Here is a 72,089-nt window from a genome sequence, read left to right as displayed (position 1 = left end):
TACATCTCTGAAAAGTGGCCGGTGCGCCACATAACCCAAACGAAACTCTGCGAAAAGCAAACGTGCCAAATGGACAAGTGAAGGTAGTCTTTTCTTGATCCTCTGGTGCAATACAAATCTGATTATACCCTGAGTAGCCATCCAAAAGACAATAATACTCATGACCAGCCAACCTGTCAAACATCTGATCAATAAATGGAAGAGGGAAGTGATCCTTCCTCGTGGCTTTGTTCAACTTTCGGTAATCCATGCATACTCTCCATCCTGTAACTGTTCGAGTGGGGATGAGCTCATTCTTCTCATTTTCTACCACAGTGATACCTCCTTTCTTAGGCACACATTGTACGGGGCTCACCCAAAAACTGTCAGAAATAGGATAAATGATGCCTGCATCCAGCCATTTCAGAATTTCTTTCTTCACCACCTCCTTCATGATAGGATTAAGTCTGCGCTGCTGCTCAAGAGTTGGCTTACTACCCTCCTCTAGCAGAATCTTATGCATATAATATGAAGGGTTGATCCCTTTGATGTCTGCTATGGTCCATCCAATAGCTGATTTGAATTCTCTCAAAATCCTTAAGAGCTTGTCTTCCTCACTATCTGAAAGGTCAGATGCAATAATAACAGGTAAAGTAGATGCATCACCTAAAAAAGCATACCTCAAGTGTTCAGGTAATGGCTTGAGCTCCAAGGTAGGTGCTTCCTCAATTGATGGTTTGAGCTTTCCTTCAGCATTCTTGAGGTCAGAAGTACCAAGAGATTCAAACGGCATGTCCAGCTTTCGCCTCCAGGGAGAAGCATTCAGATATTGTAATTGCTCGTTGGCATCTTCATCATCACTGTCAAAATCCCCCACTAAGGCCTTTTCTAATGCATCAGATATTAGCATATGATCGAGTTCTGAAGTAACCGCAGAATCAATCACATCCACTTTTAAGCACTCTTCATCTTCTGTAGGGAATTTCATTGCTTTGAATACATTGAAGGTCACATCCTGATCATGCACCCGCATAGTAAGTTCACCTTTCTGCACATCTATCAAGGTACGACCAGTAGCTAAGAAAGGTCTTCCCAAGATTATGGGAATCTTCTTATCTTCCTCAAAATCCAGAATAACAAAGTCTGTAGGAAAGAAGAGCTTATCCACCTTGACTAGCACATCCTCCATTATGCCCCTTGGGTAAGTAATAGAATGATCAGCCAATTGTAGAGACATGTAGGTGGGTTTTGGATCAGGCAAATCCAACTTTTTAAAGATCGACAACGGCATCAGATTGATGCTTGCTCCCAAATCACAAAGGCACTTGTCAAACGACAACTTGCCAATGGTGCAAGGAATGGTGAAGCTACCTGGATCTTTAAGCTTTGGAGGTAACTTTTGCTGCAGCACAGCGCTGCATTCTTCCATTAGAGCAACGGTCTCAAGGTCATCCAGTTTCACCTTCCTTGAAAGAATACTCTTCATAAACTTCGCATAACTAGGCATTTGCTCCAGAGCCTCAGCGAAAGGTATATTGATGTGAAGTTTCTTGAACACCTCTAGAAACTTACCGAACTGCTTATCCAGCTTTTGTTGTTGCAATCTCTTAGGGAAAGGTGGTGGAGGATAGAGCTGTTTCTCCCCTGTATTACCCTCAGGTAGAGTGTGCTCAACAGTAGTCTTCCTTGGTTCCGCCGCTTTCTCCTTTTGCTTAGCTTCTTCATCTCTAATTTCAGCTTCTCCTTCTTTTGCCTTTTGAGCATCAGCAACTTTCCCAGACCTTAAGGTAATAGCATTGACTTGCTCTTTAGCTTCCTTCCTGCCTGGTACTTCCGTGTCACTGGGAAGTGTTCCAGGTTGACGATTGAGCACTGCATTGGCTATTTGACCGATTTGATTTTCCAAGGTCTTGATAGAAACCGCCTGACTCTTGCATAACAGCTTAAGTTCCTCAAAATCAGCACTAGTAGGTGCAACTGCACTTCCCTGTTGAGGATATGATTGCCTTTAAGCATATTGTTGCGGTTGCTGGAATCCACGTGGATTGAACTATTTACTCACACCTTGCTGATATGGTGGCTGAATAGCATTCTGATTATTACCCCAGCTGAAATTTGGATGAAATCTGTTGTTAGGATGATTAGTAGCTGGCACAGGCTGTTGTTGTCGCTGATAATTGTTCACATACTGAACAGATTCGTTGACAAGAGAACACTGATCCGTAACATGAGAACCTGTACAAAACTCACTAACCATAGCTATTTGATTAACTCCATATGTAGCTAGAGAATCGACCTTCATAGACAGCGCTTGGAGCTGCGCTGCAATAGCAGTGGCTGCATCGACTTCTAGAATACCTGCTACTTTCCTAAGCATCATCTTCTGAGTTGGGTTTTGATGCTCATTTGCAGCCATAGTCTCGATAAGATTATAAGCCTCAGTATAGCTTTTGGCCCACAAGGCGCCTCCAGCTGCTGTATCGAGCATGGGCCGAGATTGGACCCCCAAACCATTATAGAAACCAATGATCACCATCCAATCGGGCATTCCATGATGTGGACACTTTCTCAATATTTCCTTATAGCGTTCCCAAGCTTCGCACATAGATTCTGTAGGTTGTTGCGCAAACTGAGTAAGAGCACTCTGCATAGTAGCAGTCTTTGCCATCGGATAAAACTTCACCAGAAACTTTTGCGCAAGATCTTGACAAGTAGTGATGGACCCAGCTGGTTCAGAATGTAACCAGTCCTTAGCTTTGTCCCTCAGTGAGAATGGGAAAAACCTCAGCTTGATAGCCTCATAAGTCACGCCATTATACTTGAAAGTACTGCAGATCTCGACAAAATTCCTTATGTGCATGTTGGGGTCTTCAGTCGCAGTTCCTCCAAAAGAAACAGAATTCTGCACCATCTGAATAGTGCCCGGCTTGATTTCAAAGGTGTTAGCTTGAATAGCCGGATGAAGAATGCTTGACGGAATCAATACGATCACCCATGATTACTGGTTCTTTCTGCTCACTTCCTGAATTCGAATCTTCAAAATCTATCTTCTCCGGAATATCAATAACTTCGTCTGTCTCTTCAGCTGTATCTAAAGTTTTCTTGCGAGTACGAGAACGAGTTTGCATAAACGCTCGCTAAAGTACCTGAAACACAACCAGAAACAATAAGTAACAAATACGTCTTAATCACAGAGTCCTAACGACCAATGATGGTAAGTACATAAACTAAACAAATACGCTGAGTCCCCGGCAGCGGCGCCAAAAACTTGTTAGGGCGAAAACACGCGTTAATAATACACGCAAGTATACGCGTTCGCAAGTAGTATAAGATATAAATCAAATTCGTTCCCACGGAGACTGGTTTAGGTTATGTTCAATTTATGCACCTATGCAACAATGTATGGTTATCGCTCAATGCTAAGACAAATAACAAATTAGGTTTTTATTAAACTAAGAGATTATACTAAATAACATTAACTAAGAGAATTGAGGTTGAATTACTATATATAACAAACATGGGATCCTAACTTCATTACTACTTCATTCAATAGCCTTTTCATTCTTAACCTTAACATGTGATGGTGATGACACTAATCAGATAACACGAAACTGATAAACGCCAACTTTCGTCGCACGATTACCATTCTACCAGACATCCACAAAAGAGATAGAAGCTGAATAGGCACCAATTATATTGAGACCCTATATGTCTATAGAATTTGACAACATAATGGTTTAAGCATAAGTTATCTATCTTGATTACATAGGGCAAGTAAAATGGTTAGAGTTACCTACGAATCATGCATACACATACATGAACCTATGCTAGCATGGCAAGTTCTAAACCTCTATATTCACTGTCGCTTCAATAGAGATTAACACACTATCTTATATGTTAGCTACGCACATAAGACGAATAAGCACAACCAATACTAGGATATCAATCAATCACCACACACCAAGATATCGAAACAAATTAATTATTGAAATTCATAAGTAAATCCGCTAGAACCCCATGACATCGATTAGCCCATAATCGAACTCATCGTCACCATGAGTTCCAATGAAAACATGATAAACAAACACAAGAGAATAATAACTAAACTAATTATATTAAACCAGAGTACGTCAAAAGAGTAAATAGGTTCAAAGCAAAGAAAACTAGCATCCACCGTTACAATGAAATAAAGAATCACAAGAAAATATGTTTCCTCTTCGTTGCGGTGTGCTAAAACGGTCTTCTTCCTTGTCTCCTTCTCTCCTTGCTTAATACAACGATCCAACCTTGTGAAAACGTCTCTAAATCTACTTATATAATAGTCCCATAAAACTCAGATTACATAGAAGTTGGAAGCCAAACAGAAGTAGAAGTCTTAAAATAATTTATCTCTTTTCCCGACCCTGCTGCTGAGCGGGCGCTCAACTTTCTGCGCGGCCGCTCAGCATAGCTGAGCGGGCGCTCAGGACCCTACTGGAAAATTTCTGAGTTTGCTCCGTTTCTTCGCTGTAATATGCCCCTTTCTTTCCTCTCGCAATGTTGAACACATGCCAAGGCTTATTCTTGATGATTACTCCTCTGAAATGCAACTATTACCCTGAAATGCACAAACACTATAAAAACGCATCAAATACACAAAATACTTGATTTCAAGACACCAATTTAAGCTATTTTAAGACGTTCTAAGTGGTATAAAGTGCCACTTATCAGTAAGTTCTGATGCAAAGTCTGATACTGTAAAGTCTGATAAACAACATGTTAGCATAAACTCTAAAATTAAATCTGCTGCAAATGCTAACAAACTTAATAAGGCCAAAGGATCAAAGCAAGTATGGGTCCTTAAAACTAACCATTAGTGGTCTTTGTGATTGCAGGGCAACTGGAAAAACATCCTAGTTCTTGACAGTGGATGTTCAGGATATATGACTGGAAATAAAGCCCTGCTATCAAACTTTTTGGAGAAAGCTGGCCCAGGAGTTTCTTATGGAGATGGCAACATGGGAAAAACTCTGGGATATGGCAAGATCAATCTTGGGAATGTCATTATTGAATCAGTAGCTCTTGTCTCAGGACTTAAACACAATCTGCTAAGTGTGAGTCAAATTTGTGATAGAGGTTATCATGTGGATTTCTTTGAAGAACACTGTGAAGTTGTAAGTAAATCTACAGGCAAAATGGTTCTGAAAGGTTACAGGCATGGTAACATTTATGAAGCCAGACTTTCAACAAACTCTGATGGTTCTGCAATTTGTCTGTTGAGTAGAGCATCAATTGAAGAAAGCTGGAATTGTCACAAGAAACTATCTCATTTAAATTTCAATAACATAAATGAACTTGTAAAGAAAGATCTTGTGAGAGGACTGCCAAAGTCAGTATTTGCTCCTGATGGCCTTTGTGATTCATGTTAAAAGGAAAAACAAAGAAAATCCTCATTCAAGAGCAAAACTGAATCCTCAATTCTTGAGCCTTGTCACCTACTGCATGTTGATCTATTTGGTCCAGTCAATGTCATGTCTATTACAAAGAAGAAATATGTTATGCTTATAGTGGATGAGTTCACAAGATACACTTGGGTGTATTACTTGCACAAGAAGACTGAAACTACATCTACTCTAACTGATCATGTCAAACAGCTGGATAAATTGGTCAAAGATTCTATTAAAATCATAAGGAGTGATAATGGCACTGAGTTCAAGAATTCAATCATGGAAGAGTTCTGCAAAGAGCATGGAATCAAACAGGAATTTTCTGCACCTGGAACTCCACAGCAAAATAGAGTCATAGAAAGAAAGAACATGACTCTCATTGAAGCTGCACGAACTATGCTTGATGAAGCAAAGCTGCCAACCTACTTTTGGGCTGAAGCTGTGCAGACTGCTTGTTTTACACAGAATGCTACATTGATCAACAAGCATGGAAAAACACCATATGAGATGGTGAAGAAAAAGAAGCCAAATCTGAAATATTTTCATGTATTTGGATGCAAGTATTTTGTTCTGAAGAATCAACCTGAACAGCTGTCAAAATTTGATCTAAAAGCTGATAAAGGAATTTTTGTTGGATATCCACTTTCCACAAAAGCCTTCAGGGTCTACAATTTAAGAACAAGGGTTATCATGGAATCTATTGATGTATCTTTTGATGATAAGAAGATTACTGGACTTGAAGATTTCAATGATCATGATCAGCTGAGATTTGAAAATGAAGACTTAAATCCTGATCCTGTAAGTTCTGACGGGTTAAATTCTGATGTCATTGAAACTATGGTAATAACTCCAAAGGTAATTGCACCTGTCCATGGGGAGCAAGCTGAAGATCCTACCACAACTCAAGACTCTCAAGAAGCATCAGAACCTGTCACTGGCTCTTCAAGTTCTGATGAACCAAATTCTGATAATTCTGAAAACTCTGATTCTTCAAATTCTGATGGATCCAACTCAAATTATTAAGTCTCAGAGAGCATAACTACAAAGGGAGCATCAGAAAATGTTGATGGAGACAGCATGGATCATGGGGGAGGATCCAGTTCTAGAGAACAACTTCCATCTGCAAGGAAATGGACTAAGGCACATACACCTGACTTAATAATTGAAGATCCCGAAGCAGGTGTCAGAACTAGAACTGCAACATCAAATGAATGTCTATATCATTCCTTTATATCTCAGTCTGAACCAAAGAAAGTGGATGAAGTTCTTCAAGATGTTGATTGGGTGCAAGCAATGCAGGAAGAGTTAAATGAATTTGAAAGAAATAAAGTCTGGACCTTAGTGCCAAGACCAAAGAACAGATCTATTGTTGGTACTAAATGGGTGTTCAGAAATAAAACTGACAATGATGGCATAACTACAAGGAATAAAGCAAGGTTGGTTGCTAAAGGTTACTCTCAACAGGAGGGTATTGATTATGATGAAACATTTGCACCAGTTGCTATATTAGAAGCCATAAGAATCTTTTTGGCTTATGCTTCTCACAAAAAGTTCAAAGTCTTTCAAATGGATGTGAAAAATGTTTTTCTCAATGGAGAATTGGAGGAAGAGGTATATGTTGAACAACCTCCAGGCTTTGTAGATCCTAAATTTCCAATCATGTCTACAGGCTTGACAAAGCACTTTATGGCCTTAAGCAAGCTCCAAGAGCATGGTATGAGACTTTAGCTCAATTTCTTCTAGAAAGTGGATTTAACAGAGGCACAATTGACAAGACTTTATTCTATCTCAACCATGGAAAGGACTTACTTCTGGTACATATATATGTTGATGATATTATTTTTGGCTCTACAAATACAAAGCTTTGTGATAGATTTTCCAAGCTAATGCAATCAAGATATCAAATGAGTATGATGGGAGAGTTGAGTTATTTTATGGGACTTCAAGTCAAACAAACTGAAGATGGTACTTTCATCAGTCAATCCAAGTACACCGGAAATCTACTCAATAAATTTGAAATGCAAGACGGTTCTACTGCTTCAACTCCCATGACCACTGCAACCAAGTTAGATAAAGATACCGGTTCATCAGTAGATATTACTAACTATAGAGATTTTGCAGGATGCAAAATAGACAGGAAAAGCACTAGTGGAAGCTGCCAATTTCTTGGAGGCAGATTGGTTTCTTGGTTTAGCAAGAAACAGAAATCAATTTCCACATCAACTGCAGAAGCATAATATATTGCTACAGGAAGCTGTTGTGCACAGATTCTTTGGATGAAGAATCAATTACTGGACTATGGGTTAGAATTTTTTAAAATACCCATTTACTGTGATAATCAAAGTGCTATTGGTATGACAGGTATTCAACACTCAATGACAAAGCACATCAGCATTAGGTACCATTTCATAAGGGAACATGTAATGGAAGGTACATTGGAATTACATTTTGTTCCAACAGATGAACAACTAGCAGATATCTTCACAAAACAACTCTGTGAAGCTACTTTTACAAGACTGGTAAATGAACTTGGAATGGTTTCAGGTTCTTTTTCTAAATCTGCTTAGTTTTTGTTCTCATGCATCAGACTTTATGATCAGTGTTTACAGATTGTCTTATCTCTATGTATTATGTGCTTAAATTGTAATATATTAAATGCTGATTGTTATCTGATGTGATTCTATATACTCTGACAGTGATTTGAATGTTTAGTGACTATTCAATCTAATGAGGATACATGTGCTAGATGCTGACCTAGTAGTATTTAACATACTAGAAATCCCATGTTTGAATTAGTTGTTTATGTGGAAACTCATTAACACAAGCAAATTCTGATTTAGAGCTTAGTCAAATTTACTTTGTGTATCTTATTACTAAGTCACAAACTAGATTCTTGCTTCTCATCTGTCAAATTCTGATGTCATTAAATCTTAAGGATGAACCACATGCTTGATTAGTCTCACTTATCTGAAGAAAAGAAAAGAAAAGAAAATTGAAGTCAGGTACTCCTTTGAGATCTAGAGTAAATATGTGGAAGGGAAGACCCAAGTGCATTGCTGGTATTAAGTGATATGCATTAGAAAAGCAAATAAATTTTTCTTGGTGACTTTTCACATTTTCTGATTACTAGAGAAATACTCTGATAAAAGCATAAATTCTGATAACAGTCGTGACTCACTTACACTGAGAAGCCACTGTAAAAAAAATGTTAAAAGATGCATAAAATGAGCACTAACAGCTGAGGTGGATTCTTGCATAAATTTATTCTATAGTAGACTTCATTATTAATGACAAATTTTAAGCACCTTTCTTAGTTATGCCTTATTTCTAAGATGTACTGAAGTTTATCAGACTTTAATCTTTATATGATATTTTGCTAAATGCACACACTCTCACTCCATATGAATGATGAAAATTACAGTGGTGATTAAGTTGTTTTAGATAAACAGTTAAGTGCCATTTGCATAAATTCCGAGGACAAGTTCTGATGGAAGTTCTGATGATTAAACTCTGAAGAAAACAAGTCAGTATTTGTATGAAGAATCATAGATACAAACATTCACTTTTTGAGTAAAGAAACCATGTTCTGATGACTGTTAAGATATGATAATAGTCAAGTTCTGATATTAAATCCTGATGGAAACTCTGATGCTTATGTGGCATTATTTGTTATTTGACTTATTTGTGATAAATACTGAAACAGTCATATTTAATCAGAATATATTTAGGTGAGATAAAACAGTCATAATCATTTGGGTTAGTGGTAAACGTGTTTCTCTTGTAAAACTGCATGTGCACAGTATTTATTACTTATTTCCCGTGCCCATTAACTCCTGCTTTAACTATTGACTGTTCGCATATTGCCTAAGTCATTACACATCGGTCTAGGGAGACGCTCATTAAGTTAACTCTACACTTAATCATTAATCAGTCTCTAGTCCCTTGATATTCCATTGGCTATATAACCAACATTTCATCTCAGACATATCATCTTCTATTCTCACACAAAATCATTCTCTCTCTCTTAATTCTCACCATTTTCCTTCTTCATAAAAATGGTTCTTGTAAACATGTTTATGAATTATGAAAACTTCAACGTCGAGTTCAGTTGTGGTGACTGGGAACAGGAATGGCACGTCACTGCCATTCCTGAAGAGATCTGGAACTTGGTTCCACAAGAGGTTCGGACAAATCTCTTATTCTTTGAGATGGACTATCAACTCCATCTTGATCACTTGGAAGAAGAACGGAGAGGGGCTCTTCTTCAGCAAGAACGAATCATCCGTCTTGTAGTGTTATTTGTCAGCAGCAGGAGGAACTAATTGATAGCTTTCCTTCTGAGACCAAGGTTGTTGATGTTCACTATCTTATACTAGGATTATCTTGTAATCTTTTGCATGTAATCTACAAATTTCATATAATGTACTCTTTTGATATTTTAATGAAATTTCTGTTGATTGTAAGATTTATTCTTTGTTTATCTAGTGTTATGTGCTTGTGAATGTTATCATTATAACCTGTTAATCTTTACTTCATCTACTTGAACTGTATTTCTTGATGAATTTTTTGATTAAAATTGTGGTTACTAATAATTTGTGATGATTTGACAAGCAAATGTTAAATTTGAATTGACATATCCTGAGCTATTTCTGAGAAAGTAGAAGCAATTGAAAAAGCTCAAGAGAAGCAACAGACCCAAATTTCGGAGGTCCTACAAAATCAAGCTTCTCAGTAAACTCAGTTGAATGAAATTCAATCTTCAGTAGAACTTCTTCGCTCACTCCTACTACCTGATGATGCCAAAAAGAGGGAGAAGATAGTTAAGTCCAAATGCTCAAATGATCAAATACTGAAGAAGAAAGATGATGAATCTGATGACCAGGGAAACCCTAACAAGGGTAGAGGTCAAGTTCAAAGTAAAGGGCTAAGCAGCAAGGTTTCTTCTTGGAAACTAATCTCTGATGCAAGCAAATCTTCTATTCAAAAGAAGACAAGTTCTGAAGCTGCTCAAACTCAAAATCTGATAGCAAGTACTGAAACTCAAAATCTGATATCAAGTTCTGATGAGCAAAGTCTGACAAAGCCTGATGTTCTGGTACAAGGTGGAAGTCAAGATTCTCAAAAGTTCATGCAAACTCTGAAGCTCAAAGGGAAGCAGACTACAGTCTACTACAAAGACCCCAAGATTCAGACACTTGATGAGAAAATTGCTAGAAGATTATTTCTGAAGCATAATCCAGGAATGGATTTGGATAATCCCAAGGAGGAAGAAGCTAGATTTAAAGCTGAAAAGACAAGTCTAAAGTCAAAAGCTTCTGTTGCAAAGAAACCTCCAAGGCCTAAGGAGAAAGGCATTGTGATTAAAGAAATTGAAAGGCATATGTCATTGCCTATTTTTTTATTTGAGGATTTAACTCAACTCAAATAAGAATGTAACAAGTAAATAGTGGATCTACCGTCAACGAGATCTCACAAAGTAACATTTGTCAAAGGATTCAGAAACAATGTTCATCTGTAGACTCGAGGAATTACTTCACTGGAGGAAGTTCGAGAAATTGATCAAGCCTCAGTGATATAAATCAAGATTGTGGATTTAATCAAGTGACAGAGATCTTGTCAGGGTATCAAATAATTACAAGGATTTAATCTGAAGAAAATCAAGTTATCAAAGTCAAGACACGAAGAAACGTCACGGAAGTTAGTCACTCATGAACCAGACAGTACATCGAGTGTCAATATTGAAATGGTGGAATTGATTCATAATTTTCAGTGATGTTCATAAGATTTTCAGAAGAATGATTGATGTTCAAGAGTAGTATTAATTCTCTATTAATTAATTAAGTCATATAATTTAATTAAGAAAATAAATTATATCTGCAAAGATTAATTTATTGATTAATTGAATTAATTGATTAATTAATTCTGAATTAATATTATAAATTTTCAGAATTGATTTTAAATTTATCTTCAATATTAATTCAGTATGACAATCAATTTTCTTGTTAGTTCAAGTGATTGTCTCACCGATTGTCTTGCTAGTTCAAGAAATTGTCATACCGATTGTCTTGCTAGTTCAAGTGATTGTCTCACCGAAAGTCATACTAGTTCACTCAGATTGTCTTGCCAATTCAATTCAGTTCTGTTGATTAAATTATAAAAGAAAGAAGCAGCATATCATTCAATACATTTCAACCAACTCAAGAACAAAAGAAGCAGCAGTCGCAAAAATATTTTATCTCTCAACTGCATTTCAAGTTCATTAATTTCTAGTCATTAAAGTTAAATCCAAACCACTAGGAATCATTCTCTTGTTCTTGTGTAACTATCTAGCGGACCAAAATCCCTAGAACTTAATCTCAAATTACTTCTAGCATTTGATCTTTTTATTGCAAAAATAGAAAAAGTTCATGTCGAATTTATTCTAGATTTGTGATAATTTATTTGAGATTAATCCCTTGTAAATGATACTGTTGTTGTAACACCTTTCAAGTTTAATAATAGTTTTATTTAACTTGAATATTGTTTCATTTTTTTATTCCGCATTAAATTCGATTAAACGGTAACGTTTGTATTCAACCCCCCCTTCTACAAACATATTGGGACCTAACAAATGGTATCAGAGCCTTCTGATTAACGAACAAATCAAGATCCTAGACTTTTGTGATTTTTCAACTCCTTGAATTTTTATTTCTTCAAAAATTCATAATGACTTCACAAAAAGTTGGAACCGTTAAAATTCCACTGTTTGATAAAGAAAATTATATTATGTGGAAGAAGAAGATGCTCTTGTTTTTACAAGTTGCAAATCCCAAATATCTGGACGTGTTAAAGAAGGGTCCAAAAATTCAGATGGTTATTGAACCAGAGGTTATAGAAGATGATGTTGTAATTACCAAAGCTAGAACCTATGCAAAAGAGATTGAGAATTTTACTCCTGCTGAAAAGGAAGAAGCCTCCTTGGATGTCAGCCTTCAATTAATTTTAGTTGATTCTCTTGATCCCTTGATGAACAGACATGTGATGAACTGTAAAAATTCCAACCACATCTGGGAAACTATTGGGGTGATTAATGAAGGCACAGAGGAAGTTAGGGAGAACAAGTTAGAGATCCTATCCTCTGAGTATGAACATTTTAAATCCAATCCAAGAGAAGGAATTACTGAAGTGTTTGAGAGGTACAATGCATTGATCAACACCCTGAACATAAATGGAAAATATTATTCATTCAGGGAGGTCAACAAAAATTTCCTTTTAACACTGCCAACTCATCTTGAACATAGAATCACTGCCATCAAAGAAGCGAGAGATCTGAGTGAGATTTCTTTGGAAAGGATCTATGGTGTTCACCATCTCATATGGTGTTTTTCCATGCTTGTTAATGAGTGTTGCATTTTGAGTAAAACAAGCAGTCTGCACAGCTTCAGCCCAGAAATAGGTTGGAAGCTTTGCTTCTTGTTATTCCTAGTGGACTAACAATGAGATTTACAGAAGGGGGGTTGAATGTAAATCTCAAAACTTTTTCAAGTTTTGAGCAGTTTATGAAAGTTGTGTGTTCAAGAAGAACAAGTGTGTGAATTGCTTTAAGCTAATACAGACAGATATATATTCAAGCACAAATGTAAAGAACACAACAGACCTTAAAAACTTTTCTGGTGGATTTGTTGTTCCACCAGAGATGGTATTTTAGAAAATCTGTGATTAAACAATGTTGATCACAGCTGCATCCTAGTACAAACTAGATGAATTTTCTCTCAATATTTTTCTAAACAGCTCTGGAAAATCTCTCATCTAATTACTAGCTTCTACTTGGTTTATATATTACCAAGTGTACAAGTGAAGAACAATATAAGATACAGTAATAAAATAAGATCTTCACTTGCTTCTTTTCCTGTTCACTCCAGTACTTTGTTGACTATTGCATCTTTGTACTAGAGAAGAACGGCTGCTTTTTCTGTTGTTCCTGAAATTCGGCTACCACATCTCAGTTGTCTCTATCAACCCATGTGCCTCTGTTTGTAGGTACAACTACCCCTTATCAACGGCTAATCATCAGAACATCCGTTGAAGCTTTCATCCTTTGATGCACTCATCCGTTGAAGGATGTTATCCGTTGAAGCTTTCATCCGTTGATGCACTCATCCGTTGAAGGATGTTATCCGTTGATGACTTTATCCGTTGAAGCTTTAGAGACATCCGTTGAAGCTTAGCTTCTCATCCGTTGAAGGTCTTTAAGTCATCCGTTGATACCACTTCACTTATACAAAATTACAAGGCATGAAGTATTTACAATTGGCCTTCCTATCTGCATATCATCTAGTAGTCAACATGACTCATAGTTTCTCTCAACTTCCAAGAATTACATTTTAAATACAGAGACTGAAATATGCTACAACACTAGACTTATTTCTAAGTAAAGCTACACCATCAACGGATAGCCAAAGTGGTCTTATCCGTTGAGGCTACAGACACTAAATTTCTACTTAAGTATTTTGTTAAACATATCATCAAACTAATGCACATACATTCCTAACACTTCTTCAAGCATTGTACATGCAGCTTCAATGAGAGTTCTATTCTTCCTTTCAACAACTCCATTTTGCTGTGGAGTTCCAGGAGCAGAAAATTCCTGCTTTATTCCATGGCTTTTGCAGAACTCTTCCATTATCAAATTCTTGAACTCAGTGCCATTATCACTCCTTAAAATTTTCACAGAATCTTTGACCATTTTATCCAGCTGTTTGACATGATCAATCAAGATAGATGCAGTTTCACTTTTTGTGTGTAAGAAATACACCCATGTGTATCTGGTGAACTCATCCACTATGACCAACGCATACTTCTTCTTTGCAATAGACATGACATTTACTGGACCAAATAGATCAACATGTATAAGATGATAAGGCTCAAGAATTGATGAATCAGTCTTGCTCTTGAATGAAGATTTTCTTTGTTTGGCTTTCTGACATGAATCACAAAGACCATTAGGAGCAAATACTGTGTTTGGCAATCCTCTCACAAGATCTTTCTTGACCAGTTCATTTATATTTTGAAATTTAAATGAGAGAGTTTCTTATGCCAATTCCAGCTTTCTTCAATTGATGCTCTACTTATCAGACAGATTGCAGAACCATCAGTACTTGTTGAAAGCTTAGCTTCATAAATGTTACCACGTCTGTATCCTTTCAGAACAACTTTGCCTTTAGATTTACTCACAATTTCACAGTGTTCTTTAAAGAAATTAACATGATAACCTTTGTCACAGATTTGACTTATACTCAGTAGGTTGTGTTTAAGTCCTGAGACCAGAGCTACTTGTTTAATTATGACATTTCCAAGATTGATATTGTCATATCCCAATGTTTTTCCAATGTTGCCATCTCCATAAGAAACACTTGGGCCAGCTTTCTCCACAAAGTCTGATAGCAGGGCCTTATTTCCAGTCATATGTCCTGAACATCCACTGTCCAGAACTAGAATATTTTTCCTGTTGCCCTGCAATCACAAAGACCACTAATTATTAGTTTTAAGGACCCGGACTTGCTTGGATCCTTTGGCCTTATTAAGTTTGTTAACATTTGCAGCGGATTTAGCATCAGAGTTTATGTTAACATTTTTCTTATCAGAATTTACACTATCAGACTTTGAATCAGAATTTACACTAGAAGGAACAATGGAAACTTTCTTCAAAGAAGGTTTTATTTGATAATAATCATAGTACAAACTATGATATTCCTTACAAGTATAAATGGAATGTCATAAACTACCACAATGAAAACAAGGATTTTGTGGTTTGTATCTAACAGACTGACTCTTAACTCCTGATTTTGAAGGTAAGGAGTTAATATTCTTATTCTTCCTGCAAAAAGAAGCCAGATGGTTAGAACTTCCACAGTTATGACATGTTTTCCTAGGAGCATCAGGAACAGGTTTATAATCATTGCTTTTATTCTCACCTTCCTTTCCATTCCTATTTTTCCTAGGTGATTTTACCTTGTTTGCATTCTTGATATCTTTCAGCTTATGCTTAAGCTGCTTCTTTGTCATTAAGCCTATGTTTACTTCAGCTGTCTTTTCCGGTTTTAGTTTGTCAGAAGTTAATTCCTCTTTAACTTCTGATTTCTCATTATCAGACTTTACAGTTACAAACTTAACAGGTTTTAACTTTGGCTTTTGCTTAACAACAGGCTTAATTTCTTCAGTTCCTTTATCATTCTTATTCTCTCCATAACCTAAGCCCTCTTTCCAATTTTCACTACTTAGCAAATTTTGAGTTGTTCTGCCAGAGTTAGTCCAAGTCCTGATTATCTCTCTTTCCTTTTCTAACTCGGTTTTTAGAGATTCATTCATTTTTAGCACTGCATCCCTAACATAAAAAGCATCGTCTCTATCCTTCTGAGTTTGATGGAATATAACTAACACTTTTTCTAAGAAATCATTTCTTTTCTTAAAAGCAAGATTTTCAGAAGTTAATCTTTCACATGTTAAGGTTTGATCTCTATAACTAACAAACATGGTTTTAAGATATCTTCTCAACTCATTAATATCATCAGTATGAAAAGCATAAGTAGTCTGAGGTACCTTTGTTTCAGCAGCTTCAGAACTGCTCTCAGCACTTTCTTTATCAGCATTTGCCATCAATGCATAGTTCTCCTCACTTTCAGAGTCTGAAGTGTCTGTCCAGCTTTTCTGCTTTGTGACAAGAGCCTTGCCTCTGTCACCCTTTACCTTCTTGCAGTCAGGAGATATGTGGCCTTTCTCACCACAGTTATAGCATTTAACATTGGTGTAGTCTCCTCTGTCAGACTTTCCTCCTCTGCCTTCAAATCTTCTGAAATTCTTCTTATCAGAACTTATGCTTTTTCTGGAAAACTTCTTTCCCTTCCTGAACTTCCTGTATGCAATCTTGGTGATTCCTTTCACCATAAGAGCACACAGCTTCATCATCTCCTCATCAGCATCAGTCTCAGGCAAGCTTTCAGAATCTGAGTAGTCATCACTCTCAGAACTTGATGACTCAGTATCAGACTTTATGAAAAGAGCTTTACCCTTGTCTTTCTTTGAGGAAGCTGCTTTGGGGAATTCTTCTTCAGCCTTAAGAGCAACTGTCCTTGACTTTCCTCCTTTCCTCTTGCTTCTTTGTTCCATCTCCAGCTCATGAGTCTTGAGCATTCCATAGATTTCGTCAAGAGTTGTTTCATCAAGATTGTAGTTGTCTCTTATTGTTGTTGCCTTCAAATCCCAGCATTCAGGAAGAGCTAACAGGAACTTAAGGTTTGAATCTTCAAGATCATACTCTTTATCAACCAATGACAAATCATTCAAAAGTTTGACAAATCTATCATATAAATCATTCAATGACTCATTAGTCTTTGAGTCAAAGTGTTCATACTCTTGTGTGAGTATTGTTTTCCTGTTCTTCTTAATTGTGTCAGTTCCCTGACATCTTGTTTCCAGAGCATCCCATATCTCCTTAGCAGTCTTGCAGTTGATTACCCTGTTTGACATTACATTATCAATGGCACTATGCAGTAAGTGTCGTACCTTAGCATCCTTAGCAATTGATGTTATGTCCTCAGCAGTATAATCACTCTTCTCCTTTGGTACGGTCATTGCTGCTTCACCTGCAACTGTAACAGCGAGTTTGGTTGGTTTGTGAGGACCTTCCTTGATTCTATCCAGGTATTCTGGATCTGTTGCTTCCAGGAACATGGTCATCCTTACCTTCCATATGGGATATTCAGATGGTCTCAGTATGGGGACTCTGATGGTCTCATACCGACTCTGAATTTGTGTCTTTGGTGGTTCCTCAGTTGTGGTAGGCTTAGTTGGAGTTTCTGTGTCCGACATGATTGTGTTTGGATCTTTAACTGTATGTAAGTTAACAGATAGGCTCTGATACCAATTGTTAGGTCACACACACTGTAGAGGGGGTGAATACAGTGTATAGTACACTCAAATCGAACTTTAAGAACTTAAGTAACAGAAAACAAACTTTATTGAAACAATAAACTCTGTTACAGTATGGAATTGTTACCTCTCAGTGATGAACAAATATCACGAGAGCTGCTAGGGTTACAATGAATAATCTTTTCTAATAATGATAACACTTATAGTGTAAACTCTATGTCTGTGTTTATATACTACACAGTTACAAGATAATCGCTAATTGATATGGAATATAATTCTGCTTCCTAAAATATATCAATCAGATATCTTTTCTTCCAAGTATTCCATTCTTCACGAAATTCCTTTTTCATGCATATCTCTTCTTATGTTTATCTCGATCTTCTTTCATTTAATCAGCTACTGTCCTTATCTGATTGTCCTTCAGCACTTAAGTTCTGATATCTATCTTCTGATGATTATCTCCTGATAATATAAGTACTGATATCCTTAAGTCCTGACTTCCAGTATAAGTACTGATCAACAGTTAAGTACTGATTTATCCTGTTCACGTAAGATCTGAAAGCTAAACATAAAACATATTAGCCATGACATTATCAAATATATCTAACAGTCACACTCGCAAAGATGCATCTATTCTGACATTTTGTCTCAAAACATCACCGTCCTTCTTTTTAACACTTCATTGATATGCTGCTCCTGCGATTGCTAGAAGCCAGATATCCAATACCATTACATCTCATTCTTTATCCAACACCTTGTCCTGATCAACTCGAGCGATCCGCATCTATAATTAAAAGATGACACTTTAATCGTCTAAACGATAATTACTCGACGAACTGCGCGTCAAAATCCTATCGTCTACCTAAATGATAGCCCACACATAAAGAATACAGTCAAACACAAGACCATTGACCCACATACGCATGTAATTCATATAACATGTAAGCACATAATCCATGTATCACATATTTCATATCACATATGACTCGGTTCGCCAAAAGATTCGACTCGATACGTTTAAAACTAAAACTGGGTCAAAAATATGATTTATCGATCAAAAATTGATTAAGAATGATTCGTAAAACAAGCGGCCTTTAGAAACAAAAGAATTTGGGTCTCGAAAGTATTTTTAATGAAAGCGGAATATTTTTTTTCTGAATCTGTACGCGTTCGTTTCGTATTAAACGGACGAACGGTCTATTTATTATGAATAAAATAAGAATAATTCAATTAATAATAATAATAATTAAATATTCAATTGTTATAAATGCTTTTGTTGGAAAGAAATATAACAGGACTCAAGGAGGGAACTAGATTTAAAAAGCATCCAGTATTTATTTAAATAAGTTCAAAACTCTTTTATAAGAGAAGATAATCTAGGAGTAGTTTCATTTTTAATATTTAGAGATATTTAGTTTATCTCTAAGGTTGTTAGCATTATCTTATCAGGTAGCTCCTAATTTGTAGGAAGCACTTGCTTATCTCTTTTTATTAGCGTGTACCTTTTCCTTCTATATAGAGAGGGAATAATATTGAATAAAGAATATGGAACCTTTCAGAACTCAATGAGTAGGAAGAGTTATGAGTCTCTTAAGTAAAACTCCAGCCGTTAAGATAGGTTCTTTCAAGAAGGGAAAGAACTCATCAAAGGAATCTGTTTTAACACACAGACCTGTTACGAGGTCTATATCCAGGGGCCATAACATCAATACCTTTATATGATTTTTAAAATCCCAAATTAATTTTTAGAATATTATTTGGCTCAATTATAAATAATTACACTTCATTCAACTATTTATAAATAAAATTAATTGATCAAATAAATTAATCAATTAATTAAATGAATAAATAATTAACCAAAAACAAATTATAAATAATTGAATCAAATTATGATTTTCAAAAAGAATAAAAGATAATAATTTGAAATTGAAATAAATATTTTAGAAAAACTTTCAAAATAACGTGTTTGTAAAACGGACTTTTCCCGGGGTCATACCCCTCAAAATCAATCCCAAACAACACAATCCAACTGTACTGTAATAAAATCAATAAATTTAAAACACACAATAATTTATATTTGCACGTATAAATACGCCAGAATCGAAAAATAAGGCCAAAAATGACTTCTACAACAACTTCTGAAATTTATGAAATAAATATATAAACACTAACATGCTATAATATACACAAGTACGAAGGCGGAATTTCGAAATCGTTACCCAAAATAAATTCTGATCACCCCGAAGACAATATCTGATATCCGGAAAATATCTCCAGAAAAATCCGAAATTCATAGCCGTAAACATACATACGCTGAGATGCCATGTGGAGTAATCAACACCTTCAAATTCCTTTTCTATGCCCCGATAATAAATTAAAATCGAAAATATGTTCCACAATTTTTCTTCTCAAAACCTCGCAATATATATACCTATGCGTAGGTATCGAAGCGCTAATCGTTTATATATATAATAATTGAAATTTGGATAAACAGTTTATAAGATATGAATTTTTGAATATTTCGTGTATATAAATACATACGGACAGAAAGAAATTGGAGGTAAAAAGAGAGTGAAAGGAGACCAGGGTGGCGGTGGAACAAAGTGGGGGAATAAGGTAGAGAGAGAGAGGATAGAAGAGAGAGAGGGAGGAGAGAGAGGAAGTTGTGTGCGTGTGTTTTTATTTTCGTTTGTTTTTTTTTCTTTTATTCGATGCACAACTGACAAGAATCGAGGGGTACTATGAAATTCATACACGTATCACAACCTACCCTGATAAATTGCCACGTAGAGATATGATTGGTATAAACTTATGACGGCTCACTTCCGTCCCGTAATTTGCGTTTTAACGAATAAACTTACGGATATATAAAATTCTGAAAATTCCCAAACTAATTTTAAAATTCTCGGAATAATAAAAAAACTATTAAAATGAAAATTTCATAATTTTTAAAGTATTTTTGACTTGTGCGCTATACCCGCATTTTACAATTAACGAACTGAGCTGCACTTGAAACAAATTCAGAAAACCACGAAAATAGTCTTAAAATGTTACAAATATCCCGAAGTTTATAAAAACACAAATTTTGTAATTTTAAAATAATTTTTGAAACACAATTTATACCCGCTTTTAACAATTAAATGATTCAACGCGTGGGTAAAATTAATCCCAAAAAATCCCAAAATAATTTTAAAATTCTCTGAATATTCCAAACTTAAATAAATATGAGTTTCGTAATTTTTGAAGAATTTTGGAATTAAATACGATTTTTACAAATAAATGAAATCAGAAAATCATACAGGGCTAAATAATTGATGAAATATTGATTTATAAATTTTATAAAATCCCAAAAATAATTATTGTAATTATAAAGTTATAAAAATAATTTTAAAGATAATTTAAATATTTATGAAATTAAATGTTCAATAAAATCACTTTTAAAGACAAAAATAAAACGATACGACTCAATAATTAATAATACAAATAATCCTTAATCACAACTGAGTCCCACACAATTAATATTATATACAACACATAGCATACATAATATCCATCCAATCCCTAATATTACTAAACGAACTCAATTTACCGATATCAATAAAATGATCGGTTTTCAAATAAGCTTTTGAAAATAATACATTTAAGGAAATATTTTCAGATATTAACAAGAATCGATATAACACTCAACAATTAGCATATTACCATTTAATTAACACAAACTCGTCAAATAGGAATAAAATATCCACCATTTTATTCCTTCTAAATCAGAAAATCACATAAACATATTCAAATATTACAAATAATAATTCTGAAAATACGGGATATCACAATAACAATCTCAACAGTCAGAGAGAATGGTATGGTCTTCCGAGGATGAGGAAAATGTGATAGTAGCAGAATATGATCCTCCTACTACAAATCAATCTGGTGATGATTTTTACTCATTGGAAGAGCTGGAGCAATTGGAAGATGAGTCAATGGCCCAGATTGTCAAGAGATTCTCCAATGTCAGATTCAAGAGAAATCCCAAGTTCAAGTACAAGTCCAACTACAACAGATTCCAGAAAAGTGGATCTTCATCCTCTAACACCAGCAGTGGTGGATACAAAACAGGGATGGTTGATCGGAGCACCATTCGATGCTTTAACTGTAATGAGTTGGGACACTTTGCCACAGAATGCAGGAAGCCAAAGCAAGTAAGGAAGAACTCTTATGATTCAAATCAGAAGAGTGACTCTGAAAGGGCTTATCTGACAAAGGGAAGAAGGTGGGATGATACTGATAGTGAAGATGAAGAAGATGGGAATCTTGCTCTTATGGATATTGATGGAAATACTTCATCATCAAGAAAAGAGGTAAAATTTATTGATGCTGAATTAGTTTATCATCTAGGAGGTTCCTTAGACTGGGCTCGTCATGATAATGAAATGTTAATTCAACAGATCAAAGACCTTGAGAAAGAGGTCAATGAATTAAGACTTGTGCACATTAATCAAGACAAATTAAAAGAACAAGTATCTTTTCTAGAGAATAAAGTTAACTGTTATAGACAACTCGAAACTATTCTCAAAGACAAGATCACCGGTCTTGAGACTAAGGTTAAAGCTTACTTTAATTCTTGTTTGAAGGGTAAAGAGTTCTACAATAAGCAAGCTGTTAATCAAACATCTGGAATAGGTTTTGATTACAATGTTGTTATTGGAGAATTAGGCATAAACTCCCCTCCTCATGTCTGTGCTAAAGGTAGGGAAGTACCACATGTGCTTAATGGTGTTGATAAACCCCTTCTATAAAGAATTAATTATTGAACCATTTGATGAGACATCCTTTATTATTCAAGAAGAAATACGTGCTGAAAATCTTGCTAATGAGAAGGTTATTTCCAAGCCAAGTGTGTCGAAAGTTCCAGTCAAAGTTGTGAAAGCAACTGAGACTAACTCATACACACATGAGTTGGATAATAAAAATGCTATGTCTACCATGCATATTTTTCCTGTTGTTAATCCCTCTCATAAAATATGTGGTGTTCCTAATTGTATGTCTTGTACTTTTAATTTGATGTATGCTTATTTTAATGGTAAGCATGTTTCTAGTGATAAGACTACTCCTCGTCAGCATGTGAATAATAGGAAGCATGATAGGTCTAAGACTGCTAGTCCTTCTAAGGCTAGAAAGGAGACATGTGTGCCTAAGCCTAAACATAAATTTGTTAAGGCTGTTTACAAGGTCAAATGTCCGGTCATTGAGAAAGTTGAGAACATAAAAATTAAGAATGTTGTTTTGCCTGACAAAGGCCAATTCTACAAGTATGCCGGACCCAACCAAGCTTGGGTTCAGAAGAAGGTCTAATCCATTTGTAGTGCAGGGCAGTAAACAGGTGGAACCGGTAGTGTGGATCCTTGACAGCGGATCGTCAAGACATATGACCGGAGATAGAGCCCTACTATCAAATGTGGTTGAGAAAGCTGGCCCAGTGGTTACCTTTGGAGATAACAGCAAAAGTTTAACTGAGGGATATGGCTATTTTCAAGCTGGAAATGTTATCATTGAAAATGTGTACGAGTGCACTCCTGGTTGGTGAGTCAAAAGAGGAAGTCAATGCACCACAGTTCATGGACTTTGCAATTGCAGATCTATTGGACTATGCAATCTCTTCTTCACAATCTCACTTCAGGTTGGTATGAACTAGTGTACTACTCAAGCAATCGTCAAGGACATGGTATGACACTCTAACTGGAGTTACAGTTTAATATGAACTAGTAGAGTCGTTATATTAATAACTCTCTTATCACTAGACACAAACATATTGTTTTATATGTGCAGTGATATAATGATAATGTTATATGTTGGTCTACAAACAGAATTGTGCACTCGAACAGTTTTAGGAGAAAATCAAACTTCTTTCTACATTAGTGATTTCTTATTTTATTAAAATATTTTGAAATCACTGTTGTACATCATTTCTCTCAAAAGATTAAATGTAAAATTTTCATTCATTATAGATCTTAAGTACATTTTATTTATATTGCCATATGTTCTGTGTTACAGGTTCAGCCTCCAATGGCCTTCTTTCATTGATAGTCATGAGGTTGAAAACCCATAACTTCTATCCCATACTGTAAAGACAAACACAGAAACAGAACCAACCAACACTCTCTTACCACTAAAATGAAGTATGAATGAGCGTGAGGGAGATAGTGCCTTAGTGCACCACATAAGGAAGGTTCTGAAGTCAACCCAGCAGCTCTGTCTCCTACAAAGATGAGTAGTATTTAAACCGAGACAACTGCTAACCCCCATACATCTTCTCAAAAAGATGTAATGGCTGAAAAGGCACAAAAACAGTTAATAGATTCATCCTCTCAACAGGGTGCATCTATTGAAATTTGCTTGTCGGCCAGGGTATCCGATGTAGTGTCACCACCTCAAATATAAACAATTCTTGATGCACAAGGAAAGGTTACACACATAAAAGAGGAGTTGACGGAAACAAGAGTTTCGACCATTTTAAGGTCAGATTCGATTGTTCAAGGTTCTTTAATGGACCAATTGCCTTTACAGGTGTTAGGAGAGGATACTGATCCAATAGCTATATGTCAGTGGTCAGTGTCTACCTCCCCAGGTTTAAATCCCCTGGATGCATCTGCGGATAGTGGATCTGACATAGGCGCAGATCGGCAACTTGTTGACAATGATTCAGATATTACCTGATGAGTCACAAGGAAATGTTTTCACAAACATTAGAAGGGAACTTTGATCTTTATGCTAAATTCGTTGGATCATTGTTTACCTTCCCAGAGTTCAAATCTGGAACCCAAAAAGGGAAACTAGCAACTTGTAGATTATGACTCAGATTCATCTGACGAGTTTAACGAGGATGGGGATTTATGAACTCCCATTGCACCACCTGTGACCTCCTTAAGGATGGCTAAAGTGATTTTCCTTGCAGGTACAACTGAATTTTGGAGCTATGAGAGGAGTGATACACTTGTGAGAATGAGTGTAAAGACGAGTGAAGAGAAGAGTGAAACACACATGAGGTACACTAAACAGAATCACACACTCACAGTGAGGAAGAAAGAGAAACTACTTGTTATTTCTTTTCCAACCAAGTGAAATATGAGAACTCCTTCAGACAACGACATACATTCCTTCTCCAAGGGGGAGATAAAAGTTTAAGTAATTGTTTGGAGGATTCCTCAACTAAGGGGGAGAAATAGCAGGGAGGAGGAAAAAGATAAAGCATATGTACACTACACTACACCACACCATTGTTGTTTGTAACTACGAATCCTATTGTACGGGAGAGGTGGTAAGCACAAGGTGATTTCCTAAGTAATCAGAAGAAGTGGTTTGGTTCATCACTATTCTTCATAAGGGAAGAAGCTGTTTTCCAAAAGGGGAGTACCATTGGTTTTTATCTGCGGATCCTATTGTACGGGAGATGTGGTAAACGAAGGTGATCTCCTTTAAGCTGTTGATTCTCATAGGGGGAGAAGCAAGAGAGATATGCGCTTCTCAACAGGAAATGTGGTTGTACAAAAGAAGCTGCTGATAATTACTTAAAGACTGAGAAGTATTATCTGGCAGAGATTTGAAGAACCAAGGAAATGAAGATGAAACTACTTGAAGATATGTTCAGTCTAGATGAACATCAATTTCTTTTGGAATCTGGAAAATGTTAAATATAATCCAGAACTTTTCTGCTATTTACTTTGCATTTCTGTTTACATCTTTTTCTTATTTGTTAGTTGAGTTATCCTCTGGGTATTTGTTGTTATTGTCTAACAAACAAATAGGGGAAGATTAAAAGGCATATGTCATAGCCTATTTGTTTATTCGAGGATTTAACTCAACTCAAATAAGAATGTAACAAGTAAATAGTGGATCTACCGCCAAAGGGATCTCACAAAGTAACATCTGTCAAAGGATTCAGAAACAATGTTCATCTACAGACTTGAGGAATTACTTCACTGGAAGAAGTTCAAGAAATTGATCAAGCCTCAGTGATATAAATCAAGATTGTGGATTTAATCAAGTGACAGAGATCTTGTCAGGGTATCAAATAATTACAGGGATTTAATCTGAAGAAAATCAAGTTATCAAATTCAAGACATGAAGAAACATCACGGAAGTTAGTCACTCATGAACCAGACAGTACATCGAGTGTCAACATTGAAGTGGTGGAATTGATTCATAATTTTCAGTGATGTTCAGAAGAATGATTGTTGTTCAAGAGTAGTATTAATTCTCTATTAATTAATTAAGTCATATAATTTAATTAAGAAAATAAATTATATCTACAAAGATTAATTTATTGATTAATTGAATTAATTGATTAGTTAATTCTGAAGTAATATTATGAATTTTCAGAATTGATTTTGAATTTCTATTCAATATTAATTCAGTATGACAATCAATTGTCTTGCTAGTTCAAGTGATTGTCTCACCGATTGTCTTGCTAGTTCAAGAAATTGTCATGCCGATTGTCTTGTTAGTTCAAGTGATTGTCTCACAGATTGTCTTGCTAGTTCAAGAAATTGTCATACAGATTGTCTTGCTAGTTCAAGTGATTGTCTCACCGAAAGTCATGCTAGTTCACTCATATTGTCTTGCCAGTTCAATTCAGTTCTGTTGATTAAATTATAAAAGACAGAAGCAGCATATCATTCAATACATTTCAACCAACTCAAGAACAAAAGAAGCAGCAACCGCAAAAATATTTTATCTCTCAACTGCATTTCAAGTTCATTAATTTCTAGTCATTAAAGTTAAATCCAAACCACTAGGAATCATTCTCTTGTTCTTGTGTAACTATCTAGCGGATCAAAATCCCTAGAACTTAATCTCAAATTGCTTCTAGCATTTGATATTTTTATTACAAAAATAGAAAAAGTTCATGTCGAATTTAATCTAGATTTGTGATAATTTATTTGAGATTAATCCCTTGTAAACGATACCGTTGTTGTAACACCTTTCAAGTTTAATAATAGTTTTATTTAACTTGAATTTTGTTTCACTTTTTTATTCCGCATTAAATTCGATTAAACGGTAAAGTTTGTATTCAACCCCCCCTTCTACAAACATATTAGGACCTAACAGAAAAGACAATTTATGAGGCATCAAAGCCCAAAACAAGATCACAATCTGAGATTGATCCTAAGTCAATAGGAAAGGAAAAGGTTGATGAACCTACAAAGTTTAAAAAGATGAAAATTCCTTCAGTTGTGATAGATCATGTCTATAAAACTATAATTCATGATGATGATACTCTAACTGAAGAAGATGTTCAAACTCTGAAAAGAAAGAAGATTTCTGAAGAATCAAAAACAACCTCTGACAAAGCTCAAGTTGTTCAGAGTGAGAAACAGCAAGCAAAAACAAAAGCAACAAGTTCTGATAAAGTCAAGAAGTTAACCTCTAACAATGCTCAAGTTGATTTAGACAAAATGGAAGTAGCTGATAAAAAGAAACTTTTGAGGAAAAATGTCAAACCATCTGATCCAAAGAAAAGCCAATTGTTGTCTGATTTCATGTTAATTGGGTTAAATGCTAGAGAACCAAGAGACAGGGCTGGACTAGGTTCTGATGAAGCTAAAATCAAAACAGGACTTGAAGTTGCTACTAGAGATCCATTTTTACTAACTGATAAACCTCTTGAAGATGTTACTCAGAAACATCTTAACAAGGTTATCTCTGTTCAAGTGGTACTGGATGCTCATGATAAGCACAACATCAAAGAAAATCTGATTCTATTTCTTGAAGATGGAAGGACATATCAAATGTCAGAATCAGATGTACTGAACAAAACTCTGAAAGAACATCAATTCTTTCATTACCTTTTAGAGGTAAAGTCTGATATTACCAGATGATGGTCAGAATTCATATTGAAGACCATCAGAGATAAAACAAGAATTTCTAGTTCAAGATTTACAGAATTCATTTCAAATATTGTTGAAGATGATGGAAGTGAAATTCCTATGAAGAAAGATTCTACTAAGCTTGAGGTAATACTGAATGAGAAATGTCTCTGCTACAATGAAGATTTTTCTCATCCTAGGTAATAAGACTGAATGATGGTTTAGAAAGAAACTATATCTCTGCTATAAGGACTGCAATCTATCAGATTGGAAGTCAGAATGAAGAGATGAAGCAAGTCAATACTACACTCTCTCAGGTCCTGAGGATTAAAGAAGAAAAGCTGATATCAAACTTTGTCAAGAATCATTTTGGATTCAGATTAACTCAGTGAGATTGGTAAAAGCTACAAGGACTGTAAATTGTAGTTAGTTATTCAGTTAAACTCTTAATGCATTTGTACTTAAATGTTTTTGACATCATCAAATCTATTAACTTGTATATTTTGCATAATTTACAAGTTGGGGGAGATTGTTATATATATATATTTGAGATGTCATGTCTAATATGTTTCATGTTTAGTTTTCAGATCTTGACTAACAGGAAATATCATGACTTACTGGAAGTCAGAACATAATATCAGGACTTAAGGTCATATCAGGACTTAAGTACGGGAGGACTTACAGTTAAGGAAGGAAGTTGATTTGCAGTAGAAGATCGAGACTAAAACAAAGGAAGATATGCATGGAAAGAGTTAGAGGACTGAAAGACTTGTAGAAGATATCTGATTGATATATTTTAGGAGACAGGATAATATTCCATATCAATTAGAATATATCTTGTAACTGTATAGTATATATACACAACTTAGGGTTTACACTATATGTGTTATCATTATCGAGAAGATTATACAATGTTACCTAGCAGCTCTTAGTGATATTTGTTCATCACTGAGAGAGAACAACAGTTCTTATTGTAATAGAGTTTATTCAATATACTTGATCTTTGTTACATACTTGTGTCAAATCGATTTGATTGTGTAAAACACTATATTCAACCCCCTTCTACAGTGTTGTGTGACCTAACAGAGCTTCAAATGTTTCCTCACTTTTAGGAGTGAATATCTCCTCGACTATTATTATATTATATTTTTCTTACTTGTTATTTTAGATTTAATGAATGAATATAAACAGGGTTGTAAGTGTACGTTTAAAACGAAACGATTAAACTTAATCTGTAGAATGCTGTTAGTATGTTTACAAATAAAAGTTACAAATTAACATATATGTTGAATACAGAGTTGACCAAAATCTTGAATTTTATTTAAATAAACTATATGTACTGCTCTATATTATTACCGAGTTAACTACTAATTTACAATTAACTTACTTAATTTAAAAAGATAAAAAATGCATAACTGAAGTCAGAATGACTTGCAATCATAATATACAATAATGTAAAATTTACATTATTGTTAATATTAAAGTTGATTTTAATGAAAAATATTAGTTTTTGAAATCCAACGTATGTATATATGGAAAATGTTAGTTTTTTATTTACACTACTGTTAACAAAGTAATATCAAGTTATATGTACGTGTGTGTGTTAGCATGTAAATTATTGTATGTTACATCTTTTAGTAAATTATGATTGTTTCAATTATTTATATGCTAAATATCTGATTTATGTACATGTATAATCATTATTAACATCTAGTGAGATAATTGATTACTTAAATAACATGCATTTATAATTATTCAAAAATTAAAATTATGTAATAAATAAATTGCTATAATTTATATATGGTATTCACATTATCAGTGACAAACAATTCATATCTATTTTTTACGCAATCGGGTATCAATCATGGTTGTAACATAAAAATGAATTATATATTTTTAAGACTTATTATTGATATTCATGATTTTTTTCAAGAATTCGAAAGAAAAATTGTATTTATATCGTTATTTAAACCGTTTTTAAGTTTCTTTCATTACGACTCTAATATTTCTTCATATAATAATTTGATAACATTTTATACTATTCTTCTAAAATTAAAAATTTTTAGTTCGATAAAGTTTTATAAATATCAGTTGAACTGGTTAATTCTTTCAAATTATTGAAGAATGTATGTTTTTCCTTAAATAATATAAAATGCATTGAATCAAATGTTACAATATAGTATAGATATAACTTTTATTTGAATAATATAAAACATTAAAATAATTTAAAATATTTGTACAATATTATCTTGATCAATGAATATTGTTGATCTAAAAGAATTGTTTTTAAAAAGTTAGTTTTTTTAAAGTGAAAAATGAAAAATAAATCGATTTAATATATAATCGTAATTTTAACAAATCTAGTGATATCTCATTTCAAATTTCAAATATTCTTAAAATTGGGACAAATCCCAAAAATAATAATGCGTTACCAGTGAAGTTAGTAATTTTAATATAAACAATCAATTGACTTGATCCTATAAAGACCTCAAACACATTAATTTATATTAACATAAGATATTAAAAAAAATTACATTATTGGTAAGATATTCTCGCCGAGCTTGTAATTTAAATTTACTAAACGTAGAATGTGACGATGTTTTTCGGCCGGGTCATGTAGTCAAATTTCGAGTATTTTTAGAACAATGGGCCAAGTTCTAAAATGCACTGACTTATTATAATTCGAACTTATCTAAATATGTAATACCAATATATATTATGTGTACATAAGAGATTCTATATTCAATATTTTTAAAAAAATTATATATGTACATTTTAATTACTTTTTATAATAAAAAATATGTTAAAAATATATGAGATATATTTTCAAACTAAAAAATGATTAATAAATAAGATAACAATCCATTTATGTACTATGCCTAATTTTATATCTGGAATTCAATTCATCTATTATATATATAATACTGCAACATTGCTTTTTTGGGGAAACATTTAATTCGAAATTACTAATTTGCCCTCGTACTTGAATAAGTATGGAAAAATGTTGTTGAAATGGAGAATTGAAGTAATGACATACTTATAACAAGCATATGATGTCAACCAGATGAGCTAGAGACTCTTTTGTTTATATTTTGCTAACATTAACTATTGAGTTAAGACTGGATAATTAGTTGATTACAATATAATAATTTTATATTCATGTGTAACATCGGGATTATAATTATTTTTTTAAATTGGTACATTAAATAAATTATTTTTTTAAATTGGTACATTAAATAAATAACTTTTTGCTTTCGTGGGGAAACATTTAATTCAAAATTATTATTTTGCTCTCGTATTTGAATGAATATGAAAAAATATTGTTGGCGTGGAGAATTGAACCCATGACACACTTATAACAAACATGTGACTTCAACCAACTAAGATGGAGGCTCGTTTGATTATATTTTGATAACATCAACTATTGAGTTACATGATTCTTTCTTTATTTTAAGTGACTAGACCTATATAATTCAATATTTATACAGGATAAAATTATTCTAAGACTTGGGTAATTAGCTGATTACAACATAATAACTTTATACTCAAGTGCAACAATGAGATTATAATTATTTTTTAAATTTATAAATCAAATAAATAATTTTTGTTGATAATATATTATCATATTAACTTGTTGATAATATCTTATCGTATAATAATAATTTATTAATTATCAAGACTCCGGTAATTAACTCGCTTCGAGATACTAACTTTATACTCGTGTAACAACTAAGGGTATAATCAATCCGAGTCGAGTCGAAAACTGTTAGGCTCGAACTAGATTAAAAATGTTCGGGTTTAAGCTCGAACTCAAGTTCAACCGAACCTTAAATTTCAAACTCGAATCTCGGGTCATAAAAAGTTCGATAGGCTCAATTTTTTAGGAGAAAAAAATAATTCGAAATTACTATTTTGCGCCTGTACTTGAATAAATATGAAAAAATATTGTTGGCTTGTAGAATTGAACACGTGACACATATGTTTAAACATGTGCCTTCAATCAATTGAGGTAGAGGCTAATATTGATATAAAATAAAATTATTTTAAGACTTGCGTAATTAGCTCACTACAATATACTAACTTTATACTCATGTACAACAACGAGATTATAATTTTTTTATTTATAAAAAATTACAACGATTAAATAAATAACTTGTTGATATTATGTTACCGTATTAACTTTTTGATAATATATTACCATATAATAATTTATTAATTATCGAGACTTGTGTTATTAACTCACTTCAAAATACTAACTTTATAGTTGTGTACAACAACTACGACTATAATCAAGCCGAGCCGAGTCAAAAAATTTCAGGCTCGAACTCGATTAAAAATATTCGGGCTCGAGCACGAGCTCGGTTTCAACCGAATCCTAAATTAAGCTTGAAACTCGGGTCGTAAATAGTCTGGTCGCCTCAAGTTCGGCTTGAAATCTTGAATCAATTTCACCAAATATTGACAAAAACTTGAAATATGATAGGTTATGCTCGAAATCGCTTCTATTAAATATATAAAATATAAATAAAATATTAAATATTTACATACAAATATATTTATATTAAAAAAAGTATCGGCTCGATAAGCCTCGTGAGCCTTATGAGCCGAATAATTTGAAGTTCGAGCTCGACTGTGTAATTTTTTTTACTATTTTGCCCCCATATTTTGATAAATATGATACATAAACATTATAGTATTTTTGGTATCTTCAATTGAAAAAATCATTGAAACTTGATAGAAAACCATTATTTTCAATGGTAAGAGTGCATTCTAAACTTTATATTCGTGGCATAATATAAATTTAGGGATATTCGTTGTTACATTAGTCTTTGTAACATGAACCACACAATATTGTATGAAATAACACAAATATCGTAAAAGTACATTAAAAAATAGCAATATTTTTTATAAATAAAGCTACCCCGTGCCTTGCACGGGTAATAAAGCTAGTTAAGATTAATTATAAAAATATTCAACTGACTATTTTTTTTTTGCGGAATTCAAGTAAGAATCTTTAAAGTTAAATAAAATATTCATTAGCACACTTACATATTATGTGTATGATAAAAAACACATGTGACAATATGGTGTAGTGGTAAGAGTTGTATAGTTGAATGAAATAACTTGAGTTTGATTCCCACAAACCACATTTTTTATATAAATATTAAAAACAGGGGTAATTTAGTCTTTTCAATGAGACTTTTTAATCTCATGAAATTATACTTTTGTTGACCTATTATATATATAAGAGATAATCGGTCAGATAGTACAAACGTAGTACAACTACGATTTTCTTTTTTTTTCTTTTTTTTTTATTTTAATTTTATTATATATATATAATTATAAGAATTCTCCCCACAAAATTATTTGATCTCCAAATTTATTTAATTAGGCCAAAATAATAATTAATGGGCAATACTTTTTAAAATTTTATTATCCAAGAAATATAATAATTATATCAAAATTTCCCAAAAATTACGAATATTTGAAAAACACGAAAACATAGAATATTAGAAAGTTTGTTTATTTTATAAAAATAAAATACGCCTTTTGTGGGCTTTGAAATCCCGGTAGGGAAGTGGTCCGATAAGTTTTAATAAACCGAAATATTTTATAAATTAACAATAAATCCTGAAAATAATCATAAAATATTATAATGGACGCAGAACGAGATAAATCACGTAGCACGTAAGAAACACTATTTGACACTTGCCCAAATAACATGGATGCAATTTAAACACGTAAAAATTATTCGAAAAATATTACGGTCTTTATAGGACCACAAATATAATTTACCGCATAATATTTATGGCCAACAAACATTGTAAACTGAAATAAACACATAATAATTCATTTAGTACGTAACAAAATAATTGTTAAATACTATTTTCGAATATTTTCACAACTCACCTGCTATCAGGGTGAACCCGAATAAAATACAAAATATATTTTTGACGCGGATAAAATATTTACTCGATCCCTAAAATTACCAAATAAACTCAACTTACCGATATCGTTAAAACGATCGACTTTCAATAAAATTTTTAAAATAGTAAAAGTAATTAAATACTTTCACAATACCAACATGTATCAATACACAATTACCAATGAGCACATTGAGCCCTTCCCGTACACGAACTCATCACATGAGAATAAAATATCCACAATATTTTTCCTTCCCTTTCAGAAAGCTCACACAAAATACTCAAATAATAATAACAATAAATTATGACAATTCACGATATTACATAATATATATCTTTAATATTATAACTCATGTAAAATTTAGTAAAAAGAATGGGCAAAAGAATAGATCATGTTAATATAAATGACGGCGAAATTTGAATTTAAATTTTTTAGTGAAGGGAGAAGAATACAGGTTTCATTTGGCGTTGAATTATCGTTATATATATTATGATAATTAAATAAAAATTGTAAACATTAGATCGAAACTAATCAAACGATAAAAATGAGTCATGGGGCCTCAAACTCAAAAAGTGACTTAACGGGATATTACTCTTAATCAATTAAAAAGTTAATTTGTAAAATTATAATTATAAATACACGAAATTATATAGGATAATTGATGTACATTTATGTATGCTTGTCATATGAGAATATTTCAAGTTGTCCTTGACCATGCATATTATGTTTAAATAAACAAATATTTCCAACATATGTTATCAAATAACTATAAATATCGAAAACACTGAACTATTATAAGTGAAATTTAGTAAACTTTGGGTTTGCATAAAAAAGTATCAAGATTTTAAATCATTTTAAGGGAGTGCGTTAAATATAAAATTTAAAACTATCGAAAAATTAAGATTTTTAATTTAAATTTTAATAAAATTCATTTAAATATAATGTCAATTAATAAAACGGTGAAGCTGTCATTTGCATTTATAAAATATTTAGCATTGCATGTTTATTATATCTGTTATTAATCAAACCTAAATCATGGTGATAAATAAATCACATTGTATAAGTATGTTAAGACATACTGTAGCCTTCACGGCTAGTCATCCTAAGGGATAGTCGTTGAAGGAGTTGCCCATTAACTGATTAGGTTTTTGTAACACTTTTATGTGAGATTCTTTGTTATCGATAGTAATCATGTTATTCATTCAGAAGTCATGTGAACTCAATGGATAATCTAGAATAGGGTGGCTAATCGTAAATACTCGATGCCATGTAATTCTGATTAAATGAAAGTGGCTACCAACTGCTAAGTGAAGCTACATAATCAATGGCTAACAACATCAACCCACCAACGACAAATCTAGTGACTGTCAACAACTAAGGGAACCCACATCGCTGGTGATAGTGACTTGACGCTGGTCAAATCCTGAGTCTGACACATTACATGAGCTGATGAGAATCTCAGTAAAGAAAATGAAAGCCATGACAAACTTTGCATGTGATCTTGGATTCTACAAAATAAGAAACATTCTATTTTCTTGCATGACAAATTGAAGGAATATTTAAAGCAATACATCAAGATATAATATAGCCTCACGGGAAAGAATAGAAAGGCAACATTGTTGGAACTAGAAATCGTGCTATGTATTGTCTAGCAAGCGTTGTAACTTGGTGGTATATAAACCAAATAGTAGCAGATGTTTTACTTATGAAATAGGTTTACATTCTTGAAGCAGAGAGAGAGAGAGAGAGGTAGAGAGAGAGAGATCCTCCTCTAAGAGAAACACTATAACATGCAGCTGTGAGATTACTTTTTAATCGTAACAGATTATTTCTTCAATATAAACCACAAGTGACAAGTCGAAAAACAAACCACCTGAAAATTTGAATATATATGGTCAATTTAATTTTCCCAAATATGAATTATTGTGAAAATTTTAATTTATATTCAACCACACATATTAACCTAAGTTGATTGTTAGTGGATAAAATGTCTTATACAAAAACTTTTATATTTTAGAAAACTGATATCTATCTAGTCATTTGCATTTTTATAGACCCCCTCCACCCGTTTATCTTATATTAATTACCATCGCGTGATATACGCACATCATTATACACACATACGACATAATTATTTGTAACAGACATATCACCTTTTTGTATGTGCACATTACACACTTGAACACCAAAATCAAATAATATAAGTGATTTATGAAATTGTTGAAATTTTCCCAATCTCTAGGTCTAAATAATATCAATAAATCTGAGAATATTTGAGTAATAAAATATCCATCCCGAACTCGAACAACAACATTAAATTGAAACATGTGAAAATTAAAATTTCAAAGGCTTTTGAAAAAAGTGTAATAAATAAATGATTTACAAATTACCAATAATTTTTTAAATAAAATTTACTTTGAAGTTCAAAATCAGCTTCATTTCAAACTCTAGGTCTAAAATATTAATAAATATCTATTAAATGAGATTATTATGATTTAAAATATTACCGCATAACCAAAAAACCTTAATAAATTTGAAATATTGGAGAATTTAAATTTTCGTTCAGACCCGCAAACTAAAAAATATAATCTTAATAAACATGGCATAAATAAGAATTAAAATGTTTGCACAAATCCGAATATCAAATAATAAAATAAACAAGTAACGGATGAGAGATAAATCTCCCTCAATCGCTACGTGTAAATGACATTAATAAATATGAAACAAAAGCAAATAGAAATCAACGCACCAAAATTCATATCAACAACACTTGATAGGGAAAATATGATAATTGAAATTACGAAAGCTTTTAAAGAAAGTATATAAATAAATGATTTACAATTAATTATTTCAGTTTTTAAACAAAACTTTTCCAAGTTCTGAATCAATATGACAATTTTTCATATTGAACTGCATGTCCAAAATATTTACAAATTTTAAATAAATGAGATAGTATGATTGATTGTGAATTGAAATTTTAGCTTTATACATGAATGACAATTTTAAATTTTAAATAAATGAGAATTAAAATCACCTTAAACCTCCAAAATGAACCGTACTAATAAATAATATATAAATAAGAATTGAATTTTTTTCTCAAACCATAAAATCAAATAATACAACATGTTTAACAACTGAGACTTAAAATCTCTTTTAACATGTAGTTATAAACGACGTTAATAAATATGAAACAGATAGTAGACGATAATTTCGCCACGAATTCCAAATCAACAACATTCAATGTAGCATAAACAAAACTCGAAATTTCGTCCAAATCCCGAATAAAAAATTATGAACATATAAGAATTAAATTTTTCATCGAATTTACCAAAAACTGAGAATTGAAATTTCAGCCGGAACTCCATCACCGAACAATATTATTAATACGAAACATACGAAAATTTAAATTTCCGCTCATGCCCTTAGACCCGAATGACATTATTCACGAATTTCGAGGGTTATATGTAAATAACAAAAACTTCAAGGCCAAATTTGTAAATGTACCAAACCCTCTCACAAGAAAAACAAACTCGCCCCTTTATTAACCGTGGTTTGTGTCACACTACTGTGGTTACAAAAAGAAAAGAAAAGAAAGAGATATTATACACACACCAATAGAAAATAGATACACTCTACAGTATATACATACAGAGAGAGAGAAAACAAATAATATATATTTCAAATCGGAAAATAAAGCTTAGGGTTTGACTGAAAATGCAAATTGTGTAAAATCAGCCGAGAAATCTCGTGGCTCACCGTCGCGTGTCGGCGATTCAGTCGATTCCGGCCACTTTTGGACCTCCGGCGACACGCAGATCGATGCTTCGCTGGTCCCACAACAATCGCATCTGTCAATTTTCACCAAAAATAACAGATAAACCCTAGGTTTTTACGAGATCGCGGTGATTTTGTTAATTACCGGTTTAATTTTGATTTTTCGTTTGTTTTGAGTGTTGATTTTGATAGATTTGGTTGAATTGCGTGTAATTTGAGCTGGAATTTATGCAATCGGGCGGAGGACATGGGCGGAACACGGCGGCGTCTGCTTCGGCGTCGCCGTCGTCTTCGTCGTCAGGTTTCGATCCAATTCAACAACAGCAACAGCAATTACAGCAGAGACAGCAGCAGGAGTTACAGCAGAGACAGGTTAGGGTTCATTTCACTTATAGTGTTAGTTAGGTTTACTGATATGATGCATTGTTTTTTAATTTCGTGTTGTCGAGTGAGTCGTAAATTGTTTTCGAGGTGTTTTTCTGCATGTGAAAAAAGTAGTAGAAGTGGTTTGAGGATGATGTATTTAATTAAGCATGTTTAAAGGTGAATTGATGTTAGGGTAATTTAATTAAGTGTTTCGGTAGGTCTTGTGCTGCGGATTTAAGTAGGAACCTTGTTAATTTTTTTAAATTCTTTTTGGACGTGTACTGGTTATGTTGAGTTCTAGCGGTATGTAATTGAATGTAAGGATGAAAACTGTATGTTATTGGCTTAAACAGAAATTAAGCCCTTACATATTAACTGCTGGAATATACTTTTGTATTCCCCAATTTAAGTGTTAACGCAGTATTGTTGATTGTCTCGAATTTGAGGCTACTAAGTATTACTTCATTGTCACTATGCAAAGTGCTTGTGTTTAGCAGGGACTCGTAGAAGATAATGTTGTTTTATCAAAAAACTTTAGTTGAGTGATATTTGCATAGTTGAAAGTGGTCTGTTGTCTTCTGCTAATGCTTTAATTGTAGTTGGTTTATATAGTGCTCGTAATGTTTGATTAGTCAACAGTTGAATTCTCCGTTTGAATGTAGCTTTTTTTTTGGGGGGGGGGGACTTGTTGATAAATAAACAACTTAAATTGTAATGCATTGCACTCCTAATTGAGTATTAGGCGGACTGCACATTCATATTTGTTTGTGTTACACAAGCTTTTAGGAAATAAACTTATAAATGAAAAAGTAAGTACAAGGGGAAGCATATGATGATGTTTTGTTTACTGCTAATTATGGTGATTTAGCTTTGATACTTTATATACTCATTACGTAGATGACTTTATTCTATAACTTGTAACTTGTCTTTGTCTATCTTTGCGTAGTCATTCCATCAGCAATTACTTAGAAAGCCTGATGGAAATGAAGCCATGTTAGCATTCCAAGGTGGACTTCATGGAGTTTTGGGAGGAAACTTTGGGTCAAATTCTGGCCCCATGCAACTTCCTGTACAATCTAGAAAGTTTACGGATCTAGGCCAACAGCATGGTTCTCCGCATAGTAGGGAGGAAGCTCAAAATAGGAGTCAGGGATTTGACCAACAAATGCTGAACCCAGTACAGCAGGCCTACTTGCAATATCACCCTGCACAACAGAAGTCAGGTTTGGGGATGCAGTCTCAGCATTCAAGCATGGTTGGGCATTCTGGGAAGGACCATGGCTTGCAGATGGGAAATATGAAAGTACCGGATCTCATGTCAATTCAAGCTACCCAGGCTCCCTCACCATTGCTGTTAAACAAGCCATCAGAGCATTTTGTTCGTGGGGATAAGATAAGTGAAGACCAGCAACAGATCTCTGATCAGAGGACTGATTCAAAGCAACCTGTTGTGCAAACATCACTCGGACAATTGATGCCTGGGAATGTGATGAGGCCTATGCCGACTCCACAATCTCAGCAAAACATACAAAATATGAATAACAGCCAGCTGGTAATGGCACAGATGCAGGCTATGCAGGCATTGGCACTCGAACGTAATATTGATTTATCAAATCCTGCAAATGCAAATTTGGTGGCACAACTTATTCCATTTATGCAATCCAGGATGGTTGCCCAGCATAAGGCAAATGAATCCAATATGGGTGCACAATCGTCATTAGTCCCGATGACAAAGCAGCAGGTGACTTCACCGCAAGTTGCCAATGAAAGTTCACCCCGTGGTAACTCTTCTAGTGATCTGTCAGGACACTCCGCTTCAGGTAAAGCAATGAGACAGGCAGGTCAACCTGGCACCTTTGGTGCATCCACTCCTCTAATTCACAATGCCAACAACAATCCATCACAACCATTTTCTGGTCGTAGCAGTGAGAGTCAACCGTCTGCAAGACAACCAACCATGATAAATAATGCTTCCATGCATCCTCCTCAGTCGTCCGTAAACCTGAACCAAGGTGTAGATCTTTCAGCACCTGGTAAAAGCAAATTATCTGGTCCAGAAACTCTGCAGCTGCAGTATAATAATCCTATCCGCCGATCTTCTCCTCTATCTACAACTTCATCAAATGAAGGGAAATTAGTGAATCCTTCATCATCTCAGGGTGGACCACTCCCTCATTTGCAACAACCATTAGGATTTACCAAACAGCAATCACATGTTCTTAAAGCCCAAATATTGGCTTTTAGGCGTTTGAAGGTATTATTTATTATTGTTTTTAATTGAAAATCCAATTAGCCTTGGGACCTAATTTTGTCTGTTGTATCAATCGTAAGATTTTTATTTGGCTTGCTTGCAGAAAGGAGATGGAACCCTTCCCCGTGAGTTACTGCAGGCTATTGCTCCCCCACCTCTTGAGAAACAAATGTTTCAGATGTCACATCCTGGGGCAACAGATACATCTGCTGGTAAAAATGCCGACACAGAAGATCTGAGACATATTGAATCCAGTGAGAAAGATCCACATGCTGATTCATCAACTGCCGGGCTAACTAGTTTGAGAAGGGAAGCAGTTGCAGGAGATGAGAAAACAATTCTTTCAAGACAAATGGTACCTGCTGTCCTGAAGGAGCCATTATCATCAGTTCCTTCTCGAGAAGAACATCAAACTACTCCTGTTTCTGCTAAAATAGAAGAGGGTGAAGAACATGGGATTTCAGAAGATGCTATTACAAGAAGCGATATGCATGTCAATAAGGGTAAGGCGGTTGCTATACCAGCTCCTCTGCTTGAGACAGTGCAAGTGAAGAAACCTCTACAAACAATTACCCATCAACCCAAAGATGCTGGAACTACTAGAAAGTATCATGGGCCGCTGTTCGATTTCCCCTTCTTTACTCGGAAACATGACTCCTTTGGATCATCAGGAATAGTGAACAACAATAACAATATGACCTTGGCATATGATTTGAAGGATCTTCTCTTTGAGGAAGGCAGGGAGGTTCTTAACAGGAAGAGGACGGAAAATATTAAAAAGATTGGTGATATACTTGCAGTAAATTTGGAAAGGAAAAGAATTAGACCTGATCTTGTTTTACGTTTGCAAATTGAAGAAAAGAAGTTAAAGCTGTTGGATGTGCAGGCACGCTTGAGGGATGAGGTCGATCAACACCAGCAGGATATAATGGCAATGCCCGACAGGCCGTATCGGAAATTTGTACGGCTCTGTGAGCGCCAACGTGCAGATCTCAGCAGGAAAGTTCAAGCCTCTCAGAAAGCAATTAGGGAGAAGCAGTTAAAATCAATTTTTCAGTGGCGTAAGAAGCTACTTGAGGCTCACTGGGCCATTCGTGACGCTCGAACTGCACGTAACAGGGGAGTTGCCAAGTATCATGAGCGAATGTTGAAGGAGTTCTCAAAACGGAAGGATGATGATCGCAGTAAAAGAATGGAGGCTTTAAAGAATAATGATGTTGAAAGGTATCGCCAGATGTTGCTAGAGCAACAGACTAGCATTCCTGGTGATGGTGCCGAGCGATACGCTGTCCTCTCATCATTTTTGTCGCAGACAGAAGAGTACCTTCACAAGCTTGGTAGTAAAATAACTGCGACAAAGAGTCAACAGGAGGTTGAGGAAGCAGCAAATACTGCTGCAGCTGCTGCGAGGGCTCAGGCATTTTCTCTCCCTTCTCTTGTTACCTAATTATTCATGTCAACTTGAAGAAAATTCTAACAATATATTTATTAAAATCTCTTCCATTCTGTTTCTTTCTTTCGTCACTAGTTTTTTAATGTCTGTTTATTTTTTACAGGGTCTATCAGAAGAAGAAGTAAGAGCTGCAGCAGCTTGTGCTGGTGAGGAAGTTACAATAAGAAATCGTTTCTCTGAGATGAATGCGCCAAAAGATAGCTCATCCGTTAACAAGTAAGCTCATTAATATTAATATACTGGCATATGTTTGTATTTAAGTCACTGGTGTAGGTAAGAAAGATGCTGCCATGTATCTGGAATTTTGTAATTTTCTGGGATGCAGATATCGGTCAAAGTAGAAGTCATATTCAATGGGAATTTGTTTTGACTAATTTTATTATTGTATATGCAATTTACTTGTTTCCAGCATTCACATGTACACGTCTCAGTATACTCTGTATCTTGTTTCTTCCAATTTAATAAATTCTTTCAATATTTCTTGATTAATTTGCATTACCTGTGGTTGTTGCAGGTATTACAATCTTGCACATGCAGTCAATGAGAGAGTTTTTAGGCAGCCCTCAATGCTACGAGCTGGAACTTTACGAGACTATCAGATTGTAGGTTTCATTATTTTGAGAGTGCTGGGCTTAATGAAACCTTTTCCTTGGTCTGTTGTCTTATATCATTGCGAGTAGCTCTTTCTGGTTGACATTGTTACTGAAATTCCAGGTTGGTTTGCAATGGATGCTTTCTTTGTATAACAACAAACTCAATGGAATTTTAGCAGATGAGATGGGTCTAGGGAAGACGGTACAGGTAAATCCTTGTCAGTTAATAAATGTCTATTATCTACACTCAAATTTGTTGATAAGCAGTGACCATTTTTTTGTTAAGTAAAAACAAACAAATCACCTTTGCTGTTATGATGGGTCTATGTGAGTAATTGGTTACAATTTAATGTTATTAGAAGTGTGCTTATGTGATATGTGCTCACATATGCAAGATGTGATGCAACCCGCACCCGAAGCACGTGTCTTGGGATATGCGATGCGCTTTCACTAAATCAAGGGCTTTCGTGAGCGTTGTAGGCTTAAGCGCAGTGCGAAAAACGCTCGCTTTTTATCAGATGTTGACTGGGGTGTTTAACTGGGTCATTTTTTAAAAAAAATGGGTCAAAAAATATCCATATATAGTTATATCAGTCAACAATAAATATGTACAGAAATATATGCACACATGAACAACACAGCCATATTTCTCTTCTTGTATTCTTTCTTTCTTCTCGTACATATAATTATAAATGTATATATATATACACATTTATATACACACAAACGAAGTGATGATACACACACACATACATATATATATACACACACCATAGTTACTAGGGACTGGGTTCGATTTGGTACGAAGAACGAAAACGAATACGTGGAAGGTTACATTAGTTGAATCCGAAACGGCGTAATGTTTGGGTAACGAAGGAACATAGGGGTACGATAAACCTTTATATTATAATATAATTTTATAATTAATATATAAATTTAAAGTTAAATTTAAATTGATATCTTATGTTTTAATGGACAATAAAAAAACATTAATGTTAGAATTACTTAAATGGTACAACAATGTCAGTGTAAAGTTTAAAAGATTTTTAAGTAACTTTATTACATCAATTTTAAACATAATCTTTAAAGCTGTATGGATTTACTGTGGTACATGGACTTAAATATAAAAAGACAAATCGTCAAAAAAGTGTACAGTAAACATTGGGAGCTTCAATTGGACTATACACACATACACTACATCTGTTTTACTTTCACGACATCCAAGACATCTTTTTCCTTTAATCTCTTTCTTCATCTTCTTTACATCTTCTCACTCTCTCCTTCCTCCTTATCCTGATTCAAGTCTGCTTTTCTACCCTTCTTCGTTCTTCTTTGTTTTCTCTTCGTTCTTCTTGGTTTTTTCTTCTTAAAAACCGATTTCGCTGTGGGTCGCTTGGATTTGGCGAACTGGACGTGAATCATGGTTTGTTAAAAATACGAATCATAATGGCGTGGAAGATGATTTTCTTGATTGAGTATAGTGAATTAGCTAGGCATTTCTTTGTTACCTTGACTTCAAGTCATTCTAGACTTTGAGTCTATGGAATTAATATGGTTATTTATCATTTATGACAGTTTAGTTTTGCTATTATATGTCTCATTAACTATAAATTTATATAGTTCTACATTTTATACCATGCAAATATATTTACTTCTCTTCGATGAATCCACATGTTTTGCTTATGCCCTAGGAGGGCTTTTGGCATCGGTGCGCATATCGTGTTAAATAATACTGGTTACAAGTGAAGTCTTTTTATTTTGAGTTTCTTGCTGAAGTGGTCAATCTGTTTAACATTGATGTGAGGATACGTCTGCCATCTCTTTCAATAAATTGTTTCTTCTTGCTTACTTATTTCTTCCTGTAATCACTTTCCCATCTTTGGAACTGGGTTATGTTCTTTAACTACGAAGATGATTACTGCTATGCTGTATTGCCATTTTGGGGCTTTACTTGTTCTGAAGGTTTGTTTTTGGAATTAATTATGGTGCTTGATGTTTAACTTGTTATCTTGGGTTTTGTTCATTGATTTACAGGTTATGGCATTGATTGCTTATCTGATGGAGTTCAAAGGGAACTATGGCCCACATCTCATTATTGTTCCCAATGCTGTGCTGGTCAACTGGAAGGTTTACCTTTTTATCATCTTTATAGGGTATCTTTTTCCTGTTTCCTAAAAACGGCTAACTCTAATTGTGTAACAGAGTGAGCTTCACAACTGGCTACCATCAGTGTCTTGTATTTACTATGTTGGTCAAAAGGATCAGCGTATAAAACTATTTTCACAAGTAAGATTTCCCAGTATTATTATTCTGACGTGAATTTGTTGCAAATGACTAAATTTTTTTATTGATTGTCTACAATTAGGAGGTATGTGCGATGAAGTTTAATGTACTTGTCACGACCTATGAGTTTGTCATGTATGACCGTGCAAAACTCTCGAAGGTTGACTGGAAGTATATTATAATTGACGAAGCACAGCGAATGAAGGACAGGGAATCTGTTCTGGCCCGTGATCTTGATAGATACCGCTGCCAAAGGCGCTTGCTTCTCACGGGAACACCCTTGCAGGTCTGTTGAAACTGCCACATATTCTATTTTTTCCTATTCACACACTTCGTATGGCTTTAGCATGTGCTATGTAATGAACTTTTGTCCTCTTTAATTGTCCATGTTACCATTGTTGCATTTTTCATCTTAGGATATAAGCACTGTTTCACAGTGAAAAATAACAGATTTCTCTTTACTTTTTCACTCATTTGAGCTCTTGAAATGAGACATAGGAGTAAGGGAGGGGATTCAAAAAGGAAATTTATGTAAAAATTGGCGTTTGAACACAAGTTTATAAACTATGTGAGCATGTTTGTCCCATGCTCATTTCTTGTCACTAACTCACAATAGAGATCCCAAGTTTCTCAAACTTGACCTGTTATTGTCAGTGATGTCACAGCGGTTAACATGAGCTTTAGGGCTCTAAGAGCAACTCCAGTGGCATCTTAGTTCATTACCTAAATTTAGTATAAAATATTGGATCCTATTAACTTAGGACATCAAAAATTACTCTCATATCCAACAACATTCCTTATATTTAATTTTTATGTTATATTTTATTATTAAAGCACCAATGTTACGAAAGGTGAAGAGAGAGAAAGTGATTGTCTCTAATCATTTATTACCAAATATTAGAAGAGGAGAGACCTTAGCTATATATTAGTAATCGGAAGAAGATCCTAGTGATTTAAGGAATATCTAGGATACTGTTGGAGTGGCGTTTTTCCCTCATATTCCTTAAATTGTAGTGTAAGACTCCAAATAGCAAAAGTTATTGGAGTTGCTCTAAGCGGAACAAAGGTATTACTAATGTATAATTTCTTAATTATTTATTTGGCATTGGTAACTTATCTATACTAAACTGTAAAAAGCAAACTAAGGCATAATTGGTAGCTTGCTTAACAAATTATCTTTTTCGCCTTTTCAATCACACCCGTTCGATCTTTCAAATTAAACTGTGGACCGTCAGGTTTACTACTAATAGTTATTTTATCAGAGGTAAATTGAGGACCGTCAGGTTTACTACTAACAGTTATTTTATCAGAGGTCTATAGTTTGGATCTCGCCAGCAACATACTAATATTGACATTTACAATATTAGTTTTATAATACAATTAACCAATGAATAAAACAAAATAATATGTAATAAATGTTTTATTCACAAATGATAGTATTTAAAAAATTGAAGAATAAAAAAAATACGAATAAAAAACCTAAAAATAAAAATAAAGTCTTAATGATCTAATAATTAAACATTTGAAATACCCTGTGCTTTGCATGGGTTATAAGCATATATGTAACATAAATTTGTGCCGTATGTGTGTGCAAAGCATCCTAAACATATTTATATGTCCACAATCATTTGCTCTAAGTGAGCCCCCTTTTATTTTTGCTCCATGCCTCAATGATATTCACTCTTAATTGATGCTTTTCGGATGAGATTGCCTTTGTTAAAGCAAAGTCCAACAGCTTTAACAAATAACAAAGCCAAGGGGCAAACCGCAATTTTAATAAAAGCCGGTCTTAGAATTTGCTCAAGTCCACTATTAGGATTTTTATTGTGTTTTTGAAATCTCTGGTTTATGCTAATATCAAGAATGTTAGTTTGTGCTGCAGATAAAATGAGCTTACTTGTTTAAATAAGTTGTCTGCATCATTTTGTGAGGAACACCTTCTAAATTATACTAATTATATGTTGTGAATTTTTTTTAATGTTTTGCAGAACGATCTTAAGGAGCTTTGGTCACTTCTAAATTTACTCCTTCCTGAAGTGTTTGATAATCGGAAAGCATTTCATGATTGGTTTTCCAAACCTTTTCAACGGGAAGGTCCTTCACAGAATGGTGAGGATGACTGGCTTGAGACAGAGAAAAAGGTTATCATTATTCACAGACTTCATCAAATTCTCGAGCCTTTTATGCTCAGGCGTCGTGTTGAAGATGTGGAAGGTTCACTCCCTCCTAAGGTATGTAGTTATTGCATGTTGTGTTAATCAAATTTTGCATGTGAATGGTTGCTGAGCATTTTCAGTTGCAGGTGTCAATTATATTAAGATGTAGAATGTCAGCTATTCAAGGTGCCATTTATGATTGGATCAAAGCTACTGGTACTCTACGTGTTGACCCCGAAGATGAGAAGCTGATGAGTCAGAAAAAGCCTATGTATCAAACCAAAGTATTTAGAACATTGGCTAATAGGTGTATGGAGCTTCGTAAAACTTGCAATCACCCTCTACTTAATTATCCATATTTCAATGATTTCTCCAAAGACTTTCTTGTCAGATCATGTGGAAAATTGTTTGTTCTAGATAGGATTTTAATAAAGCTTCAAAGAACAGGGCACCGAGTATTGCTTTTTAGTACCATGACAAAACTCCTTGACATTTTGGAAGAATATTTACAGTGGCGGAGACTTGTTTACCGCCGAATTGATGGGAGTACTAGCTTAGAAGACCGAGAATCAGCTATTGTTGACTTCAATAGTCCTGATACTGATTGCTTTATCTTCTTACTAAGCATTCGTGCTGCTGGGAGAGGCTTGAATCTTCAGACAGCTGACACAGTTGTGATATATGATCCTGATCCGAACCCTAAGAATGAAGAGCAAGCAGTTGCTAGAGCCCACCGCATTGGGCAGCAGAGAGAAGTGAAAGTAATTTATTTGGAAGCAGTGGTTGATAAAATCTCAAGTCATCAGAAAGAAGATGAATACAGGGGTGGAGGTACAGTTGATTCAGAGGATGACCTCGCAGGGAAGGATCGATATATGGGGTCTATTGAAGGTCTCATACGGAATAATATCCAGCAGTATAAGATTGACATGGCTGATGAAGTCATTAATGCTGGGAGATTTGACCAGAGGACGACACATGAAGAGAGACGATTAACCTTGGAGTCCATGTTACATGATGAGGAGAGATATCAAGAAACTGTTCATGACGTTCCTTCACTCCAGGAGGTAAACCGCATGATAGCGAGAAGTGAAGAAGAAGTAGAACTTTTTGATCAGATGGATGAAGAATTTGACTGGGAAGAAGATATGACAAGATACGACCAGGTTCCTAAGTGGCTTCGTGCTAGTTCTAAAGAAGTGAATGATACAATTGCTAAGAAATCTTCCAAAAAAAGTGCTTTATACGGGGGCAACATAGGAGCGGAATCTAATGAACTCGAGAAGAAAAGGGGAAGGACTAAGGGTAAAAAGTTTCCTGTATACACAGAGCTAGATGATGAAATTGATGATTTTTCTGAAGCTAGTTCAGAAGAGAGGATTGGGTACTCTGGTAATGAAGAGGGAGAAATAGGGGATCCTGAAGATGATGACTTTATCGCCGATGCACCTGCTGGCAATAGTGATCAGCCAGATGATGGCACACCTGCCACTGAGGTCTATGAGGATCCTCGACCTATAGAAGGTCATAGACCAAATCATATACCTGAAGAAGGAGGTTCATCAGGGTCATCGTCAGGCAGTCGAAGATTAATTCAAAGGGTGTCGCCATCTATTTCTGCTCAGAAGTTTGGCTCACTCTCTGCCCTGGATGCAAGGCCAGGTTCTGTTTCGAATAGGCTGGTATGATGCTCATTACAGATTGGAACTTGTTTTATTATTATTGTTTTCTGGAACTGGAGGGTAAATCTTCTTACTATTAATTTATTTTTTATCTACTACTGCCAGCCCAATGACTTGGAAGAAGGGGAAATCGCTCTATCTGGAGATTCCCTTATGGACCGCCAGCATTCTGGTAGTTGGATTCAAGATCGTGACGAAGGCGAGGATGAACAGGTTCTGCAACCTAAAATAAAACGAAAGCGAAGCATCCGAATTCGGCCACGACTTGCAACAGAGAAGCCAGAAGAGAAAGCCACTGAGAAATTATCGCTCCGGCGTGGCGATTCCTCTCATGTATCATCACAGATGGATCATAAATATGAGTCTCGAGTGAAGAATGAAAGAGAACAAAAATTGATTGTAGAGCCTAATTCTCAGAAGTTGGAGAAGAGCGATCCATCACTGAAAACCAGGAAGGGTTCACATTCACGGAAAAATTCAAATTCTGGAAAACTGCTTGCATCACAAAAGCCTGGTAAAGTCAATGTCATGCCTGCTCCATTAGAAGATGCTATTGAAAACTCTAGAGAAAGTTGGGATAACAAAGCGATGTACAAAGTGGGCAATTCAATTGATAAGAAGATGTCTGATGGAATTCAACACAGGGTATGCTTAATAACACAGCTATAGTTGAAATTAGATCAAATTCACACATTTTGGTTGTTTGCAGTTTTTGTCTATTATTTGAGGGCTTGAGGCTCATTGCGCATTACATATGCTCCGATGATAATAAAAAATGAATCATTGAATATCTTATCTATAGTTACTGGAGTACATAGAATCATCTTATATATTCCCAAAGGTCTTGTTCCTTTGTTTCTTCTATAAATTACTGTTGTACCCCCTGCCTTGTTATTTGTTGATCTAATCCTTTTTTTTGCGTCCTATACCTGTACGTGATACTAACTTTATTAACCAGGTTTACAAGTACTTGCTTTAAGATACTTGTGTACTTGCTTGGTCGATTGTGTTCTAGATGTTGTTAACAGAATCACCTGTGCTTTTCATGTTTCTAGTGCAAGAATGTGATAAACAAGTTCCAGCGGAGAATAGACAGGGAAGGTCATCAAATAGTGCCGCTTCTAACAGAACTCTGGAAGAAAAGTGAAACTACTGGTTATATGGGTGGGAACAGTCAGCTTGATATACGAAAGATTTACCAGCGGCTTGAAAACTTCGAATATAATGGAGTAATGGAACTTTGTTCTGATGTGCAACTTATGTTAAAAGGTGCAATTCAGTATTATGGTTTCTCCCACGAGGTATGCTTATTGGATTTAACAGTGCTTGCATTATGTTGCTGAAATTATTCTTGAAATATTGCTTGTGTGTTTGAAGGCATATCTATCTCCCACAAGGGTTGGAGATATGTTATAATGATGTCATAGATGTATTATGATGGTTAAAAAATTCCAGATATTTTCCGTAAGGTTATTCTTTAGTAATAGTTTGAAGTTAAGTTATTATTTCGTGTTTAATTTGATATAATGGATAGCACCAACCTTGAAATTCTTTGGTATTGGTCTTATTGTTCTCTGCCAAACCCTCAGCATGCTAATAGCAAATATCCCTCTATATTGCTTTTTTGTTTGGAAGAGAAAAAAAGTATGAATTCGAATTCAAAATTCTTTTTTGAGTATTCAATCTCCATGTAGAATCATGATTCATTCTGGGTTAAAATTAAAATGCAGATTCGTTTTTCTAGTAGAACTTATAAGCTGATAAGATAGTATCCATTGAAATAATTCTCGAGTGAGGTAGAATTGAACCCAAGACCTGGGATCGTCTACTACTAGGCTATCCCATCACCGGATCACCCTTGAACCTAAATTAATCCACATACATGCCTACACATGAAATTTATTTTCTAATTGAAAGGTGAACATGTAATTAACTTTTTTTACTTGCACCCACACACATGAAATAATAGTTCAAATTTAATCTTTTCTATCCTATGAATAGGTGCGAACAGAAGCAAGGAAGGTACATGATCTGTTTTTCGATCTATTGAAGGTGACTTTACCAGAAATTGATTTTCGAGAAGCCAGGAGTGCTGTCTCCTTCTCGGGGCATGTAGCTTCCAGTTCTGCCCCATCTTCAAGACAAATTCTTGCTGGTCAAGGAAAACGACAGAAACAAGCTAATGAGGTAGACCTGGATCATAGCCACTCTCAGAAGCCGCTTTCTCGTGTATCCCATGCTAGTGAAGACACTCGCAATAGAAGCCACATGCCTCAGAGGGAGACAAGATTTGGAAACAGCAATAGCAATAAGGAGTCAGGCCAGCACGAAGATTCTCGACTCTTTGCTCATCCGGGAGAGCTGGTCATCTGTAAAAAGAAGAGGAAAGATAGGGAAAAGTCTGTTGTGAAGTCTGGAAATGGATCTGCTAGCCAATTGTCACCTGCTAGTGTTGGCCGTATTAGAAGCCCGGGTTCAGGTTCTGTGTCTAAGGACACTAGATTGGTCCAGCAGACTTCCCAACAGCAAGGATGGACCAATTCCCCTCAACAGGCAAGTGAAAGTCGTAGCGGAAATATTGGCTGGGCAAATCCTGTGAAAAGAATGAGAACGGATACCGGAAAAAGGCGCCCAAGTCAATTGTAACTTGTAAGGTTAGTTTATACTAAATGAGAAAAAGAGGTAATTGTTGTTATTAGCTTCTGATGAGAATGTATAGCCGCCAATTTGGCAGGCATGTGTCAGTATAGTGTACACTTCCTCTTTCATTGGTACTTCATGCTCTAGTCGTTATAATGCTCTACAGATTTCTTTTATCTGTGTTGTAAGAATCTGCTTCAGTCTTTTGATTCAATATCATCAATGAGAGCTGCAGAGATTCTTCTAGTTTCAAATTCTTCTTGTCTTGACTTTAATTATACCTGTCTGTAGACCATGTGTGTTTTGAAATGGGACACTTTCATGGATTTATCTTCGATATAAAATTAATTAAGAATAATCAGCTAAATTACGGTTCATTAATTTAGCAAGCACAAGGGGTCTTCGACTTTTACAATCGATCTAGTGTAATGATTTTCCCTTTTATGTGCTTTGCTTTGGTCATTTCGGAAACTTTTCAGTTTTCATCATTATTGGGTTTGGTAGAATTGCAGGGCAAGTGCGGCTGTGAAGTCATTCTGCAAGACAAGGATTACAATTTAAGAAAAGAAAAAGAAGTTGTGTGTTAAATGCACATGCCAACATGAATATGACGCAAAACAAATATCCCTAGCTGCTAAAATATTGTTGATATTAAATTTATTTATTCATATGTAATATTCATAGAAAGATGATAGTATTAATGATAATAACAACACAACAATAATAAAGAATTAAAAAAAGGAGAACTGGGATGATAAAAGGGGCTACCCTCGGTGAAACAGACTTAAAATTTCACCTTAAAGTTGCCATGTAGTTTATTTACTCGTAAAGTCTGTTAGAGAGCATAAAAAGTCAATCGAGGCTTTATCCGGACTTTAAAAAGTCCGGTTTTTTTAAAAACGGATCTGTTCGGGCTTTTTTCAAAATCGGTTCGGGCCGGGCCGAACTTCCTAAGAAATATAAGACCCGTTTTAGGCCTGCGGGTCGAGTCGGATCGGACCGAACCACGGAACCAGGCTTTATCCGGGCTTTTTATTTATATATTAAAAAATAATTTAATATTTTATAACTCGAATTATGAGTAGTTTAAATAGCAGAGAAAATGATATCATGATATATCAGATAGAATAGTTTAGACATCAAAATAAATAAATATTTTTTAATATTATATATAAATAATTATATATACCTTAATTGATTCTAATATTATAATATAATATTTTAAAAATCATAAAAAGTATTGTATATTTTCAAATTTTATATAAAAAATCGGTTTTTTAATCGGGCTTTTCAAAAATTCCGGGTTTTTATACGAACCGAACCGGGCTTTTATCCGGGAATTTTTAGATCCGGGCGTTTTTAGATCCAGGTTTTTGGGTTTCTGCCGGGCGGATTTTCGAGAAAAAAGGTGGCTCATTTAAGACCCGGTTTATTCTTATAAATTGCAGTTTGATATTCTTAACTTTCAATTCGTATGCAACATGCACTCCTGGACAGTTACAACTAAAATAATGAGGGGTAAAACAAAAATTTTATTATAAAATATAATTAAATTTTTAGTTATAATTTGAAAGAAGCTAAAATTATTTACTTTAATGATTCCCCCCCCTAAAATACACACTAAAGTAATAATAACGTCAAATAATTAAAAACGTGATGCAACGAATTTATTACGAAAATTTATTATACGATTAAAATTAATGTTTAAATATATATTTTAGGTTTAATTGTATTTTGCATCCTACTACTATATTTCAGAAACAAATTTGTACCAGAACTTTGTTAAATTGAGTTTGCACCCTTACACTTCAACTTTGGGACTCATTATGCACCCCTTCCCAGAATTTTGTTCAATTAGGCAGGGGTAAAATTGGAAATTCAGCAAAAATATTAAGCAAATTAATTTCATATCTTTTAAAATAATGTTAAAAATTGAATTTTGATACAGAATTGTAAGTTTTTAATTTTTTAAATGATAATAGTAATTTCAGTTTTGATTTCATTTTATATTATTAATACTAGTATTTGGTAATTTTACAAAAATATATTTTAACAATTAATTTTGATTATATAATTCAATTTAATTAAGTAGAGTAATAAAATTTTGAAACTCATATTAAAAAAATGAAAATCGAATGTAAAATTAATAGTGCTATTTGAAATTTAAAAATTTATTATTTTATAGTTGATATAAAATAACATACAATTTTTAATAATATTTGAACAATCTAAATTTTATTTTGATCAAGTATATTGTTGAATTTCCGATTTTACCCCTACCTAGTTCAACAAACTCAATTTTTGCTCCATACCTTGTGTACTACCCCTACGAGGATTATTCGAAAATCGGGTTCAATTCGTTTTAGCTCCGATTCACTTCCGGACGACACCGAATGGATGCGAATGCAATTTCATAAATTCATAGGGACAAATTATGAAAAGAAATTGAAAAAACGGGCCGCCTCAATTTTTGCTCCAGACCTCGTGTACTACACCCTACGAGGATTATTCGAAAACCGAGTTCCATTCGTTTTATCTCCGATTCACTTCCGGACGACCCCAAATGCACGCGAATGGGTCTAAACTGAATTTCCCAAAATTCTCGTCCAAATTTGTTTTTGAAACATAGTAGTGTGGTGCAAAGTACAATTAAACCTATATTTAAAAAAAATAATTTTTGTGAAATTTTAAGGTTTTGGAATTAACACCATAACTTAAAAATGAAATTCAAATTACTAGTATGAGTCGAAAATTCAAAAATATGAAATATATATAAAGTTCAATTTTTAATATTTTTTAAGATATGTTAAAATTAATGTTAATTAATTTTTAAGCTGAAATTTCTAGTTTGCCCATGTCTTGTAAACAAAATCAGGCAAAAGGAATGTTATTTTATCGGGTTTCAAAGAAAAGGGATGCAAACTGTAATTTCTGAAAATAGGTATTTAATATTAAATTTGGGCCAAAGTTGAGGGATGCAAAATGCAATTCTCTCATTTATTTAATACATGTATACTTTAACAGGCTCGAGGAATGACCATATTCTAACAAGTGTTGTGCCACTAAATCTCTTCTAAATAAAAGTGGTTAACTGCAATCGAATGCAGAAACGGCAAGGTCTGCACGTCGAGAAGTTTTGACGTTGCAGACTTGCAGAGTTTGTCACTCGACGATGACGGACTCTGCAAGTCTTTAATTGATGTTCAAAGATGCTGCAAGTAAAACTGAGCTTCTAAGAACGCTCTATAAGTTGTAGCAATATCACAATCCACACTTTTACGCAGTTAAATTGAAAGAACTAAACAGGCACGGGGTTAAAATTTATCTACATTCGCTACATGTGACTAATACAACAGAGATGTTTTTTCCATCCCAACCCAGAAAGGGTCGTAGTTTTGATGACTTGAACTTGAACAGGAGGTAGAAAACATAATGTACATATACATGAACCAAAAGCAAGTAGCTAAGGGTCAACTGGACCAGCCATGGCTTCGTCGCTCGAGTGGGATTCAGCTTCACTTATCTCTTCATCACTTGAACTTTCTTCTGGGGCGTCTTCTAAATCTTCCGCCTTGGCATATTTTTCGCAGTATTCTGAACAAGGATTAATATATCATGTTTTATGATGTCTACGGATAAATGTGTACTTGCAGAAGATTAGATTCTAATTAACCTTGCACTTTGCAGATGACAGCATATTATGCACTTCAGTTCTTAAGCTAACATTTCATTGTCCACAAAGTGACAACTTACAAATACAAAACAATATACTGCATTTACATATTGAGTAGCGAAAAGTTTTCTCCTCTCCACTTGTAGACACTTCAAAACATAATAACGAAAGTGTAGACCTTACTAGTTCCCCATATCACAAAAATAGTATTGAATCTAATCAGAAAGAGTCATTTCCCCTCCACATGAATTTAATTACAGAGAAACAATCGCATTCTTGATACCTACCTGCATATGTTATAGAAGTACTCGATTGAAGAAAGAATGAATGCAAGTTTTTTTACGAATTAAACTGATTTGTATAGGTAAGGCATTTAAAAGAAGAAAATTTTGCCTTACCCCGGGGGGGCTGAAATGAGAGGCAGTGATTCATCTTCAACGGTTTTCAATGGGAGCACAAATAATATATTAATTAGTGGCTTAATTTAAAAGAGGTTACACAAACACAAATGAAAAAGCAGGACACGGTAATAGATGAAGGTACAATTAAGAGATCCAAACAGGGTAGAGTGGTAGACAGTTCCATATCACTGTCTTACGTATCGTCTAAAGCAACGTTAAATGAAACCTAGTTTCATTAATCTCACATATTTCTAACATGCACTTGGTAATACTATTACTTCCTTGATTTAACGACACGTAAAACGGCCAGGTAAAACTATGCTTTTCGAATGCTGGCAATGAGACGACTAAATGATATCAGTCATTATTCATACCATTTTGAGATCGAAAGAAGTGCACGTTCTAATATGTTAAAACTTCAACGAGGTTCCGTACCTTTAACTTTTTGTTCAAATGCAGCTCGATCACGCATCATAAGAGCAGCTGCCTCCCCATTCAGTGGGTCTGATGGATTGGGGTACAGAAGTAGTTGAGGAAGGAACACTTCGAATACGTTTACTAGATCTGCAAAGCAAAGATGTCAACACTAGAAGAATATCTTATACCTTGAAGTAAGAAGATTCCTATTTATTTTTGGTGAAAAATGAGAGTGATTTTTTTTACCAAACATAGGGCTCCATGTCTGGTTGATAACATCCAGGCAAACTGATCCAGACCTGAAAATTAGTTATCCACCAAAGTGAGAAATTATTATTATAAACCAAATGAACCAACTAGAAGGAGAATGCAGGAAATTATTATCCTCTAGAAAATCTATACAACATTCTTTCCAGCAAAGCTTTAAACACAATTAACAACTCTTTACTCACATTTCGTCCACATTCGGGTGATAAATCTTATTTATAAAGCCTATAGACGGAGATTTATAAGGATATGCATCCGGAAGCTCAACCCTTATCCTCCACACACCTCCATGGTAAGGACCTACAACAACATTATAACATCTTTATAAGATGCACTTTGCAATTTATAGAACCATCTAAACAAACTCATTTCACAAACAATACAAGCAAATCCTCAACACTCATATGGAACCTACACATAAAACACTCCACTATGTATTATGTATCTTTTCAAAAATCTTGCAAAACCCAAATAACACTAAATCAAAGAGCAGAGAAATTAAAAGCAAAAAAAGATTGGTTCTTTCTCTTTAAAGTAGTGAAAAAAACAGGTAATACAATCCAAGGGAGCAATTAATAACTATGCAAGTTAAGGTCAAACAAACCTAAATCAAGAATAGGCAAAAACCCAGAAAAGAATCTCACTGAAACCCATAAATTTCTTCATTTAGAAACAAATTAACATGTGTATATACAACAAATATGTAAATATTTAGAACAAAAAGTAAAAAAAAAAAAAAATTACTGTCAGTAGGTCCATGAAAATGCACATAAAACTCCTGCATCCCATCATTGATCATCTCCACCTTGTAATCACTCATCATCCTAATCCAAACAAGCAAAAACAATCAAAATCAAGAAAATAAACTTAACAAAAATATATAAAAAAAATGCTTTATTTATTTATTTATTTATTGTACTCACAGTTTCATCAGGTCCATCTCTCTGCGTTTACTAGGAGAAGACATGGTTATTTTTTGATATCTGTGATTCTTGTTTCAGAACTGGGGGATGAATTTTAGTTATGAGAAAGAGAGGAGAGTCTAGAGAAGAAAAGAAAAAGGAAGAGGAGCTGAAGAAGATGATGATGAGTGAGTTAGAAAAAAGACAAAAGTCAAAATACAAGTACTACACTGGCTACTATTGTTAGTTCAGACATTAATCAGGGCAACTTGGAACCAGGGTCGGTGCGGTATAATTTTTCGCGGATAAATTTAAGATCGATTTTTTTTTTAATTATAAATTCAACTATGTTTATTTTTTTTTCTTTATGTTTTTTTTATATGAATGAAATTATAACAAATAGATGATTTCTAACAGTCACATATCCCATATAAAAAATGTACATCACCATATTTTAGTGCAATTATTTTTATCAGTCGACAGTTTAAAATAATAATGTTTAGATATAATAGTGAACTAGACATATCTATAAGAGGTTACGCATGTTGCACCATTCATGCGGTTCGTCCGTACACGTGGTAGGTTAGGCTAGGACGTAAATGAGGCAAAGTTTTTATGAGCTATAGGAGCTGAACTCGTAAAATATTTGGATTTTGCTGGCTAATAATCGAGTCGAGCTCCGGCTGTTTCTTTACCAAGTCGAGTTCAAATTTTAAATTAGTTATCTCGTAAAATTTACGAGTTTTATCGAGGTTTTATTATTTTTAATTTTTTCAAGTAAATATATTTTATATAAATGTTTAATCCAACTCGAGTCGAAACCATCATATTTCAAATTTTTGTCAATGTTTGGTGAGATTCGAACTCGAACCTACCAGTCAGTCGAACTCTGGTTCAAATCCGAACAATTTTAATCGAGTTCGAGCCGAGCCTGACAATATTCGACTCGGCTCAGCTCGATTATTAATAAGTAGATTTATTGTATTTTCATAATTTTTTTTTATTAATCTAGATAACTTAATGTGACAACTTGAGTTAAATTTGATATAAAAATTTCTTACATTCCACTTATTTATGCAGATTAATTTGTATACGTACAAGACGATCTAAATCTAAAGCTATTATGTGAAGTACAAAAAAATCAATTTAAATTTTTAATTGATCGAACGTGAATTGAGAGAAGAGTTGGACTTTGGAGCGTGTTAACAGGAATCCTTACACAAAGCCGTGTATCGGAACGTGAGAAAGTTCGCATCACTCAAGTGTGCAGCTGCTCCCTCCGTCTCTTCTTGACTTTTCTGCACTCATTTTCATTTACTTTAACCGTATAATTTAAATAATAATTTTTTTAAAAAAAAATCTGAATACAAATATATAACTTAAACTTTTATTTATAAAAATAAAATTTTTAAAATAATAATTTTTACTATACGAGCAATGCATCTTGAGATATATGCAGAAAAGTCAAGAGACAATTAAAATGAAACATACTTGTCGTACTACAAAAATGGGATGATATTTAAAAATACATATTTTTTGGATGAAATGGTTAAAAATACCCATTTTCAAAACACATGGCTCAAAATACCGTTTTAATTACGCATTTTGTAATTGGGCAAGTGCAATACACATTTAAGAATTAGGTATCTAAGAAAATTACTAAAGATATGTATTTGTAGTTTAACTATTACCATTGAAATACGTATTTGACAAATGCGTATCTTAAAAAATAAATTGGATATTCAATTGACAAATACATATCTAGTACAAAACAAGATACCCAAATCACAAATGCGTATCCAAAACGGTATTTTCAGCCATACACTTCGAAAATAGATATTTTCAGCTATTTGAACCAAAAAAATTGTTATTTTTAACATTTTTTCACAAAAGTGCGTGCATGACCACATATTCACGTGAAACCAAATTTAATCACTTACCGTTATCCGAATATACAGAATCTTGCCACACTATCTGCGTTTAATTTTATAAATTTCCTATCTGTCAAAATTTATCACGGCGGCTATTAACAGAGGCGATAACCTCATACCAATCAATCAAGATTGTAATATGTAATCCGATCGAAACTACTCGAGCACGGATCTTTTAGTTAGAAACACAATGGTCCATCTGTACCTGGAAATTGTTGCTTGCATTGGACCATTGTCATCGATATGCAATAAATCAAGATTGTAATATGTAAACCTGATCGAAACTACTCGAAAACGGATCTTTTAGTTGGAAACACAATGGTCCATCCGTACCTGGAAATTATTGCTTGCATTGGACCATTGGTATCGATATGCATCAGGATCCCAATTCGTGGATCTTTTGGTCCGAGAATCAAAGTAGGAGGATCAAACTATCTCCTCTCTACGCCAAATCTGAAATACTCTATATTACAGAGAAAGTGGTGTCCAAATCAAGATCACAAGTAAATGCTACTTCATTCTGTACAAAAGAACCTATACTGCATTTGCTAGCTTCACGCTTCGATCACTCTTTACCTTCCAGCAAAGAGAATTCGTACTATATTAAGATATTAAAAGAATATATCTACATTCTTTTTTGCCTAGCAGAGGAATGGACTAACACGTGTAACACATTTTATATACAGCAATCTATGGATGATGACCTATGACGAGTAAAAGAATGAACCTTTGAGGTTGCTACTTCGAACCAGAGAAGCCATCTGCAGCCTTCACAGTTTACGTCTCACCATAATGACATAAACATCCACGATAACAAGCATTATAACACTTCGAAATCCATTTCCTGTAACATGAAGACACAAATACTTTAAAAAGAAAAAATCGTTAACCGGAAATAAAGGTTTGAATAGGGATGGCAATCGGGTCGGTCGAAACGGGTTTAGCAAAAACCAAACCCGAACCCGATTATTTTTGCCAAACCCGAACCCGGAAAAACCTGAACCACTATGGGTTCGGTTCGGGTTCGGTTCAGGTCGGGGTTTGTAGATCACTGTCAAATTGCACCTTCATTTGCACAAACTCTAGTGAAAAATTACTATGATCTGATTTTAGCAAAGTGGATAAATATGACATTGAAATTTTTGGGGTTGAATTATAGGGTTTAGAGAAGATAATGGATCATACCTCTAAGAATAAAATTGTTAGTGAAATAATGCAACAATCTTGAACTTTAGTATATTTGCTAAAAACATATTTCAACGACTTTAATGTAATAGTTTGTAAAAAGTATAATTTTTTAGTACTAATATTAGTAATAAATTATATTATATATTATATTACTACTTAAAAAATATAAAATATTACTTATATATTAACACGGGTTTCGGATCGGGTTTGGGTCGGAACGGAACGGGTTTCGGGTTTTCCGGTCGGGTTCGGAACGGTATACCTTAAACCCAAACCCGACCCGAAAATGGTTCAGGTTTAAAAATCAAACCCAAACCCGAAATATTCGGGTTTGGTAAAACCCGATCGGATCGGTACGGATCGGGTATTCATCGGTTCGGTACAAATTGTCATCCCTAGGTTTGATTCCTCGGGAAAAAATTAACACAGATACAGTAAAACAGAATGTCTGTCCAACAGCATCAGGTTCGCTTCATTTTAGAATCAACTATTAAGTCTCATATATCAAAATCTGCAATCAAGCTATCTAATTCCGTTTCTTCGCCGTAAGAAATGAACTCCTTAACTTTATCTTAACAAAAACAATACCAAACTCATGTCCCAATCTATCATCAATCAAATTATGGCATAGTGATTTCCGTGCCATCTAATTTAAAAGAATTTTAAGAAATGTATGGTATGGTATCTATGAAATATAGTAATATAGTATACAGTGAGCTGCAAACCTGATTGCACATGGGGCAGGTATCACTTCGTTCCATCCACTCAAGAATGCATGACAGGTGAAAGTGGTGGTTACATTTTGTAATAATTTTTGGGTTTTCTGCATCATAATCTGCAAATATGGCACATAAAGGCTTGATGATTTATAAATGCGGAAATAGGAGCATCGTCAGATTTCAAAACAAGCACCAGTACATTACAGATAAAAGAACTGGTCACAAAAAGATTGTTAGAGGCCAGACCTTCGAAACAAGTGGGGCAGACTTCCTCTTCTGTGTTTAAAATATCAGCATCAAGCAACTTGCTTAACTCGACCCCAAATTTTTTTGGAGAGGCAAGACCACCAGCTTGTACTTTGTAATCCAATTCTGTACGATTTACATAACTGCCCTTCTGCAAGCTACTTCCAGTAATTATTCCTCCTGTAGATTGCGGATACCCCAAAACAACATCAAATGGAATCGGTGTAGGAGGGCGTTGGAAGGTGTCAGGGCTTGATGCATCCAAATTCAAATCAACCATAAAGGCAGTAGCTCGAGCAACAGCTGCACTATCGTGAGATGTCAAAGACCTACGTTCTTCCGGAGGTGGTGGACACTGAAAAGAGAAGAAATAACTCAATATTGACAGTTCAAACTTTCAAAAAACATCTATTAACTGTTCTATAGAAAAACAAAAATTAAAACTGAATTTCTGATTTATGTCATTTGGCGATAACTGAAAGCAAGAATGTTTTAGTAATGCTACATATTTAGTATTAACACAGGTAAAGGAAATTATGAAATTATTAGTGACAAGTGAAAGGATAGTGAAGATGCCAAGAAATAAAGTAAAATGTATTAACAATTTTACGGTCATATGTAAAAATCAGTGTTGCATATTTCAGAGTCTGAGACGTACTCTCTTCACATTCCACATGCAAAACTGTTATTAATGAAGGTGCACTGAAGCTGCAATATAGTTTCTAGCATTTGGTTTTTTAAAATATCTAAAAAATTGTGCATGATTTAATATTATAGTTTGAATTATGTTCCAAAAAGGTGGGGCAAAGGATTAAGTGATGGCATCCCACACGTGATGGAATTAAACATCCTTTCATCTCGGATTTCCCGTTGACATTTCGAAGGCAACAAATATATTTTTTATGGCATCCTCGCTTTTGCTAGGTTTATAGTACTGCCAGCAAATCCAGCAGTCGCCAGTATGTTGAAATACTACTTTCGATGTAAGACGAACAAATGAGTGAACATCTCAAGAAGGTTAATATAACATAATTATTTAAGATTTTAAAAAATATATATATTCTAAGCATTGTATGAACAAGGATTAAATTTTAACTTTTATATGTTTGAGTCAGTTTTCGCATATTGCCAAAGTCAAGGTAAATAAATACATAAACTGGGGATAGACGAATAGTACATTAAAGCAGAATTCAATAGGAAACATGAGGATACTTACATAATAATATATAGGTGTCCCATGAAGCTGAGTATTTTTTGGAGAGCTGCAACAACCACCCATTTCTTGCACTTTGTTATGAACTTAAAGCAATCCGAGATTAGTGCATTGCTTCACGTTGCTTAATATGTGAAAGGGAGACCAGAAACTACACAGATAATATATTTATGTCATTTATAGACAGAAGCGCTTTCACGAGTCAATGAAGAACCTCTAACCATAATTTAGCGAGTAAAAAAGAGAAAAAAACAATTTATGAGCCAAAGGTAATGCATTCATTTAGTCTCCAACAAATACAAGAACCCACAAAATAATCAAGGGAACCAGACACAACTATGAATAATTGTCTAAAACCCTACAAAATAAAATTCAATATCAAAATGCACTATATACTCTGAAGGACCAGAGTTGCAACACTTAAATGATTAATTATGTCTCGGAGAGTCAGAATGGAATTTATGTTTAATTCAATCTACAATACCCACTTCTCCGTTACATAATTGTACTTGTTAGTCCTGTTATTTATTTTTTTAGTAATATTACAAGGACGGTACCAACATACTAACAACTAACAAGGTCCAGGTCATAACTTCAGTAATGACTTTTCTCTACAAGTTCTAAATATCTAAACTTATACAAAGATTTAGTAGATACGGATGTAACGAATCTCTGCTCTGTAAGACTAGATTCTAAGGGTGGGTGAGATTGGTAGAGGTAGCCAAGACACATAGGCATACAAATTCAAAACCCTGGATTGTTTTAACACGTATAAATCTTGATTAGTCCCCTATAGTTTTTAGGGAATTTATCAAAAATACCCATGTTTTTGAACTTATTTATAAAAATACGGTCAAAGTTGCATATGAGGGTGCAGAGGAGGTTGCTCGCAGTTGCATATGAGATTAGGACATCAAACTGTAATTTAGCGCTTCCGAACTCCGAAGTTCGGCAGAACCCAGGACACGAGTGCCTCCACTATCAGATAAAAAAATGATCCACAACTCGAGAGGATATATAACGAACTTCCTAAGTAAACTACCCTAGATAGCTTGCTCATAAATATTCTGATCTATCCTAACAAAGATGGAAATCTTAAGGTCACGGGGAAGACCAAATGGTCCTCTAGAACTCGAGAGGTGGTAGTAAGGCATCATATACACTACTTTTACCCATTTCGAACTTAATATTCACTAAACTACATCTCTGCTGGTAATTGAATCCCCAATTACTACCTGCTACCATAAAAAAAAAAAAAGCGATACACCTTCCTTTCCCACAACGACCACCATACCATGATTCAGTAGTAATAATTACAACAATATACAGCCCCCACTATGGAGGTGTGCGAGCAGCCTACGTGCCCATGTATATATAACATAGCCAGGTATATTTATGTATCAGGTTGTATGTACATCTATAAAATCATGCAAAGTAAATACAACCCAAGCATCTCGTATACAAACATTAGCAAATGATAGAGCAGAAGATCTAGTTACCACTCCCAACACAATGAAAGAAAGGAGACAAGCAAGTATTTGACAACACTCAAGTCTAGCAGTGTTAACAGAAAAGGGAAGCACAAAAATAATTACTCTTCATATACGGTAAAACTGAAACAAGCTATCAAGCATCAACACGAATACAAATGCCCACAAATAATCAAGAATGATATAAGGGTTCCTAAACCGAAAATGACCTGCTAATCAAGTATTACTCACAGCAAACACATTTAAACTTCAAAATTGCTCCCACCTAATTTTTTTTAAAAAATCGTAAAACTCTGGAACCACATACCATTAAGACGTGCTTAAGCAGAAGTAAGTTAATACCTACTTCAACCAATCTAATTATTTAACCACCATGTTAATTACAGCAACCTAACAAGAGAAATGGTTCAACAATCAACAACTAACTCGAAAACCTCACATTCATTAGATTAAATCCTACATATCCCAGTTTTACGATTAACGCCTACTCACGGAGCAGCCCAAGTAACAAAACTAATTGAAATAATTTGCAGGTACAGATTAATAGATATGTACAGTTGCATAAAAACAACCCTAAAGCAAAACACATACTCAACACAATTAGGACAACAAAAGGGTAAGATTCTTACAACTTAAAGTAACAAACAAAACAAACTCAGACAACAAAATATCAAACACCACATGTTAAACAATCTGTAGATACATACATGATACATACAAACAACACAAATAACAAAGTCAAGATTAATTAAAATAAAAACAGTAAAAAAGGAGCTTAAAATAAAAAAGATTAAAAAGGGTCACAGAAAATATATAGAAAGAGATAAAAGAGAGAAGATTGATTACCCAGAGAAAATGGTGAGTTTGTGGTTGAGGAAGATGAAAGTAGTGTTGTTTACTAGATAGAAGAGTAGGAGCCTAAACTGCTTAACATTTCCCACTTATAATTATTCCCCTTATTATTTGTTTATTAAATTAATTACATACTTGTACAACTTTCTCTCTTGTTAAAAATGTATATAAAATGCTTTGGTTCACAAAGCACTCATTTTCATATTTGAATTCTTACGCTTTAGTTTTCGGATCTAATAAGGTAAGAGTTGGGATTTTATAATAAAATTCAGTTTTTGAATTCAAAATATTTGGTCTAATAAGATATTATAAATTGGTGTAATTTTAAGATTTTTTATTTTTGAATTTTTTTTCGTTTTATTCGAGTTATTTGTATGTTTGATTGTCTTACTTTTATGCAATGTGTTTCGCTTTGTACGATATGATGATTGTGTTGAAAATGAATTTTATGGTGTATTGGGAGATCTGAATATCTCGCATCAATAACACTTCCGGTATGACTATAGCCGGTGTCCGACAGGTAGATAGTTGGGATCTGTTTGAGACGATGGTGAAAATCGTATGAGCTCACATTTCATAAAAAAATTTGTTCATAATATGAGGTCAATTGAGTACTCCAAACATTGCATTATCCATGAAATTAATGTGAGAATCAATTATGAATTTACAGTTTTCAGGGGAGATGTATGATCGATTGCTCAGAAAACCATTATTTTCATTTTAATTTTTTCAGAATATTTGTATTCAGTTAATTAAGCAATCCGAAAACAAAACGGCAAATTATTTAGCTCATTTATTTATTTTTCAACATGATTACATGATCAATTGGGGGTTTGTCCTGATTGAGTCTCTTTCATTTTATTCATGAAATATACTTTAAATATGGCAAAAAATTGTTATATGTTACCTCTATCGATTTGATTTTAGAATTTGATTTTAAAATTCGAGTTATCACTATATATTTTTCTCAAACTAATATATAAAGCTCAATAAACAAAATTTTATTATATTTTTTTTAAAGTACAGTTGTTATTCCGATTAATCGTTACAAAATAACCCAACCGTCAACTTTTCGATTCACGTATTATCTTTTAATAGTAAAATTTATATACTTTATAAATGAGTATTTAATTAAATAAATTCGGGGAATGAGCAAGAATCCACTAACTGCAATGCAACGACAATAAATATGCCTTTACCACTTGATCTGATTTACAAATTCATTTTTTAAAGAAACATTATAAAAATTGAAAAATAATTTATCAAAATTTAAATTCATGTACATATTAGAATATTAATTGAAAATTAAATAAAGATGGAGGGTAGGAGTATTAAACAAATGTAACTGAAATGTGGAGGCTTTTTCGGGTGGTAGTAGCGTACAAGTTATGAACTCTTGAGGAAGGTAAAGTAGACAAGAAAATGGCAAATAAAATTAAGAAATGGCTTCGCCCGGGTTCGAACCGGGGACCGTCTGTGTGTTAGACAGACGTGATAACCAAATACACCACGAAATCTTAATGGAAAATTGTTCGAATATTATTGATATATAGCTGATAGAGAGGCAAGAAATTAGTATAAGCCTTGCTATTTGTAGCTTCTTTATCACCATGCCCCTTGTACATGACTTGTCGCTTTAAAACTTTAAAGACATGACATTGTCTTATACTTCTTCCGTTATAATTTATTTGTAATTTTTAATTTTTTATAATCAAATTGATGTAAATTGAATTAACTTTGACCCAATATTTTATATAGGACATTATTTAAAATAGAAATAATGCCCAAAATACACTATTTTACAGCTCCAACTACCAAAATGCCTATTGACGGTATATTCCTCCCAAAATACCAACTGACTGCGCATTCAGGACATACGTATTCAAGTTTTTAAAAAATAACAAAGAGTACACATCACATACATGCGTATTTTTAAAAAAAAATAAAGAGATACGCATTCCAAGAATGCGTATTCACTAAAAGACAAAAGTGAATACACATTCGTGTAATGCATATCCTTTGTTATTTTTAAAAAAAGTGAATATGCATGTCTGGAATGTGTGTTCAACGGGTATTTTGGGCGGATAATCCTGCATTTCGATATTTTGGGTATTTGCCCATCAAATAGTGGGTATTTTGGTTTGTCATCCTCTAAAATATTTATAAAATTTATATCATTAAAAAAAATGTTTAATATATTTTAATATATTTTTTTCAGTTTTTTTAAATAATGAAAAAAATCAGTTTTTAGTAACAATCAAACTTAAATTAATATGACCATCATAAGTTAACCAAGACAAAAATTGAAATCAAAGAAACTTTAATATTACAAGAAACGCAGAGTCAAAGAAACAATGCAAAAACGATAGTTTTGCAAAGTCGGTCGATAGGCACAAGGCAGCACTTGGTCCCAAAGCTTCGTATTGATTGATATATGTTTCGTACTTGTTTTACTCTATGTTATGTTAATATCTTCAATTGATATTCCAAAATAAAATTTTGATTGAATTTAAATCGGTTCCTTCATATACCCGCTTCTCCACTACGGGATTAAATATTGAAAAAAACGAATTTATGTCGGCGCCAAGGTACAAAAGCTTGAGCAAAATTGAGTTCAGATTCTTGTTTGGCGAGATTCTATCGTACATATTATATATATATATATAAGCATCAATCATGACGACAAATCTCTCGTTTAGTTGAGAAAATTTGGGTGTCAGGTATGTTTTTGTTCATTTCAAATTCATACCTGATTTTTAGTTCATATTTTTTATTCGCTCATGCCAAACCTAAAATCCATTATAAATCAGATTTGATATCAAAGGGAAGAGTGAGTATGAAAAAGGGGTATGAGATATCAGATTTATTCTTATTATTCATCTTTATTTTTACAAGATACAATTTTTGTATACATATTTTAAATTTGAAATATTATTTAATTTTAAAAAGTCATAATAATATTTATTTAATGCCAACTCATAACATTTAATTTATAAAAAAATATTAAATTATTATTTAATTGGTTAAATTATATTTTTCTAATCAAATACGTTTTTTAGTAAATTTTTATTTGTAAATTGTGTAAAAATTTACTTTCAATGTACAATGTATACCTATACATAATATTAAAATCAAATTTAAGATCTCAATTATATTTAAAATAAAACTAATTCATTCCGACACTGAATGAAATACATAATATCAGAAATCATTCTTGATCCTCGTACCGGCCTAATCCGAAATCTGATTTCAAACTCATATCGAGTTTTGAACCAAACAACTCCTAAATGATATGGGAGCTTTCATACAAATAATTAGTGAAAACTTAAAACATGAACAAGATCTTATTAAAACATGAACGAGCTCTAACTTAATTTGTATAATCTTGTCTTGAATTGCACAAGATCTAGGATCCAATTTCCCTCCCAAATTACAAGATTAACTTATCCCATAGAGAGAAGCAGAACATTCAACTCTGTGGCCGCCAACTTAAATTTGTAAATCCACCTGAAATCGAAATAAGGATCTTAAAACAATAAGCTCTAACTATTTTGGTGTCAGTCAATTGAGAAAACGGAGAGCTAGGTGACCGTTTGAAAAATCTTAAAATAACTAATTGCACAAGATCTAGGATCTAATTTCCCTCCCAAATTACAAGATTAACTTATATTTTAAGTTATATATCAACTTATAAGTTGTAAATTCAACTTATAAGCTGGATCGACAAACACTCGTAAATAAGTTATTACGGGCTTGTAAACCATTAAGTTGGCTTATAAGATTTGTCATACAAGCGGTTTATCTAGAATATTTTACTAGAAATGGAAGATGTGTAGCTTGTATGACTTCAAACCGCGACATGGATATAAGTTCCAATAAATACGGTTGTTCTACTTCAATTATTTTTAGATATCAAAATAATTGGATTATCTTATACGAAATTAAGATGACAGACATCTAGCGACCAAATCTAATCAAGGTACAGATCTTTGTCTCCTTTTAAATTCATAATATCAAACTTAAATTAAAAAACAATTCGAAATTCCCAACATTTTCTAATTTTTCCTGTAAGACATTTCAATTTAATGCAAAACCTTGCTGTCTAATGCATACATTCATACAAGGGAACTTGAGGGGCTCTAGGTTCTACAGGACTTCATTTTACAGTTTTTTAATACTCGCTCCGTCTCATTTTACATGTTCCTTTTGGAAAAAAAACGCATATTAAGAAAAGAGTTAGTTGGATAACATTTTCAACAAAATACCTCATTAATTGTATTGAAAAAAGAGAATAGATACTACATCTGTTCCAAAATACAAGTCCCTTTGATTTTTACGCGTTTTTTAAGGTGATTAAAAAAGATAGCTCTACAAATTATTTTTCAAATTTTCTTTTTCCGAATAAAGGTATACATATTAAATTTTAATTCAAAAAAAGAAAAATTAGAAAAAAGTATGCGGAGTTATGACTTTTATACACCTTAAAATACGCGTAAAAAGTCAAAGGGGCTTGTATTTTGGGACGGAGGGAGTACTAATTTTAGAAAGTCAAATCATGGAAATAACAAATCTAAAAATAATTTTAAAAAATTTTGCTTAAATTTACATTGAAAGAAGAGAGGGACGGGTAATTTGAGACAATTTTTTTTTTCAAAAAGGACATATATATTGGGACGGATGTAGTAATGATTATGGGGTATAAATTGGTGAAAAGGATATTTTAAACTCCCAACTTCAATAAAAATTATCCGTGTGTGCATTTATTTCTGGACTTATATCGAAATTCTGGTTCTACCATCTCGAAATTCCATACTTAGGGGTCATTTGTTAACCACTGTAGCATACCAAAAGTACTGGATGAGACTTGAATCACCTGTTCAGATTGTTTGATAAATTTTTTTGTTAGCTGGATAAGTCAAGAATTTAGCTGGACGACTCATTAAAAAAATATAGCTGGATGGTTCATGTAACCTTAGGATATAGTAAGTTTTATCAAGTGATATCAAACCACTAGACCATAATACAAAAATATAATATATTTGTTTATAATACATACGTGATTTTCTTAAAAAAAGTATAAAATTAAAATTCCATGCCATATATTAATTTTATTTAACATTTATACTTATATTTTTAATTTTTAAATATGTTTATATTCAAATAATAATGTGAATTTTAATATGAATACATTTGTCTAGAATTTGTTTAATAATTTTAAAATTAAACTTACAATTATATATTTTTCATGTTTACGACTGAAAATATTGTTTACTCTTTAAATCTTTAAATGGATAATATTTATTCAAAATATATGTATGGTTTTATTATTAAATTTTCAAAATACGTGTAAATTGTTATTTGATTATTAAGATTAAAATACAAATTAATTTTTACATATACGTAAGGATATGATCAACAAATATTATCGTTCAGAAATTTTGATATTTATTTACCAAACAGGATTAACAATCCAGCATTCAGATTATCAATCGTTCAAAATTTTAATCGTCCAAAAAAAATGATTCAGATTTAACAAATGATCCCTTAATCAATTATTGAGGACTTATATAAGATGCAAATCAAAAAAAAAATCATTGGTGTTGTCAATGATATATGATTTGATCCTCGTGCATTGAACATTTTTAGATTCCACGAGAACCCTTACTTATATATCAGAGCGCCCTGAACTCGTTAAAATCAACTACCCCGTCCCTCTGATCCTATTACAGTCTTTTTCACATGACACGTATTTTAAGATAATTATAAAATATATTTTTGTAATTTATTTTTAAAAATTTCTTTTTCTGTATTAAAAATTTGAACATCGTATTTTTATTTAGAAGAAAAAAAATTTAAAAAAATATGTCACTATATTTAATAAGAGCATTAAAGTGTGTGTCGAACCCCGTTCCCCAATGTAAATGATTGAGGAGGACGAAGGGAGTATCAAGTAACAACTCAATCTCCACGGCGACTCATTTAAATCACTAACATACTGCTATATATCACTCCCTTAAATTTTTTAAATTTTTTAAAAAAAATTAAGAGAAGTGTTGTAATGGTAAGTGTATTTCTTTGATTAGTTGGCACTTAACAACTAATACATTTAATTGAACTGCAAATGTGGCCTCGTATATGTATATATCAGACCTATATTTTTTATGATTATTCTGATTTATTAGCAAACTTGAGTGTCTTTCTCTCATCTGTTTAATTGGTCATAAACTTATCATCATCTTCACGAGTAAAATAAAAGCCTCGTATCCGTTATATCAAACTCTGCATTAGTTTTGCTTTTATTTTTAGTTGTTTATATCAACTACATGTGTCTATCAGCTCGGCAAAATATATGTTACCGGCAAATTATTTTTTTAAAAATCTAACAGGGTGATATATACTAGTATTTTAGTGGTTTAAATGAGTTTCAGTGGAGATTTAGTAGTTACTTCATATATTTTAACGAGTTTGTTGGCGCTTTGATATAAAACCCCATTACTTAGTGATAATATATGCAGGGTTATGTGTATATTTAGAGTGTCGTGTGCAAATTCTCAAAAATATGCAACATATTTTTATTAAGAAAAATATATGTATATAAAAGTACTTGCAATAATAAAAACCAAAAAAAAAATTGTAAAAACAATACTCATGTATACAATAATTATTTTATATATTGAAAAAGGGGGTTTTCTAGTGTGCGTGTATATGGGCAAATGCTAAGAAAGCGCGATTAATGAGTTGTAAAAATTTTATTGGTGGAGATTTTTGTGCATGCAAATGAGTTATTCACCAATATTTTGTGGACACTTAATCAAACACTAACTTTTAGCATATGCCCATGAGTACACAGTAGAAAAATCCTTGAAAAAATGAACGAAAAGTTGTTACTAAAAATAAACAAGTACATGGTGTTGTAAATTTCACTACAAAATATTGCAACATAGAGGCAGGTATATATAAAATTTAGCAAGTCCAGGCCAAGACCACAGTTAACAAAACAAAGTATGCATGTAAACAAAATTAGTAACTGAAATAACGAAGAGAAAAAACGAAGATGTACCCGAAACCATAGCTTTCAAACGTGTCTGAAAAAATAATGGTACACATATACAAAATGTCAAGAAAATACGATCACAGCTGAGTCACCAGGCCTTGCTCGAAGCTCTGGATGTTCCTGAAGAGAATATTGCCCCCTACCTGCTGCGTTTGGGATGCGTGCAAAATCTCCACCAGGATAAAACAACTCAGAGTTTATGTTAACAGCAGTAACAAAACCTCCACCTCGACCAGCACCTCCGTCGCCGAAAAATAACAGCACTTCGAACTTATGTTTTTGGGAGAGAAATGCAGAGAGGGAGAAGAGAAGAGAATGTTGTGTGGTGTAGAAAATACATTCACTTTAGCCTCTATTTATAGGAGAAAAAAAATGAAACTGTTCCACACACTTTAATGTCTGAATTAAACTGCACCATTAATTTAAAAAATCAAAACTGATCAGATTTTGAATTTAAATTATTTGTAACAGTTTTTTCACTTAACACCCAAATTATTATTAGATTTAATTTTAATTCAATATATCAGTTACAGATCAGATCATTTATTCATGTCTAGGTTCAATGAATTTAGACTAAGCCCCTAACAAAGTGACTTAGTCCAATTCAGTATCATACCCAGCCCAACAATTTATTATAATAATAATAATCCAGTCACCGATAAATAAATTCGAATTAAAATTAATTCTCAAATAAATAAAATCCTCGCCCAGGTCGCCTCACGTACGCGAGACGCCGAGACATTCGCCCAAATCGACGCGCGGCGTGTCGGGGCGGCGGCGGCGCGCGCGGGCACGCGCGTGAAGTACACAACAACTCAATGGACCATCACACACCTTAGTAGTTGTATACTACTCATGTGGGTAATATACCATATAAAACACACAACCCCATTTATTTATTTCAACTTGGGACAAACATTCTCAAAATTCCAAGTTTTTCAAAGGTACTTTCAACTCTCAATTCATATGGATTTCATTAAAAAAATTCTTAAAACCATACATGAAAATTTAAGTTCAAATATCATTGAACAATTTCCGATCATTAGATTTTAGAATTAACATCATGAACATAATCAAATTAAGCTCTAAAATCCTAATTTTCTAACACATGGATGACATTAATTAATTATGTGAAAATGGTTTTTCTAGCATTCTTTGAAGCAAACTCATTAATAATATTTTTATAATCAACATTTTCTGGTAAACTATTTTCTATGAATAATAGTGCTAATTCATTCCATTTCTCGTGCAACATAGTTGACCTTAAGTAGGATTTTAAGAATTTTAACTTGGAGAAACTCGTTTCATCATATGCAACTATGACCGGTATAGTTAATAATATCCCGTAAACAATAAAAAAATTTGGAAAACAATTAAATCTTTTTAAATAATTCAATATCTCTATGACATATGTTGTCTCCTTTAATATTTTTAACTCCGG

General features: G+C 33.7%; 3 protein-coding genes and 1 non-coding gene across 4 annotated transcripts; 1 reads left to right on the top strand and 3 right to left on the bottom strand.

The window, feature by feature from the left end:
* The first annotated feature begins 36,686 nt into the window (after nucleotides 1-36,686).
* On the top strand, nucleotides 36,687-50,549 carry LOC141668923 (ATP-dependent helicase BRM). The gene is made up of 14 exons (XM_074475987.1): nucleotides 36,687-37,243; nucleotides 38,184-39,491; nucleotides 39,592-40,905; nucleotides 41,045-41,157; nucleotides 41,456-41,543; nucleotides 41,656-41,742; nucleotides 43,569-43,661; nucleotides 43,737-43,820; nucleotides 43,900-44,103; nucleotides 45,806-46,048; nucleotides 46,120-47,655; nucleotides 47,761-48,300; nucleotides 48,711-48,956; nucleotides 49,657-50,549. The coding sequence occupies exons 1-14, from the start codon at nucleotides 37,100-37,102 to the stop codon at nucleotides 50,299-50,301; spliced, it is 6,645 nt and encodes a 2,214-aa protein (XP_074332088.1). The 5' UTR covers nucleotides 36,687-37,099; the 3' UTR covers nucleotides 50,302-50,549.
* A 2,971-nt stretch (nucleotides 50,550-53,520) lies between these two features.
* LOC141668507 (ubiquitin-conjugating enzyme E2-23 kDa-like) lies at nucleotides 53,521-56,170 on the bottom strand. The gene is made up of 6 exons (XM_074475392.1): nucleotides 55,977-56,170; nucleotides 55,798-55,877; nucleotides 55,239-55,353; nucleotides 55,033-55,085; nucleotides 54,805-54,933; nucleotides 53,521-53,889 (listed from the first exon to the last, which is right to left on the bottom strand). The coding sequence occupies exons 1-6, from the start codon at nucleotides 56,018-56,020 to the stop codon at nucleotides 53,759-53,761; spliced, it is 552 nt and encodes a 183-aa protein (XP_074331493.1). The 5' UTR covers nucleotides 56,021-56,170; the 3' UTR covers nucleotides 53,521-53,758.
* Nucleotides 56,171-58,327: 2,157 nt separating this feature from the next.
* LOC141668017 (putative E3 ubiquitin-protein ligase RHB1A) lies at nucleotides 58,328-63,736 on the bottom strand. The gene is made up of 5 exons (XM_074474689.1): nucleotides 63,589-63,736; nucleotides 61,256-61,403; nucleotides 60,040-60,394; nucleotides 59,800-59,909; nucleotides 58,328-58,730 (listed from the first exon to the last, which is right to left on the bottom strand). Exons 2-5 carry the CDS (start codon nucleotides 61,316-61,318, stop codon nucleotides 58,707-58,709), a joined length of 552 nt encoding a protein of 183 aa, XP_074330790.1. The 5' UTR covers nucleotides 61,319-61,403; nucleotides 63,589-63,736; the 3' UTR covers nucleotides 58,328-58,706.
* Nucleotides 63,737-65,037: 1,301 nt separating this feature from the next.
* Nucleotides 65,038-65,111, bottom strand: TRNAV-AAC (transfer RNA valine (anticodon AAC)). The gene has a single exon. It is a non-coding gene; the product is annotated as a tRNA-Val (tRNA).
* Between the last annotated feature and the right edge of the window lie 6,978 nt (nucleotides 65,112-72,089).

The sequence above is a fragment of the Apium graveolens genome, chromosome 6, assembly GCF_009905375.1.
Source record: "Apium graveolens cultivar Ventura chromosome 6, ASM990537v1, whole genome shotgun sequence".
Lineage (NCBI taxonomy): Eukaryota > Viridiplantae > Streptophyta > Magnoliopsida > Apiales > Apiaceae > Apium > Apium graveolens.
Note: the sequence above shows the minus strand (reverse complement) of the source record. Positions and strands in the feature narration are given on the sequence as shown.

Excerpts from the sequence above, each read along its gene's own strand:
- LOC141668923 (XM_074475987.1), top strand. The coding sequence starts at position 37,100 with ATGCAATCGGGCGGAGGACATGGGCGGAACACGGCGGCGTCTGCTTCG. Across the intron at positions 41,158-41,455 it reads GATAGCTCATCCGTTAACAA|GTATTACAATCTTGCACATG; the intron begins GTAAGCTCATTA and ends TGGTTGTTGCAG. Across the intron at positions 47,656-47,760 it reads GTTCTGTTTCGAATAGGCTG|CCCAATGACTTGGAAGAAGG; the intron begins GTATGATGCTCA and ends TACTACTGCCAG.
- LOC141668017 (XM_074474689.1), bottom strand. The coding sequence starts at position 61,318 with ATGGGTGGTTGTTGCAGCTCTCCAAAAAATACTCAGCTTCATGGGACA. Across the intron at positions 60,395-61,255 it reads GGACACCTATATATTATTAT|TGTCCACCACCTCCGGAAGA; the intron begins GTAAGTATCCTC and ends TTCTCTTTTCAG. Across the intron at positions 58,731-59,799 it reads CCTGCCCCATGTGCAATCAG|GAAATGGATTTCGAAGTGTT; the intron begins GTTTGCAGCTCA and ends TTCATGTTACAG.
- LOC141668507 (XM_074475392.1), bottom strand. The coding sequence starts at position 56,020 with ATGTCTTCTCCTAGTAAACGCAGAGAGATGGACCTGATGAAACT. Across the intron at positions 54,934-55,032 it reads GACATGGAGCCCTATGTTTG|ATCTAGTAAACGTATTCGAA; the intron begins GTAAAAAAAATC and ends TTTGCTTTGCAG. Across the intron at positions 53,890-54,804 it reads ATTTGAACAAAAAGTTAAAG|AATACTGCGAAAAATATGCC; the intron begins GTACGGAACCTC and ends ATCCTTGTTCAG.